General features: G+C 44.1%; 2 protein-coding genes across 3 annotated transcripts; both read right to left on the reverse strand.

The window, feature by feature from the left end:
* Window positions 1–7988: 7988 nt before the first annotated feature.
* On the reverse strand, window positions 7989–18523 carry tfap2b (transcription factor AP-2 beta). 2 transcript variants are annotated; one of them, XM_029496433.1, is made up of 7 exons: window positions 18448–18523; window positions 16040–16501; window positions 14660–14714; window positions 13536–13755; window positions 13250–13368; window positions 12140–12281; window positions 7989–8280 (listed from the first exon to the last, which is right to left on the reverse strand). In XM_029496433.1, exons 1-7 carry the CDS (start codon window positions 18493–18495, stop codon window positions 7989–7991), a joined length of 1338 nt encoding a protein of 445 aa, XP_029352293.1. In that variant the 5' UTR covers window positions 18496–18523. The 2 variants fall into 2 exon arrangements, with proteins under 2 accessions (XP_029352293.1, XP_029352292.1); XM_029496432.1 differs by lacking the exon at window positions 18448–18523 and adding an exon at window positions 16663–16790.
* A 7158-nt stretch (window positions 18524–25681) lies between these two features.
* On the reverse strand, window positions 25682–38174 carry tfap2d (transcription factor AP-2 delta (activating enhancer binding protein 2 delta)). Its single transcript, XM_029496863.1, has 8 exons — window positions 38136–38174; window positions 36837–37355; window positions 34003–34063; window positions 29137–29302; window positions 27894–28012; window positions 27624–27765; window positions 26697–26810; window positions 25682–25898 (listed from the first exon to the last, which is right to left on the reverse strand). Exons 1-8 carry the CDS (start codon window positions 38172–38174, stop codon window positions 25682–25684), a joined length of 1377 nt encoding a protein of 458 aa, XP_029352723.1.
* Between the last annotated feature and the right edge of the window lie 33915 nt (window positions 38175–72089).

The raw sequence follows: 72089 nt of genomic DNA on the forward strand, positions 1-72089 counted from the left end.
GGCTCTACAGTTCAAATTCACTTCGGGGATGATCCTTCACACAAAAGCAAATTAGCAATCTGTCCAGAAATGTCAGCAATGACAAACACCGTCTCTGACCTCCTATTTGCTGGGAGGTGAATGCATTGATTTTATTTTATTTTTAAATGTAATAGTCAAAATAGGTTCAAATGATTTTATTTTCATTTAATTGGAGCCTGAATAATCAAAAAAGCCCAATGAAGTCCTGTTTTCATGAGCCTTATGAGCATTCAGCTTTAAATATGTCCCAACATACTGCGTTACACGTCACGTTATGAGATGATTGCTGCATCTTTCATACAGAGACACACATGTGTAACCCCCCAACACACACACACACACACACACACACACAGAAGTGTTATGAGGGTGGGCTGGATGTTATTGGGGTGGATGGTTGGTTCATGGCCTTGCTCACTCGATCAGACTAGGCATTTTGTTCAGACACTGAACAGAGACCTCAATCGCCCCGAGGCCATATTGCTCTCTTCCTCTCTCTCTGTTGGTCTCAGTCTGTGAGCCAAAGCAGAATTTTGTTTTTATCTGTAACAACCAACAGACGATGTTCTTGTTTCCCTCATCATCATCATCATCATCATCCTCTTCTATTCCACATCAGCCTCACTCGTTCCTTATCTTTCCTCCAGACTGTCGGCTTTTCCAAATCTTTGATCGCACCGGCTCGTGTCTGTAGCGCGTTCACACTGTAGATGGACATTATGATGAAACCGATGGGTGTGTGCTTGGCCATCAGATGTGCTTTCCAGATCTGAAACTCTGCATCGAGTACAAAGCTTAATCCTGGCTACCCCGGTTTGCAGACTTCATTACTGAGCCCGACCTGCCAGCAGGTACACAGGAGTCCAAACATCCAACGTAACATGGAGGATGCACTGATTCATCAGTGACTCAAAACATTCCTGCATGAAAATCAGGTGCTTTATCATTGTTTGTTGGTATCTCTTTATTCCTTCATCAGTAAGTGCAGCGGCTTTGGTATCGACACCGATGCTTTTCTCAGTAAATAATTCCACGTCTCGTCCATGAATATTGAAACGTCTCAGTTAAATAATAAATTAAATTTGGTTATTCTCAAACTACGTAGTCTACTTTTTCCTTTACTGATTCTTTATTTTAGAATTCTTTTAATAAAGAAAATGCTCCATTTATTCTTTTAAGTCTTCAGCCATTCATCTTATTGTTTTAAGTGGCAGGTGGGCGTCAGGTTGTAGACGCAGGTACAATTATCAATCTATGTGGATTAGTTATTTTATTAAAGTTAGACTGACCCAACATGTCGATCCATTTCCCAAACTGGACTTCATCAGACTAAACTCAGGTTTAGCCCAAAACATTTACATGCTGCTGTATAAGTGAAAAGGAAAAACTCATATGTCCTGTGCTCATCCTCTTTTCCAACCAGTAAGTGTTCTTCGTGTCTCTTCTCGCCTCTGGTTAGTTTTCGAAATGTAGGCCTATAAACCAAAGTATCTATCCCTCACACAGTCGAGCTGTCTTTGTCTGCGATGGATGATCTTGTCTCACGTCTGACCTCCTGCTGGTATCTCCCTCCTCCTCGTGTCGGGTCCTGCCTCAGTGTTTGTGTCTGTAAGTGGTCTGACCCCAGCATGCCTCCAACAATAAACTGAGCTAATAACAGCTGGCTGTCAGGGGACTGGGCCTGTGTGTGAGTGTTGAAGGGGGGGTGGTGGGGGTCAGTAAGTGGGGAGTTAATAATGCACACCCTCACAAACCAATAGTAATCCTCTCTCCTCCAGAGTTTGGTTGACTCTATCTGGGACTACTACATTAGCATGTGTCAGATATTTTACGGTGTGGCTTCCGCTGAGCGATTTTCTTTGGACAACCTGCGTGCTGATGTCGTGTTCGAGTCAGACAAGAAAACAGAAACTGATCAACCCTCATGAAGAGCGCTCTCTCCTCAGGATGTCTTCATTCACGCTGCCAAAGCTGTTTGGCCGCATGGCCTGACATCCTCAGAAGGAAATGGCCAAGGTGTCAAAACAAAGTGACAAAGGAGTTTGTGGGTTCTTGTCATGCTCAGTTTGCTAAGAAAGCAGGCAGGACTCCAAAAAGTCCCCAGACCTGGCCGAGGACTGGTCAGTAAAAAAAACATCGGATTAAACAGTTACCTCTTGGAGGTTTTATGCTAAGCTAAGATAACTGCAGATACAAGTCATACTGATCTTCACATCTCACTCTTAGGAAGAATATGGGCTCCCAAAATTGTCCCTAAAAGTTTCTTGAGACGAGCAGATTTTTTCCAAAACAGGCCAGAGGAGAAGAAAAATGTGAGGCTGGCTCTTTTGGTGTTGGCAAACGTCTCTAAAGGGTCCCTGTGATGTGACGGGTGAGTGCAGGAGTGTGACTGAGCGTTGCTTTGTGTTGCCGTGTGTGTATTGTAAGTGAGCGAGAAGCGTTCTCCTCTGTGTAACCTTGACCCGTCTGGAGAGGCAGCTTTGCCTCAGCAGCAGCAGCAGCTGTGTCACTTCAGCTCAGCGTCTTTAGTCCAACCTTAAGGGACATGGACTGCCCGTGTCCCTGCCCACACTACCAACGACGACGAGCCCCCCCGATAGTACAACCAGCTATACACCTCCCGCACTGAGCTGCCAGCTAACACACATTCATGCACGCTGCCCGTCATGCATGCTGATAAACGTGCTCGCTATCAGCGGCAGCAGACAGTGGCCTGGCCTGGCCGAGCTTCTTGACTGCTGACAAAGCCCAGACTCAGCCCGCCCGGCCCTGCCGACACGGCGGCGGCGGCGACGACAAACTCTGGCCCGCAGCAGCTCGAAGTCAGCTCTACATATGTCACATGCTAATGACATCAAGTCCGGGGCCACCCACAGACCGTGGCGTACTTGGGGGCAGCAGCTCGGGAAATAAAGCCGTTTCTCCTCGGAACGACAGCCTTATCCTTTGGCCGTGGCATTCGGCGCCAGGACTAGCAGGCCTTAACCCTTTGTGTTCACCGTAGGCCGCTTTGGCCACCTTTCAACAGCCGCACACCGATGCATTTAGAATAAAATGCATATCTACAACCAAAATGTATCACAATATTTATGGTGCCCGTTTTTCCTCTCTGAAATAATTAATATTTTTTTGCCTCCAGGCTTCCTCTGTTAATTAATTAAACTAGACTGAAAAGGCAAAGCAAAAAGTCATTATGTTAGTGTTCTGTATATGCAGCCGTTTTGTGGGAAACTCACAGGCGTTCCTTCGTTTTTGTGGAGCACTGAACCAAAAATAAGGATGAATGAGCCGAAAACATATTTATGGCTTTAATCCTGACCTCACTGTGGACTGAGTGAAACTGGTAAACAGCTACACTCCTCCATGTGCAGAAAGGAAATGGTGCGCCGTCTTTTGTCAAACATGACTGATTCACTTTTGCCTTTTGTGTGTGTGTGTGTGTGTGTGTGTGTGTGGGAGCTTTGCCTTTTTCATATCGATCACAGTTGTGCCAACTGTTTGTTTTGTCTTTTCATATAATGAACCCTGGGCCCTCGGTGAGGCCCCAGCGGAGCTCTGCTCCACGCTAAAGGGCTTTTTGTGAGACAGTGTCACGCTCCCTCGTTCCGGCGAGGCTTCACGTTTCTTATTATTCATGGCTCTCTCCCTGTTTGTTGAGGAGGCCGGGATCAAACAGGCCGATTTGCCATGCCTGACACCCACTGCTGAGAGTGTGTGTTTTGTGTGTGTCTGTCTGTGTGTGTGTGTGAGTGAACTTGGCTCGGGCTCAGTAATGACAGGATTTGTTAAACAGTAAATTAATGAATAATGAAATATCCAGCACGCGCCTGCCTTGCCTAGAGCACAGTGCCCCGAGCAGGAATTACTCCCGACCGGCAAACGGCTGTCTGTGCTGCAAAACCTGTGTGTGTGTGCGTGTGTGTGTGTGTTGGATAAGCATTTTTACAGCCCATTGCATGACAGAACGCTGAGGGGCTTTGCTGATGGGGGTCTGCTCCTTCCCCTCCCAGTGAAACCACAGACGGACAGACTGACAGACAGGAGCATCACTACCTCTCTCTCTCTCTCTCTCTCTCTCTCTCCCCCCCCCGTTCTGTCTCTCACTTGGCATCTATCAAATGTTCTCATTGCCCTCATGAGCTCAGTCCAGGCCCATAACCGGATTACCATCCACTGGTCCTCTCATTAAAGTAACAACCTGTGACATTTTCATAAAAATAAATTTTGCTCCTCATTAAGACTAATTCATCAAAGACAAGTGATTCGAATGAGATCCGGCTCCCGAGTGCTGTTTTTAAACACTGTGCAGCTGCTGGCCTTTCCCCCGACGCTCAGGAAGTGATGTGGCCTTTAGCGTGGACACGCAGACCAAGACAAACCTGCACAGATGATCTCAGTTATACAGAGTATACTTTTACATGTTAACCCAAAGAGGGGAACTTGTGTAACGCCACTTGTCGTAATCCAGATGTGCAGATCCACCGACCTTTTCAACCTTCTCTACTTGTCCTGCCCGAGGCTGAAGACCTCTCTGTCAGATTCTAACCACACAACACCGTGAAACATCTCTCTTCGGTTCTGACGTTTTGTCGCCGGTCTTAGCTGGAGAAGTTGGAAGTCAGAAAAACTGGAGGGGGAGCCGGATAATTGTATCAGGAACCTCCACTGACTGGAATCGAATGTTTTCACTTAACTGTTCACGTTAGCTTGTCGTCAATTTGAGGGTTTGTGTCGTTTCAGTAGGGGGGGTAGAAAAGGAAAGTGTCGCAGCAGTAACCGGCACATGCATGTAAAGATTTTATCATTTAACTTTTTTAATGAGTTCAGTTTCACTCATGACGCTTTTAAAAAACAAATCTGATACTAGCTGCCTGAAAACATGACATCGGTCACTGACATTTACTTTAACTCTTATTTATACTAAAGAATTTATCACCCAAATATGTTTAAGGTTTACATCCAAACTGCATCTATACAAAATAAGTTAAGGTTGAACATATTATGCTACACTTTCAGTTATATAAGAATATTAAAAAAGAAAACGTAGTCCTTTAAACTCTACATTTTTGGGGAGTATTCGGTTAAAACAGCATTAAAATGTGCACCATATTTGGCCTTTAAGTGAAACCTGCCATTTTTGTTACGGGGGAAATTCCCCAAAACCGGATTTACATGAACTTGGAAGACTCATTTGTGAGCACCAGGTAGTTTCTGCACAGACACAGCCTTGACTGAAGCATTTTGAAGAGGCCCGAGGCTGATACAGGGAATGGAGAGGAGAGAGATGGAGGGGGGGGTGGGGGGGTCCTTTGTTGGTAATAGTAAGAATTCCTTCACCAGCCGCTGATTTTAGTCCTCTGGATTTATGTGAAAACATGGTGATGGCTTGATTTGTCCCACTGATGATTTTCATTTTCCATTTAATGCTAGAATTTGATTTATTATCATTTTATAGTGTTCCAGTTACATGCCGAGGTTTTGTTTGATCTCTCTGGCTGTTTTTGAGCTAAAAAAAAAAAAAGAACTACAACATCCATCTGATTTGGTGCATCAGTAGCTAATAGCTGCTGAAAGTTTCTTACATTCTGGTTTTTGTTTTATTTATTTAATTCAGCCATACTGCAGCTCTTTTGTTCGGGGGGTCATACCAATTTTTGTTTGTTTTTTTTATTTGTAATTCCCCAAAACAAACCGAATTTAATAGCATGTCTATCTACGTTGAATTATTTGAATGCTTTCACTCAGTTTAATTAGCCTACAGTGCAGAAATGCCGGCTAACATTGAAATATCATTAAATTATTTTAGATTGCGGACCTTCAAAATGCTTAAAATGACTTCTGCGCTCAGTCGGGAGACGGAGTTGTTGTTGTTGTTGTTTGTGTTATTTATTCTCCGGCTTGTTTGTGTATTGTTCCAGCCAACCTGTCGTTGTTGGCGCCACCGATGCTTCTTGTCTTTTGTTGTGCGGGAATGGCTCGCGGACATGCGGGTCGCTGAACTCTGCACCTGCGTCACGCGGTGTTCCGCTCGGCGGGTCAACCGAGCCCGCGGGACTCTCTCTCTCTCTCTCTCTCTACCTTTTTCCTCTGTGTCTCGCGCTCTGCCGTCATTAGCGCACCGGCGGTAGATCCCCGCCATACCGGAGCCCGCGAGGCATGATTCTATTCCCCGCGCGCGCGTGCGGAAGAGGAGCCTCTCTGAAAGTGTGTGTGTGTGTGGTGGGGGGGGGGGGGGGCAGCCAATTATCTCTCTGGAATAAGATGGTATCCATCTGTGTGTGTGTGTGTGTGTGTGTGTTCGTTTCAGGAGCTTTCAGTATCTGGACTCCAGACTGCGGACACTTTCTCTAATAGCCTTTCTGAGGTTTGGTGTATAATAGTTACAGTAATCACGGTGATACTAATGATAATCATGATTTGGTCTAATACCCTCTCACGCGGACACACATGTCGACTTTAACCATTTCATCTCGTCTCACTGTGTCACCAATATTCCCATATCGGTCCATTTAAAGGTCCCATCAGACAAACTGCGGTTATAATGAGCTCTGTGACCTCCAACACCAATCCATACAATAAAACGGATCATCGGATCATTTTTAAAAATGAGGACTTGTTCCTTTCTGGCCATACAAACCAACGAATAATAAGGAATGTGATTAAAGACAAACGTGGCCTGCTCTACTCATTTTTTTTTTTTTTTTAAATAGAGGTGACCAGTTTGTATCATCTTCTCGCCAGGTTTCCCTTTTTATTTACATCTGAGTCAGAGATTTTATGTAATGTAATTTTTTTTTTTTGGTTTGTTTCATGTCTTGACAGTAATCAGAAATTTACTGCCTGTCATCGTGAATAACGGGCGTTAAAATAACTTGCAATTGCATATTTTACCTCAGAGTTCTTTGTTTGCTCACGAGGGAGATCATAGCATTTCCTCCCACACGGTGCCAGAACCAGCAAAGCACTTATTTTTGTAATGAACACAACCGTTAAACCAAAATGATTAACACACAACACTGAATATCACAGTGAATAACAATCCATTCAGAAAAGTTGCATTTTCTGCTGAAATAACCCCCCTTAAACTGTCACTTCAAAATAATCTGATGAAATGGAATTGAACATTTCGTTGAGATGAACCTGACCCACCCAGCGCTGACTGGGACTCTAGCGGAGAATTTCCCTGGAGAAAAGGCGCAGGCTGCACACCTCGCATAATAAAACACATGGTTTATTTTCAGTGTGATAGAAATGAAATCACTGGACAATTAGAAGCATGTCTACCCATCATCAGCACCATGACAACAGCTCTATAAGAACAGAAAAACACTGGATGAGTCCTGCCCCCCCGCCGGCTCACAAAGGTCGAATCACAGATAAATAGGCCTACTCCAAAATAGCTGGTGCACCTATTTACACAACCATCCATTTTAATTAATATAAATAAATATTTACACACATAAATTAACACTCCGTTTCCTCGTACTCGTGTTAAATAACCAGACAGACCTGTTTCACAGATAGAATGCTCGTTTCCCCCCGCTTTTCTTACCCACAATGCTTTTTTTTCTGTGTGAAGACAAACACAAGCACACGCACACATTCGTTCAGGCGCACGCGCACACAATGTTGTTTGTTGGCCGCTCACAGCATCTCAGTCTCACAGGATGCAGGCAGGGGGAGCAAAATGGATGTAACACAGTAACCACCATGTCCTCAGGGGAATGAAAAGAACGTAACACAGATGAAAAATCCCTCTGTGCTCTCTGACACTGGCCCACGGGTGTCTTCCTCTGCCTTTTTCTCTCCACCGAGCTTTCCTCTTCCTCCTCCTCCTCCCTCCTCCTCCTCCTACTCCACCCCAGCCCTATGTGTGGCAGGTCAGTCGCAGTGGTGTAAAGCTAGAAGTAAACGGTGTAACGCCTCTGTGTGTGTGTGGCTGCCTCCTGCTCTCCCCCCGCCCCGCTTCATTTCCGCTGCTTCTCCTCTTTGTCGCCGGCCTTGTTGCCGGCGTCCCCGTGCCGGTTGTTGGAAGGGTTGTTGAGAAACATCTTGTCGAGTCCTTTGAGAGCCTCAGTGAGGTAGTTCTGGAGGGCGGTGAGCGCGGCGCAGATGGCGGGCGACCCGAAGCCGTGCGTGATGAAGGAGAAGTGGGAGAGGCAGCTCTGGATGCCGGGCTCCAGGATGGGGGTGGGCCTTGAGTTGCCCAGGGGAGTCCTGTCCTGGGCCAGCAGGTCTGTGAACTCCTTACAGAGCTGTCTGCAGGGGGGGGGGGAGACACAACAAGAGGTCTTTTACAGGACTGACACTGCTGCTAAGAGTCAGTATTTATAGGCATGAAATGTAATCACTACAGGGTCATTCTGTTCACATTAAAATCTCTCAATTAAAAACCAGGAATCTCCAATTATCGTCTTAAAGTGGGCCATTCTGTCAGGGACCTCATAAGGCCCCAAAACATGATTTCTGATTTCAGTTTGATAGTTCAAGTTAGATTTATTTTATTTGTTTAGGAATTTACAGAACATCCAATAAGATCCAGAATTTTACTTACTGCTCTATCAAATCCCTTATCAATAACCCCCCCCCACCTTCACAGGTTAACATGGTAATCCATCCATGGGACCCACTAACACAACATTGTGGTAATTCAATCAAAAATACCTTATTAGACAGATATATATCAAGTTGATAATTTAGTTTTTAAATCACATTAAATCTGAATATAATGAGTGAAAAGCCCCTTAATTCAGCCTTTGTGGGTCAACGGTGTCGCCGCATGATGGCGACCATATCTTGTACTTGTGGTTGCAGATGTTCCAGCAATGCAAACTGAAACTGTATTTTTTTTTGTATTTTATTTTTTTAAGCCTGATAGAGCAGGGAAACGTGTTATAGACTCAGTTCTCTGCTGCTTTAACCACATTAAGTGAGGAAAAAGGAAGCACATTCACTTTAAACTGCGTTTCAATGTCATATATCTCTCTTTTTTTTTTTTTTTTTTCCCCCCCCACCTCAGCAGGGGCAGATACTAGAACAATAGTGGTGTTACGGGGCAATATGTTAGGATAAGAAAATATTTGACATAATCCACCAAATAAAACCCCAATAACGCACAAATTGCACTCGGCCGACTCTGCGTGCTGCTTTCTGAATATATATGAATGATGGTGGCTTTGGGTTAGTGGCTCATCGCTTACGCCACAAAGCAAAGGCAGCAATTCCCCCAGAATAGCAGCGTTAAGGTGGAAGAAAACGGTATTCAGACCATCACTTCAGCTAACGCTGATGAAATTCTTGCAGGTAGTCCAGCAGCTCCAGAAGGCATCAGCGTGACCCCACCCCACTATTCACCGAGACGATTCACCGAGAACTCAGAGCCAAAGACTCTTGCGTCAGTTCTGTGCTAACGAAGACGAGATATTGAGCGTATTCTCTTTAGTTTAAAAACTCCCTCGGTCACATGACACCGTGGCTTTAAAAAGAAAAAAAAAAAATCATATTTGCAGAGTCACTGGAACGGATTCCTCCGTCTCCCTGTTGTATTCACAAGGATTTCAGCATTGACACAAAAATCCCGCTCGTCTGTACAGAAGAGTTGATGTGAAATGTGTAATATGTGGATGCAAAGACGCTCTGATTTCCTCAGATAGGTTTGCATTACGTAATGTATCCCCAAAAGGAAAAATTGTCCCCTGAAACCTTCCTTTTGTGTGACGCACTCAAGGCCTTTTTATGTGATGTAGTGCACTTTTCTTTTACCCACTTTCCTGCCTTCTATCTACGTTTCCCAGAATGCCTTTAGAAAACAGGAGAGGAAAAAAAAAAAAACCCACCAGCCCGATGTGAACAGCTGCTACTTTATAGGTGTACGAGGAAAGAGTGGTAGACGACGTGAGAATTTTTTGATTGTGTGTCGAGAATTTCCTTCCCTGGAAACGTGCCTTGTAGCTGATCTGTATTCTGGCACTCTGAGATAACAGGCTGTGAAGGATTCGTAAAATGTTAGTTTAATTCTACCTTAACCGCTGACATTTATGTTTATCTAAAGAATGGCCTTTGTCTGCATGGCTCTCAGACTCCATCTTAACCTTAAACACCTCCTACATATGCTAGGCGAGCCATAAAAATAGTCATCAAGCAGCGAAGAGAATTACGAGGCTAAAGCCAACAACACCTTTCTCACCACAGCCCAAAACCAAAACAATAAATCTGTCCACATTCAAGCAACTCTTTAATTGCTAATGTATCAATTTGTGGAAAGAGGGCAACAAATGCATCTCAGTTCTTCACTGTGTGGCTCCACAGGAAAATGCATCGGTGAAAGAAAATCACCTCTTCACCTTGTTCTCCTTGTTAGATTTCAGCAAACCATCTTCTGGTTTTAGGCCCACATTTTATATTCAAGAGACCCATCTCTTTCTCTCTCCCTCTCTGATTCATGCTTGCACGCCCCATGTGCACGCACACACACACATACACACACACACACACCAAGCGGCCTAAGGGCAGAGCTCCAGCAAATGAGTGACAGGCTGTGCAGGCCGAGGCCAGCTGGGGTTAGGGGAGTAGAGAGGAGAAGCCGCCACCCCGGGCTACACTCAAGGCTTTCGCTGTTGTTTTCTGGCGACTTGAAACACTTCACTGCTAAATAATGAATTTCTAACAGGCAGCACCGACACCCCGTATTGGAACAGGTTTGAATCTGAGCATCAAACATCCACCACCGAACACACCCTACATACTGAATACCACACGAACACAACATAACACACACACACACACAGCCAGATGGTTTGTGGAGTGCAGGCCAGCAGACAGCACTACTTATGCAAGCTAAAGATACGAGAGGTCGTCTTGTTCCAAAAACTCACATTCACGGGAATAAATGCACATCAATTAGGGCTACTGATTCATTAGGATTATACTTATTCTGTTCAAAAATCTAAAGACACTGATTTAATCCACATCTCTACTGCTGCCCTGCTTTCTGGAAAAAGAAAAACATACCCCAACCTATCCAAGCTCAGTTGCTAAAGGTAATCAAAAAGATCCGATTTCCAATTCCACAGTTTAACGGCCATAAAAATGGATTAATATAAGTAACTTTACGAGGAGATTCAGTAAAATGGATCGCTGTGGAGACCAGAGGAAGAGGGTCAAACATACACTCTCAACCTCAGAGCTTGTATTTTTATAATGTCTGAGCTGCACAGGCCACATAAAAGTATCCAGAATCAAATCAGCTTTATCTCCACTAAAGCTAAAGGTTATCCTGTGGAGGCACGCCTGGATGTTTGGTTTCTTTGCATCCAACATCCCCCAATATATTAAGAGTTTATAGCACAATGAAAAGGTGCAAATTGATGCTTTTGTTCGATCACCATAACACTCTGGGCTTAAATGTGGATTTAAAGCTTCGGCTGGATTTGAACCGGCCTCATTTTTCAGCGTGGCCATTTTTCAATCAGCCGTTTTCATCACAGGTTAGATCTATACTGAGTTCAATGGCCCTCATTATAATTAACAATAGTCCCCCTCTCGTTTCCAAATGTCAGTCAGTCACCATGTTCACGGCGTGCGATGCAGAGTAAAGCACAGTGTGGAGAAGGCTCACACACCCTCAGGGGGGCCTTAAAGAGGGGTCACAGAGGCCCCCAGGAAAATGGGAGCGATTTTAATTTCACCACAATTTCAGTCACCAGAAAAATTCCTGTTGAGACGGAAGGCGAGTGTGCCGTTCAGATCTGCACCCAAAATCCCTCCAAATGCTGAAGCTCTAAGTTTCTGAGCCTCGATATAAAGGATGGAAATATCTTCAGATACACACAACCGTGTTTGTGCTGCTGATGGTTACAAAACAAAATGAAATAAAATCCGCTTTCCTGGTTCCTCCTTTGACTGCACAGGGAAGGCCCCCGACCTTTGCACTCTTTATTTTCCACTATGCTTTCCTCTGAATGTCTCCGGATGTATGAACTATTAATGCAGGCATTAATGCCTTTTACCGGTGGAATCTCCCTCACTGCAGAAATGTGTTATATATATTCCATGAGAGGGAAACACCCATAAAGGCTCTGAGAGGAGCACAATCTAATCAAACGCTCCATCAACTCACTTTGTCGCCAGCAGCATGTTTTTCCGCGTGTGCAGCTCGTTGGGGTCCGCATGCTGCCGGTTGAGGTACTCGCTCACGGCTTTGGTGGGGAACTCCGTCTCACAGATGTAACCGAAATCCCGGGCCAGGTGGACTGCTTCACCTGAGGGAGGGGGGGTTCGGACTGTCAATGTGAATCTGATACAGACAAACAATATTCATATTTCAGCTCCACGTCTTTGAGATTGTGAGCCTCCTTCCTCTCGCTCATTATCAGCTTTTTTTTTTTTAATTAGAATTTTAACGTTAGTGATCAAATATTCCTCAAACTCAAACGGAAATGGTTAAAAATAAAAGCTTGACTGTGGACAAAAATTTATATACAAACCAACTTCTAGCACTACTTTTCCTCAAATTTAGAGAATGCAAAAAATGCAAAAAATTCGAATTATAAAGAAATTTATTCAGAAAAATAGTGAAGGTGTGAGCTAATTGCAAGCAGATAAAAAGTAAAATGAGTTGCTTTTTTTAAAAGGCAGGAGTGAGCCCAAATGTTACACTCTGACATGGATGTATTTTATTAAAAACTATTTTATTTTTGCATTAAAAAAAGAAATTGTGCAGTGCAGTGTAGAATCATGTATTCGAAATAGCCCCTCATATGCTAAATAAATTAGCTGCGGACACAAAGGATTGGGGGGGGCTCTGTCTTTAGCTTTTAATCAATTCATTAATCAAATCTAAGCACATTCTCAGCAGTGGATATCTTTCCCTCGCTCTGCAGTCTCAGAAGCTTTGTGAGGTCATGACCTCTGCAGGCCCGTCTCATTTTTCTGTGTTGGTGCTGAAGCTTATTTTACTGGTGCATTTTGATTCTCAGTGTAGGGGGGGAAAGGTCCAAGTTTCTTTTTGTTTATTTCAGTTTTTTCTATCTTTTTTTTTTATTATGTTGAATTGTTTGAGGCTATTCACATAGAAGGTTGTTTTTTGTTTTTTTGTTACTTTGCAAATATTAAATAAAATAAAAATAAATCAGAATTAATTAGGTTTCTAGTCTGCTGACACACATTACTCCCCCCACGGTCACAGTGTAAGTGCAGTGTTTTGTTTTTTTTGTTTTAGGTCAGTCACCTTCTACTAGAGATGTTAGTAATGTGACGTTGGCAGCTTTGCGCCTCCCAGCAGGTAAATTCAGTCCAATCTTCTCCAGCTTTTCTCTCAGACATTTCCCACCGTTTTTGGACTTTGCTCTGCAGAGACAGGAAGGAAAGCAGGTTTAGGCTTCTGGTGACACACCTGGACTCAGATTTAGGACATTAGACACGGAGCTGTTCAGCCTGTGCTCCGGTTTGGTGCTTAATTGAGCTGTTTTTGTTGAATTAGTCTTTTATTTTTATTTTTTAAAAATCAGTCCTACCTTCTCAACACGCCCCCCAACAGGGAGGCGTTGAGGCACTCGGGCGGGGACAGTCTCCTCTGCACCTCCCCTACGGTCACTTTGTACTTGGAGGTGGAGCTGAGCAGCGACAGGCGGCCCGGTACCGAGCAGAACACCTCGTTAATGTTGACGGTGACCCCCCCGATCAGGCCGTCCTTGCCGAGCATCAGAGAGCCCACGTTTTTGGGCGGCATGGGGACTGAAGGAAGGGAGCAGAGAGGCGCGAGTCAGCGGACAGCAAACACACAAACACACACACACAAACAAAACTGCACAACCCGGAGTCCCCTCGGCCTAATGAGCCGCCCACGCGCCGGGCAGTTGCTGTTATTTAATGTCGCGCGACATTCTCATTACAATATTATCGATTGTTGATTGGCTCGCGCTCCGGAATCGCATTAACCACCTCCCGGCCTTCCCTCCACGGCCGGTTTAACTCCCACCAGCAGCACCGGATGCTCGCGCTAATGGTGTGTGTTTGTTTATTTATTTATTTATCACAAAGCGGCTCGTGCGTGCATGCGCAGGGGCCAGTCCAACTTTATATTTATTTTTTATTTCTTCACCTCCTCCTCCTCCTCCTGATGGCTCCACGGGGGATAATACTGCAGATTAGCTCTAAACGAGCTCACGAGATCTCCGTGAGCGGTGCCATTTATTACATCAGCGGCTTAAATGCCCCGCGGGGAGCTCAGTCACTCAACATCCCGTAACTAAATCACCGCACATCATCAGAGCGGCAGCATGGCAGCCTGTCAGCGACTCACTGCCTGCGAGTCAATATACCGGGATCGTTAACCCGACCTCTGACTCCTCACCCTCCACCTCCAAAAAAAAAAAAAGCTTTCCGGCCTGGTCGGGGTTATAACCACACCTGGATACGTTTTTCATAAATAAATCCTCTTATTTTACAAGATAATAAATTATAGATGCAGATAAATTACGGGTTGTTCCTTTATATACATCCCGGATTTATAAATTCATTTCCCCCAAATTATTGCATTGGTAAGATGAATTAAATGACTTTATTTTAGTCACACATATAAAGCGTGTGAATATCAATGTGTGTGTGTGTGTGTGTGTGTGTGTGTGTGTGTGTGTACCTTTCTTAATTACTGATTGGTCCAGGATGTTCGTTCCGTTGGTGTCTTCAATGGTCTGTCAGAAGATAAAAACAAATTATTATTATTATTATAGACATCACCCGAGCATGTGAAGCTTTGTGTTTAGTGAGACCAATTCTAACAACACAATCCAACAACAACAACGCCAAAAGGAGCAGTGGCCATTTCAGGTTTAAAAAGCAAGGGGAAAAAATTAAGTTGTTTTTGTCCAAACAGCGAACAAATCTATTTTATAATAATTTGCTTTCGTTTTGTCAGCATGATGTAGCCAAGGGGCAAAAAGAGAGCTCTTTTCACACATTTAAAGCCTCATTCATCAATCTCATTCACTTCCTGCCAAATAAATCCCCCCCTTAAAAAATAGACCCAATGTCAAAAATAATAATTAGTTAAAACAGAGTTATGAGGTTAATAAATGCATGACACAAATAAGGGAAGCCAGAAATGAGAAATCTGTGGTGGAGGTTAAATGGCAGACAATCCGTGATGTGCTGTGCCCTGAAGGGGGTGGGGGGGGGAGTGAAATCCTACACAGCCACATATAAAAGTCTGCTTCACAAAGTCTGTGGCAGCTTTGCTTTGTGTTTGGCACCTTTAGCATCAACACACACTCACAAAAAAATAAAATAAAATAAGACTAAAACTAAGATGACAGCTTTCAAATTATATGAAATCGTATAGTAAAAAAAATAATTAAAATAACATCCAATAATAATAATTAAAGCCTTATACTTTGTATAACTTTAGAAAAGGCAACGAGAGCTATTTCTCTGCATGTTGATTGAATGGAATTTCATAAACGAATAAATATTTAGTAATTTCCTTTTTTAAAACGTGCATTTAATCGTCCGTCTCCGAAGACACCGGGCTTCAGCTGTGGGCCCTTCCCGTGTCAGGCTCCAGCCCCGGGGTGGGGTGTGGTGGGGGGGCCGCTGAGTTCACTGACCTCAGCTCCAGAGGAACAGCAAACATGAGCAGACAGTGAAGGAGACAGCTGTCAACAATTGTCCTGTTTATTTTAGACACCGTCTTTATTTCGGTTGTTCTAACTTCAAATCCAAATCCAGAAAAAGGCAACTCGGGCTTTCTCCATTTTTCTTTTTCTTTTTTTTTTTTTGCCTTCCTAAAGTGTAAATATATGGAAGTGTTGGAGCTGAGATGTCATTACTGAGGACGAGGCCAGTGAAATTCATCACAATGTGTGAATGTAAAATTCAGTAGAAGTCAGCAGCTTTGTCCTTTTGTCTTTCCGTGGTGGTCTTGCTTTTTTTTTTTCCCCCTCCAGAACAGAATTATCAGGCTCTCAATGTGTGAAAATAAAAATGAAAATAAAAAAGAAATGCACCATTTTTGGCTCACCTGAACGTCCTCCATACCGTGCAGCCCGTGCAGCAGTCCGTCGCCCATGCCGGGCTCCAGTCCCGGGTGGGCGGAGTGCAGCAGCACGTCGGGCCGCCGTACGCCGCCGTAGTCCCGCCGCGGGTCCAGCCCGGAAAGTTGAGGCAGCGAGGCCCGAGGCTGCGCCAGCAGAGCCGAGCTCTCCATCCGGTCCCCGGCGGCGTCCTGCCGCTGCCGCGCCCCCCATGCGCCCTGCTGGCTCTGGTGCAGCGAGTTCAGGGAGTACGGGTCGCTGACGTGGGAGTACGGATCCTGGCTCTGGTAGTGAGCGAGCGGCTGGTACGGCGGCGGGAAGTACGGAGGCTGGAAGTCCGACGAGGGCGCGTGAGACAGCGGCGGCGCGCTGGAGTAAGGTCCCGCATGCGACACCGAGCCCAGCTGGGACAGACGGGAGCTGTGGCTCGACACACCGTCATGCCGGTCCTTGGAGAGGACAGAACAGAATTAGATCCACATTTTAAGGGGGGGTCACACCACACGAAAGGCCCGAACAGTAAAGCCTGGAGGTTTAAAAAAAAAAAAAAAAAAAAAAAAGTCTCACAATCTGCGGAGACAGAAATGTAGAGAAGGGGAAGGAAACTCACCGCTGTGGAGTAAGAATGGACTAACATCTGTAAAAAGCGCTCGCGGTAAAAACAGCTGGATAACGGAGACCTCGTGGGGCCGGAGGAGCAGCAAAACTCATTCCAGGGAGGAACCGGCGCGCCCCGATCCGCAGCTCCGCTCAGGACCTTCCTCCGCCCGGAGCCTCCGCCGCTCTGAGTGTGAGCACCGAGCCCCCGCCTCTACCCCCGGTACGGGCTGTAATTGTTATTCATGACCGGGACTTACAGGAATATTAATGTGCGCGAGGCAGGGGACTGGCGACACGCGGAGCGTGAAGCCTCTCGCGCAGCCGTGAGTGACGTTTAAACTCCGTGGAGAGCTGAGGCGGCGTGCGAGCGGCGGGAGATAGAAAAAGGCTCAAAACGATCAGGGCGTCCAGACCCGGGAGGAACCCCCCCCCCCCCCCACCACCACCATCCCCACCCACCCCCCACCCCACCGCTGTGGGGGCCCGATGTGGGCGAAGTCTGACGCAGGAACCACTTTGCACCAACTATTTTTGCGCTATAACATCCAACAATCCAACACAAGTCAACGAGCTGCTCCACAATAAACAGCTCGGCAGTGACACCGACGACAACAACAACAACAGCAACAGCAGCAACAACAACACCGGGGTCACGGGTTCGGTTCCCGACAAACTCGGTCTCACTTTAGCGCGCACAATGTCTGCACATGAGAAATAACCCGGACATTTCATACTGAGGAAAAATAAAGAGCAGCTGCCTTCTATTAAGGAAAGGTCCACCAAAGCAGGGGGGGGGGTGTCACGAGTCAAAAGAAGCGATTAAACTTGATATTGTGCCCCTCTTTTGCCCCCTCTTGCCCCTCTTGCCCCTCCTGACTGAGTTGTTTAACAACATCACAGCCTCCGCTCTCCTCGCGCCGTGGGAGAAAAGCCATGTGCGGCACGAGACAAGGGCTTCCCGCCGGGCGGCAGAGGGGCCTCGCTAGCTGCCCCCCCCCCATAAACACACACACACACACACTTCTTTTTCTCCCCTTCTCCTGCTTTTGTGCTCGAGCCGGTCGGGGTGTCATCGCGCCTTTATAATAATAATAAAAAAAAAGAAAAAGGAAAACGGTATTTCCGGGATCGGAGCCAAATGATTAACACTCCTGACACTTCACCCGCCCTGACCCGGCCTTCCTTAGAGATCCTTTCTGCTTTCAAATGTCATTTAAAAAAAATTACCTAGCCATCTATTTGTTTGTTTTTATTTTTGAATTTTAAAAAACACAATTAAGTTTTTGCGGGATCCCTGGTCTATTTTTGAAATTCATCTTTGAAGAGATGTTTTTAGATAAAGTTTAAAGTTAGTCTGCTAATAAACAAATATTTGGTAAATTAATTTAAAAGTGCCGTATTTAAAATATCCCATCAGTCAAATTTAAAGAGATTATTCTTTCTTGTAGAAATAATCTACGTGTAATAATAATCCAAATATTTTTTTTTTCCCCAAATAGTGGGAAGATCTGACCGAAGAAAAACGTCACACGAAATAACACAAAAAGCTCAGATTTGAGCAGAATTTCATCCTGAACCAAAATCATAATGTGATGAAATGTCTTCCCAGCAAAAGAGCATCAGGCCGAACTCCTGCTGCAAAACACCCACCTTCACTCAACGGTGACCCCCCTCCAAAAAAAAAACCAAAAAAAAAAAAAAAACACAACAACAAACAAACCCAACAACAAAAAAAAAAACTTCATTATTTCCTAATGTCTGTGCCAGGACACACACATGTGGACGACGACGTTACCTCATAAATATCTTCATACTTCACATTCTCTACTAGTTTCCACAGCATGGTCGCTTCTCCGGTGTCGGTAAACCGAATGCAGCCAAGTGAGGAGGGGACGTCTCAACTCTCTCTCTCTCTCTCTCTCCTCTCTCTCTCTCTCTCTCTCTCTCTCTCTTCCCCTCTCTCTCTCTCTTTCTCTCCCCCCCCCCCCCCCCCCCCCCCCCCCCCCCCCCCCCCCCCCCCCCCCATCCTCTGTGGAGTCAGGCAGCAGCCTTTGTGAATGGGAAACCCACGTAAAGCCTCCATTAGTGTGAAGATGGGGAGGGTTGACTGCAACATCCATAACCCCCCCCCCCCCCCCCCCCACCCCCCCCAAAAAAAACAAAAAAACAAAAAACCCAACACAGGAAATAGATTTTTTTAAAATTAATCCTAACTCTCTGCACTTCTCAAAATAAAAGCAAATATTAGACTTGATATTACACACAGATGGTCACTGGTGGCCATCAGTCCAGAGTAACTCTCATACCGTGTGAATAAAGCAAATAGTAGCAGTAAATTATAATTAAAGTGAGGCATGAATGAAGGTTTTTTTTATGAATTTAAACTATGATGAACACGGGAGCAGCATGGATTGAGTGTATATACACACAAGTGACAAATTAAAGCAGGAACCAACATAGATTCCAATCTGAAGAGTAAAATTTGGTGCATTTATTTCAGTTTAGCCTCTATTTTTAAATTTCATAACGTCAGACTGAAGGGCTGCAATCCAATATTTCACTGTGAAAGTCTCATTGTGACAATACTATACAGGCTTTTTATAAATATATTCAAATCTTCCACAGCTCCACAGTCGGCCTCCACAAAAGTCACTGGAGGGATGAACATCCTCCCTTCATATTGGTCTGCTCAGTTTTCAGTTGGGTTGAGATCCGGTGATCTAAATGTTACAACTTTTAAACTTAAATTCGTCATTTATCACAATTATAATCTCCATTTCAGGACTCTGGTGTGCATTGACTTCTTATAAAAGGCTCAATATCAGCGTTTGTTGATGGGATTAAAAAGTTGTCACAGTTGGACGTTAGATCATGAGATAATTTATCGATCCATTATCCTGACTGACAGAAGTGCACAGTTGTGTTGTTGTACATCCCAGTTGACTTGTACTTAAATCATTTGTGTTGGAGTTTTATGCACATATGTTTCACAATACACACACGTGCTGCGCGGTGATATCGAATTTGAACTTTGACACCTCAGTGTTAAAGTATCTTATGGTCATGAAGCATCATACTGTATCGGCGGGACATGCAGACAAAATATTGCAATAAATATTCCAGCATTAATGTTATTATATTAATATATATTATATATATTATATTAATATATATATATATATTTTTTTTTTTTACAAAAGGTGCATTAAAAAAAGCAGAAATCTAAAACTAATGGACCCCCTCAACATTTTATTCATTCAGCCACCATGTTTATACCCCGAGCCCTCTCCTCCTCCTCGTATATGAAGGGATGAGAGGAAAAAATGACAGAAGCAGCTACTTATTTATGGTTTCATTTAATAAATGACCCGTCTGACTCTGTTAAAGGGGACATGCATGATTGATAAACTGTCACCTTTCAAAAATTCACTCCCCAATGCTTCTCTGTGAGGATTTGGCCAAGTGTGTGTAAACTGCTCCCCCTAGTGTCAACAGACCAAACATGCATACAGCCCAACTGTAACCTGAGTGAGTCTGTGCCATCATCCAACCTGCTGGAGGTTGTTTTTTTTTTAATTTTTTTATTTTTTTAGCAGATGTGGAGCCAATCAAAGTATGACTTCAGGAGGAAATGTGTGTAGGTTTGAATTTGAGCGTATCATGTTAGAGGTTGGTGTGACCGGCTTCAGTTCTGGTCTGGGCTGGGAGTTAGGAGGCCTTGAATGGAGTGTGAAGTTGCTCTTCAGATTGTCTGCATATCTGTATCTCTGTATGTTCTCTCTGATGTGACCGCCACGCTTTAAGCTCCTTTTGATATTTCATGCAAAAATAGAAGAAGGGGGGGAAAAAAAAAAAAGACTGGCACTGAGGAACCAGACATGAATGTTTAAGAGGCACGGCTGTTCCCGAGTTCTCTGGAATGACCCTCTGCCAAAGATTCACCCTTATCTCCCTCGATCTCGCACTATCTCTCTCTCTCTCTCTCTCACACACACACACACAGTGAGGCATATGACTGTCAGCAATGACAGATGTCCTGACAGTCTGGAAGTCTGGAGGCATGGTTGTGGTTGTGTGTCCTGCAGGGCTTTGACACACGATGTATCAGCATACATTACACACATGCCACACTAATACCGCCCTATCTGCTCCCTGCCTTTTTGTTTGCAGCCGTCTGTACAAATGGAGACAAATGCATCTCATATGTATTTTGCAGCGCAGATAGCACATCTCTAAAGAAACTAAAGGTTTTTTTCGGGGTTATAAAATCGTGCAGTGCCACCTTTTCTTACAAGGATCTTCTCCCATGATCTTGTCCAGCACAGTAAATTGTGGTGTGGAAAAAAATGGCGCAATCCTTTAATCATTTGGTTGTTTTGTAGCTCAATTTCCTGCACTTATTAACTACTACTTCGAATCAGGGGTACAAGGAAGAAGGGGTGTGGGTGTAAAGAGTCATTTATCGTTGGTACCAAAGATAGTGATCAGCTGTGCTCCAAAAGTAAAAGAAATGACTGAATTAGTATTTCTTTTGTAGAAATACTACAAATGCTTTGTCAGTAATCCATGATATTTTTGTTGAAGGCAGAAAACTCTGCATATCTGATTAAAACTGACTCAACCTGATGTTTATTTGTGGGCTATTTGTTTTGCATATGCAGCATTTTATATTGAGTCTGACCCGAGCGCATGCATGAATAATTCATAACTGATTTCTAGATCCAGGAAATGTTCTAACGCCTTTTAAACCCCCATCTCTTTCCATCAGGACTCTGTTTCATGATGTTCTGCAGTTCGGCTGTTGAGCACTAGGTAGCACTACAGCATCACACAAAGTAAACAAGGCCAAGTGAGGAGGAACAACATGGAGACCTGAGTTCAGTTGTGGTTCCAGGACACTGTGTCTTAAGCCTGAAGATGAGTTGTGTGTCCTTGTGCAACTGCACCTGTTGAATTTCTCAAAGAAAATATGTGCAAGACCCAAATTATTATGGGATATTTGAAATTTTATTTATTCACTTATTTCTTTTTGGAGAGAAGACATTTGGAAATGTTAGAAAACATCAATTATTAAATTGATGGTTCAGTAATGCAACAGATTTTTTTTTTTTTTTTTAAAGGAGAATTAAGGATCAATAAAAGCCTGATTTTCCAATCATAGCTCATTCGTGGTGGATATTTAGGTTCTGGGGGATGTTCAAAAAGCACCTTAATGGTGACGAGGCCACATTAACTCCAGAATGATAGAATGAAAAACCAAACTGAACCAAACCAGAGTGTTTTTTGTCATTTTCACCGGCTCCTGTGGTGTGTGTGTGGGTTGACAGACTGATGGGTACAGTTGGGGACAGTGGCTGAGGAGAAAAGGCCTTGAACGTACTTGGGAGGGAATGGGATCAGGACAGAGGAGGAAGAGGTTTAGCAGGGAAGCCTTGGAGGTGGAGGAGGAAGAGGAGGAGAGGGGTTATAGCTTCAGAGGAGAGAGACTGGAGAGACGGGGCTTAGAAGTTGGCAGAGTTTGGTATTCGTGACTGTGGGGCTCAGTCAGCAGGAGTTATAGTCCCACTGAGACCCCAGACTGTTTAATTCACTTCTACATAAATGGCAGTATTCATCACATGCGTGTCTAGTTTTTTAGATGTTCATTTTTAGTGTGTGCTCCGGCTGTTTAAATATATGCCCTTCATTGATGTGATTAATACGTATGATTGGATGAAAATAAACAATATTACCTTTACTGAAGGCTGCAGAGGAGAATAGTGGAGTAGAAAATCTGCCCCGATGCTTAATGTGGAGATAACAGAGCGTTGCATTGTAGTACAATCAATAGCTGGTGTGAATAATGCATCGGCAGCCTCATCACATTATGCGCTGCTGATGTCAAACTTGTGATTCATTCTTGTCCGTTTGTCAATTTTTACAGAAACTCCAGCAGAGGCAAATCTATCGATTTCATTTTCCAGCTCATTTTGATCAAGCTGCCTCTCATTCTAATGCCGGGTCAGCAGGCCGCTTCACATGTTTTTCACACCAGCAATAAACAAAAGTGGGATTAAGTTACTTTCACTGGATGTATGTTTGTGTGTGTGCGATGCTCGTGCTCATTTGTTGCTGCTCATACACCCTCCAGTGAGATGCAGCAACCATCAAAGAGCCAATTTACAGAGCTGCTGTGCTTCATACACATCACTTGGTTGCATCTTCACACACACAGCTGCAGATACATGGGTTTGATTACACATCAGGCTGAATCCTCCATATGAATGAAGTTCCTCGCAGCAGCTGACAGTAAAAAGTGATTAAAACATGACGTTTAAAAAAAAAAAAAAAAAGAAGAAAGAAAATCAAACATTTTCAGATCTGCCTATGTTTATATATCATGTGGCTTAGCAGCTGCCTCAAAATGTGTGAAATAATTTCATTTTGCAGCTCAAGTAAAAATCTACATAACCTCAAGCTGCCTTCAAGTCTTATTGGAATTTAGGTAGCTGAGTAAATGAACCTCCTCCACATCATGAAGTGCTCTCATGCATGCAACAATGAAGTGATCCAGAAATGAAAATCTTCTTGTAGATCATTTTAAAAGGTGCTTTTTGAATCAAAATGCTTCACGGAGTAAAACAATGAAGTTATTTCAAGCTTTTCTATAGTTGTCTATCTGGAAAATGGAATGATTGTGTGTTATTCCTGAAAACTACTATTGTAGAAAACATGGCTGCCACAGAGGTGACATCTTCACATTATTTCACATAAAAAAAGAAAACACCCAAAAAGTTCATTTTGCTATGACATAAAACATGTCTACATATCTGAGGAGCGTATTTAGTAATTCTTCTTTGTTAACTATCAAAATAGTTGATCAGTTTTTCATGAAGTAGCCACTCAGCCAAATGTCTCGGCAGCTGAACTGTTGTGATCGTGGCAGTAAATGCAGCTTCGCTTGTGTTTGTTCATCAGCTGCTCTGTTTGTTTTGGATCTTTTCACTTTCTCATTGTATTTGTTGACACTCCAGCTCCAGTCTAACGGAGGACGTAGGACTCAACAACGGTTGCTGACTGCACCGTGTTGCTGTTGTGTATGACTGTAAAAGCTGGAAGAAGAATACCTGTGGGAAAAGATTTTTTTCTTTAACGTCTTGCCGTGCTTTATCAATAGTTCAGCTTTGTCCTGGCATCATGAAACATTGACTGCATGTGTGTTATATTTGGGGACACCATCTGTCAACAAACCCCCAGACTGAACCATAATGGTGAGGTGGGGAACATACAGGAATTCACGTCCTTCCTTTACATCCCTCTCCTCACCTCTGTTGCTTTCCACCACCTGAGGCTTCTGTTGCATTAATTCAATGCGAGATGCACGAGCGCCAACTGTAAATGCATCCTGTTTGATTGTGTTATGCCGCGGACGTGACCTCCTTTTTAAATGACTGGAATATTCAAGAGTAAACAGAACCTACAGAGCCCGGATGGAGACGCCAGCAGGCAGCTGCTCCTCTCTCTGTTTTATCATCAGATATTTTCTCTTCTTTTTTTTTTTTTTTTTGAAATATAAATAAGCTAGAAAACCTGATAGAAGTCGCTCAAACTGAAAGAAAACGCAGATGTGCTCGTGCACACAAAGGAGGCTTTTGAACTTTTCTGTAGGTTGAGCCTCCTCTCACAACATTAGAGAGGAACTCTGACTCCTTATAATTTTAACTCTGTGAATTCATAAGGATAATTCACAATAGCTGACTTTGATCCATGCTGCCTCTCTTTAGTCTCCCCTTGCTCTGTTGCCTCCTTCTGTGTGTAAATGTGTTGTGTGACTGTGTGTGTGTGTGTGTTGTACATCTTAAAGCCAAAGTAAATAGTAGAACACGTAGCAACTGTCTTTATTGAACACCAGCATTTTAGAAGGTAGGGATTTAACATATATATAGTTAAAGCCTACAAGAAAAGTAATTTAAATATTTATATATATCTTTACAAATGTTCATGAGCGAGTCAGAGAGCTCGTGTTGGCTAAACTTGCGATCTGAGGAGTGTACAAAGATAGACATGCACAAGGAAGAAGGACGATGGCAACCGCAAAGTCACCTTTTACAAAATGGCTGAGTTGGACCCTTCTCTCTCTCTCTCTCACTCACACTCACACACACAAACACACAGTCGCACACAACAAAGTGTATCCTACCCCAGGCAATGGCGTCACACCAGTCTCGCATCCAGAAACAGTCACTTTTTTTCCTTTCGTCCACGTAGTCCACATAGTAAACACACTGGTTGCTATGGCACTGATTGTAGAGCATCAAAATAAAAGAACATAGTTGTTGTGGTTCAAGAGAATGTGTGTGTGTGTGTGTGTGTGTCTGTTGATGCCTTATTTTCCTGTTTAATATGTTAAAATTATCTTGAAAGTGAAATAATTACAATTTCATTTGACTGAAAATTTTATCAAACCATACTGGGTCGATGTCAGTTTTTTTTTTTTTTTTTTTTTGGTTATAATTAAATATAAAACACTTTTTGTTTATCTGCAGAAAATCTACACCTGAATCTGCTTAGTTTAGGTCAAATTGCCCAAAAGACCCTTCATTTGTGTGTTGTGTAATGTTGTGTTAACTACCCCTTTAGCGGAAAACGCTGAGGTCATGGCAAGTCCATGTTTACTTCCTGTTTTTCAAAACAAATAAATAAACAAAAGTATTGGATGAGTCACAACCGTCTCCATGGCGAGGCTCCTCCTTGCCATGACACACACACACACACACACACACACACACACACACACACACACACTCTAACACAGGATGTGCTACCTTCACTCCCATGTCAGGATGTCTCATTTGGGACAGTTCAGGTTGGCGTTACGCTTCAACTTCAAGATAAATAAACAATAAATATGAGGTGTCCCAATGAAGACGCAGTGATGCATGGGAGTTAACATCCTGTCTGAGCGTGCGCGCACACACACACACACAAACTTACAAACACACACTCCTAAAATGCAGCGCTCCAAGGCACAGGGACCGGATTGGTGGGGGCTACTCAGTCTTTTCTGTTTTCCCGTCTTTGCTCTGGGGCTCGGCTGTTTTCCGGAGCTGCGTCTTTTCCGAGCTGTTGTTGATCTGTTGGTCGTTGGGCCCACTCGTTTTCACGCTCGAGTTTTTGTCCAGGTAGTTGAGCATCTCGCTCAGGACCGTCTGGAAGGTGCTGAGAGCCGCACAGACGGCCGGCGTGCCAAACCCGTGAGTGATCAGACTGTTGGAGGGGAGGAAACGCAGTCGTCAGTGATGCCGAGAAGCTGAAAAACCTTTGTGCCACACGGAGCAAAGAGTCAGTGGTGCAGTCAGGGTGCTGCAGGTTAAGGTAGCTCTAGTCCTCCTAAAAGACTTTCTGTAGCCTGACTAATCCCAAACAGATGATGATTTAAAGGCCGTTTTCATAATAATTTTTGGAGAAACACTCAAGCTTTAGCAAATTCTAGCCCTGGAAATGGTCGTACTTCAACTTATAACCTTCAGAGATCACTCAGTGAGCTGATTATTTCAGCATCAGAAAATAAATACGGTAATTCCTGTGGCCTCTGAGGACCGGCTACTTTTCTTTGCCTAATATGATGGTAAAGTGATCCTGAGTAAGGTTCTCGTCCGGTCACCTCTCATGCCAGACTGTCAAGCAGCCAGAGGGACGCTGTTGTTCATCTGTCACATCTCCGCTACGCCGAGTTTTTTCCTCGGCTCGGCTCTCGACATACAGAACGTTTCCCTTTGGAGATTTGAGGGAAAAAAAAAAACCCAACTCTGTATATTCTGCAAAAGGATGACGCCATAGATGTGACATTTCTGCTAACAAGCTGCTGTTCCCTCCTCTGTCGCTGGTGCCAAACAACAAACTGCACAGCTGCATCTTTTGAAAATGGCAAAGAGGTCAAAGCCAAAACTCAGAGCGGCGGCAGCAGCAGCAGCAGAAGAAAACTGTCTCCGCTCAGCGGCGTCAATTATCCTGATCAGAATGATTGTCGGCAATTTGTTGATAGCGTAGGATTTAGGGTGTTACCTGAAGTGTGTGAGGTGTCTCTGGATGTCCAAGTCCAGGATGGGGGTCGGTCTGGAGGAGCCCAGAGGAGAGCGATCTTGGCTCAGTAAGTCCTGGAACTCCTTACAGATTTGCCTGACAGACAGAAGGAGGGAGGGACTGAGGGTTTACCATCTGTCTCCAACAAAACAGTTGCAATTTGTCTGCTCCCCCCCCCCCCCACCCCCACCCGTCCTCATCATTTTTGATCAGCCCACACATAAATTCAAGTTATTTCCTGTTAGCACACAAAAAACATTTTCACAACATACCAGATATTCTGCAGATGTAAAGTCAAGCTGTCTATTTGAATGTTTTTCACTCTTGAAAATCATCGTTGGGTTGAAAATAAATAAATGAAAGAGTGGGAGCAGTTTCCCCTCAGCACAGTCGGTGCTCAGGGTGCAGCAGTGCTTGTGGTATGTTGATGAATAAATTCAGCCCCTGTAATGTGGACTATATCATGAACAGCGCGTAAACATGCCCTTACTCTTTATAATTCTGTAACCCGGTCGCTATCTGACCTCAATTACACTTTCTATTTTGTGTGGCTCAGTATTGTTGCTGTAAAACACGTTGTGCTTGCACAGTTAGAGGTTGTCATTCATTTGTGGCTATAAATTGTCAGTTAAGGGCGAATCAACGGGAGCTGAGCCTCACTTTTACCTCAACGTTACAGATTTGTATCTGAGCACTTTTAGATACGTAAATACTTTTTTAATCCCACTGGGAAATTCAAATAGCTGAAGTAGAAGGTGTGGCCTGAAGGCTCTGTCATTGCCTAGAAAGGGAAACAAGGACATTGTGGCAATTTCAGAAAAATGGGGGGAACGTCTTCAGTACACCACTCATGCAGTTTTATTCATGTGTGTAGTGTGTCTGTGCCTGCACGTCTGTTTGTGCTCTTACTTTGTAGCCAGGACCATTTTCTTGCGTGCGCTGGTTTCTTTTGGCTCACTGTGCTGCCTCGCCAAATGCTCCCCCACCGCCTTGCTGGGAAACTCTGTCTCACAGGTGTAGCCGAAGTCCCTCGCCAGGTGGAGTGCCTCACCTGAACACAGAGGTGGAGATGAAACAGGCTCCAGAAGGGGTTCAGAATAAAACCCAGAGTATGAAACTATGAGATTCTGAAAGATTTTTTTTTTTTTTTTGGAAAGTTTTTGGTTTAAGTCCTCACACCTTCCACCAGAGAGGTGAGGAGCGTGACGTTAGCAGCTTTCCTCCGTCCTGCCGGCAGGTTGAGGCCCAGACGGTCTAATTTCTCCCGAAGACACCGCCCTCCATTCTTAGACTTCGCTCTGTCAGGACAAAAAAACCCATATCATTATTAACATTTAATCATATAAAACATAAAAAGGAACAATTTCCGGATCACTCAATCAGCAGACAGTTTTTCATAAAAGTTGCCAAAGCACGAATGTCATTTGGCCTAATTTTTCTACAAAAACCTGTTAAAGTTTTGCAAGTTAGGATGAGAAGAATGCAGATTTACTTTGTTTTGACGAAGCTATAAAATTAATCACAAAATCAAAGAGTATAAAATTAAAACGTGTCATCTCATTACGTGTTAAATATGTTCCCTGGTCACTAGTTCCCGCGAGTCACCTCTTCTGTTCTTTGAGTATTTCTTTCAGTGTGAGAGGTTCTATTTCGGAAAGCAGAGCAACAACAGTCCCTGTCATTTCTGATTGTCTTTAAATGTATGCAAAAACTTCCCATCACAGAAAACTTTCAAGATCCTTTTGGGGATATTGTGGTTGAAATTACTGATTGTGTTGTGTCCAAAAAAAACAAAAAAAAACAAAAAACAAAAACCCAGAAAGTTTGAAGGAAAAAGAAAAGCTTCAAATGACACAAATCTCAGTAAAACCTCAGCTCAGGTCTTTGGCTCTTTCCGATGTTTCTTCGACAAGGATGTGATTCATTTTACTCCAGATGAGGATCCTCACCTCTATTTCAGCTTTGTGGATGTCTCATCTTGTAGGCGCTCTGCGCTCTCCCTCCCTCCCTCCCTCCCTCCCTCCCTTCCTCTCTTCCTCTCCAGCCCCCATTCCCTTTCTCTCCACCTCATCAATAATACAGTGCTGGCAACTCTTGCTTTCCTCTGGTTCCTCTGATCCTGCCGTGCTTTGGCCAGGTCTCGCCTCCCTCTGGCTCCCTGGGCATGGCGGCGCGTGCAGCCCCGGCCCACTTGTTCGCCAACAATGGTCTTTGTGGGCGCTCGTAGATATATCCTCTGTTTCATCTGAGGGCCGCAACGACTCGATGCTCACCAGCCAGATTTACACTCAAACCTGTTTCACTTTTAAAATCCCCCCTCTGTCACACAGGCCTCGTTTCTTCAGTCTGCTTATACGGAATATGAAATTTAAAAAGCCATTTTCTCCTGAGTGTGTGTGTGTGTGTGTGTGTTTGTGCTGACCTGCGCAATATGCCGCCCAGTAAGGAGGCGTTGAGGCACTCTGGCGGGGACAGTCTTCTTTTCACCTCGGCGATGGTCACTTTGTACTTGGAGGTGGAGCTGAGCAGCGACAGGCGGCCCGGTACCGAGCAGAACAGATCTGTGGGATTCACCACGCACGTACCCCCTGCGCACAAACAGCAACACCCGCTAGAGTAAATCTCAGCATCCGAAAACGGCAGCATTGCTTTAAGTGTAGAAGTTGCAGGGATAGTTGACGCTGTTGTGAGTTAACAATGGCTCCCTGTCAGCCTGCTGTACGACGATGGCAGCAGCCAGACACGGGCTCTTTGAACACATGGCCGCGGCTGCATTGTCAGAGTGTCAGCGAGACACAAGAACAGGAAATAACTTCTTCAGCCGGCTTAGAGGAAGCTCTGCTCGGTAACTGTGTGTGTGTGTGTGTGCACAAACTCCACCAGCGCCTCAGTTTGGCGCCGAGCCCAGAATGAACACAACTTGCTCTTCTCTGCGAGATAAAGCAACAAAAATGACGAAGCACAATAGCGGAATACAAAAACCCTTCACTGTTGGCCCGTGTTAAACAAAGATCCGTGGAGCAGTCCAGCAGATTTCCATCCCTTTTCATTAATGTTTTGGTGCCACATGTTGCAGCAGGTGTGTGTCTGTGTGGTGCTGCGTGTCTTTCATAGACCTGCTGAATGTGAAAAGAGTTCGTTTTAACAGTGCAGACCTTTTGAAAAACTGTTGTATTGTTTCAGAGGGACACTCTTTAGTGTGCAGGTGGATTTATCCATTGAAAATGTTCTGCTATGCCACGAACACGCCTCTGCTCATTTATTAATGTGCATTTAAAATGACATTAATACAAAAAGAAAAAAAACAAAACAATGTACCGACAGGATCCTGAATGTTCAGCTCCACTTTGAACATACACACAACTGTCATTGTACACAAACTGTCTGTAACACACAGCCACAAATACCAGTGGTTACACATTTGATTAGAAACTCATGAGTACAAACAAAAGAAGGATTTTCTCAAGTCCTCTACTTGCTGTCAGCAGAAATATTTCAACATACTGTTAAGTAATAATAATCATAATATGAATAATACAATTTACTTTATTAATGAGCCAGATTAGAAATGGATGCGTTTTTTTTTTTTAACTTGTAGATCAGGCACTTTTGAGGCCTTAAGTGAATGTTTCCAATAAAAATCCATTTAGACCTTGAAAAGCCTTGAGTCGCAGAAAATGCATTAAAGTATAACTGCGTCCTCGGCCTTAGCTCTGTGTCTGCTGCTGCTGTGGACCTGTGGCTCAGCATTGTTCATTCTGGAACATGTATTTTTGTGGAAAACATGCTTATTTGTTCTTACATGGAGAAGTTACTCAGGATGAGCCTTCAGTGAATGCAGCCTCAGGGGCGGGCGTACAGACACTGAGGCTGCTGTGCACCTTTGTGCCCTCAGCATGAGGTCTCCTTGCTTCTTATTAACAAACAATAGCACAAATCAGGGTAGGAGACCAGGAATAAAAAAAAATAAAATAAATAAAATAAAAATCTTCCAGGGCCCATGGCGCTGCGAGCATGAGCAAACAGAAAATTTCTTCAAAATCTTTACCAAAGCTTTTTACATGCATGATAAATTAATTAATCCGAATTGGTAATTTTCAATATTACAGTTGAATCTATATTTGTGTTTACGCTCTCTGAATTTCCTTCCAAAGCTCACAGCTATTAAATATCAAATCAAATATAAACCGTGTAACTCAAAAAAAGTCACCTTGATGGGAGCTAATTAAAAAAAAAAAAAGCTCTCTATTCAACCTGGTGGCAGAATGTTCTCCACATTAAACTTATGAATTAAATGATTTATTCAGAAATAATGGCTCGAGATTTTTCTTAGTTAATTAAATAAAAACCAAAAATGAACAAAATGGAGATGGTTGGTTTCAGGAGCAGCTAATAGGCTTTATACATTCTCCTCTGTATGAATGTAAACAAAATATATGTTTAAGTATTTGGATCCTAAATCAAATCACAGTGGATTGTGATAGTACAGACGGCCCATGAAAATACATATGATTCATTAGTCCTCACTGGCATGATCAATGTTTTTTTTTTATATCACACTCTTCCATATTATATATTCCATTCACTTAAAAATAAAGAAAACCATGTGCATATATTTATATTTCAGTCTCAGCTCAATATTTGTCTGTACAAACTGTTCGCTGGAATCCCAAGAGGGCAAAACAAAAAAACCTCCCTTTAATCACCTTCCACAGAGTTGATTTTATTGTGTACTTGAGGTTCCTGGGAGTGTGAATAAATGATTGTGGTTGTGATGGTGAAGGCTCTCTCACATTATTAATTGCATCTGAATCAGCCTCGCTGGATCCTCCTGGAGTATATCGACTGCTCTGAGTAGGCCTGTTATTATTAAACTTTCACTTGAACTAACGTCTCAAGCAGCTGATACGCAAGGTTTTCTGTCTGATGTACTGTAGGCTATATTCTATTATTCATCTGCCTCATTATCAAATCTAACAGCAGGGTGTGTCGCTTTGTTATTAGGCCTCGCTGGATATGATGGAATGAGGAAGGGGGTTGCCTTTCAGGCCGGATACAGCCACGCTGCGGGCGTTTGTCTTTTCGGGGCATTTTGGCCACCAGCTACGCTCCATATGTGTCCGAGGGCAAACTGTATTATTCCCCCTTTTAGAATCTGCTGTGGAAAAAATAAAATAAAAGGAAAGGGAGGACAGGAGGAGGGAAATGTGCTGTTCGGGCCGATTTTCAGTCAGACCTGTGGCTTCACCAGCACCACGGACAGCGGCTCGCGCCCACACCTGTGACGACATGACCGGAAACGTGACGTAGTCCGGCGGACGTCACCTTTCGTCCAAAGCAGCGCGGGACTTGTATTTCACCGGTGTTGTCCAAAATGGGGTCTCGATTAGTGAGGTTAAAGTGTGTGTGTGTGTGTGTGTGTGTGCGCGCGCGCGTAAAAGTCCGGCTCGGTTTGTGTCTGGCAGCACCAGTCCGTCATACTCACGCGCTCTGACAGGGGCGCGCGTCTCTGAAAGCCGCGGGTTCACGTCATGTTAATTCCCCTAAAAATGTTTTGATTCAAAGTAGTTTGTATTTTATGTTGCCAAGGGCAATCGAAAAGAGCCATTGCCGGTAGTGCAGTCAGTGGAGCGCGCGGGCCCAGAGGCTATAACGGTATTTAAGCAACGGAGAGTTGCCTCGGGCTGCGGCGCGAGCGGCGGGCGGGATCACACGCGGAATCAAGCGCCTTTTACGAGTTTGCCGCGAAAATTAAAGAAAAAGAGACACGGGCCAAATGTCATTCTCCTCATATTTTAACAACAATGCTTATAGCTAAAAAAAAAAAAAAAAAAAAGTCCAATGTCTTGACAGAAGAGAGAGCACACAGAGAGAGAGAGAGGCGCGTGCACGGGCTGTAGTAGCGGGGGCGCGCTGCCGGAGCTGAACTGGAAAAGGGATAGCAGGGTGATTAAAAACAGACGACTCCTCCTAAGTAGGATCCGCGTTTTCTTGAGTGATTTTTCTTTTGAAAAAGGTTATGTGAATATTCATGCCGCCAAAGCCGCAGTCAGAAAGAACAACATTAATATGATCTCGGCTGAATCCGGGGCCCCGCTCGGCATTAGCATATCAAAGCGTCCGCCCGAGGCGAGAGAAGCTATCGATACGGGAGCGGGAGGTAAAGCAAAGATTATTGGTTGTGATGGCTGCAGCGGCTGAGCTCAGGGCCAAATATGGCGCACCATTAACCGAAAGTGATAGCGAAGGGATTCCCGTGTCAATCCGAGAGAAAAGCCCCAACACCTAGGCAGAGCTGATGAAAAATTAAACCCGAGACACAGCCTTTCCTCTCTGTGAGGGAAAACTACACACACACACACACACACACACACACAACAGCAACAACAAAAAACAAAACCAAACCAGAATCACGCTTTGATGGAGTAAAAGCAGATGCACGACCTGATTGAACCCACCGGTGAGGCTCCTCATCCTCATACATGCAACAGTAATGCATACTTTACATCCATTGTTGCAAACTAATAAATAAAATAAGAAAGAAAGGGATTAAAATGAGAGCCGTGTTCTTAATCTCTAATATATTAAGTTATTTATTTGTCTTCGACCATAATGATCTTACTTCGTAGTCCTACTGAATTAAATTTATCTTGACTATAAGCCAACAGTTTAACAACAAGGTCATCTTTGGCATTATAAATAATTTTACAGCTGCTGAAAATATAACTGACCTGCTGCTTTAACCGTGCAGGCCTACATTTATATTTTCCTATTTAAATTTCCTCTCAGAAGAGAAAGGATCAGCTGGCTATTAGACCCGTTTTTAAGATTTCAAATAAACATTAATATTGCATTAAAGTTTGTTTTGTGTGAGGCGTCAGTCTGCACTGTTAAAATGTCGCCTACAGGTTCGAGTTCAAAAAGGGAAGCGTGTGTTGTAAAGTGTGTCGGTAAATTCACCGCTGTGTGTGTGTCATGTGAAGGCTGCACTATAAGCGCCGCTGTATTAAATCAATGCCATTAATTTCTGCAGCTGCCGACACTTCATTTCTTTCTGCCCCAGCCTGACTGGGGGCTGTTTTGAGTGACGGCCGAGCGGCGGATCGGCTTGTTTCAACAGCGTCGCTGTTTAAACGGAGCCGCTGCGGCTGACAGCAGACAAGAGAAAGAGCAGCTCCGCCTGTTTTGTCTGTCTGCTCGGCTGTCTGTCGCTGCACACACATACACACACATCCATCTACAACACAACACAGCCACAACATCTGGGAGGGGGGGCGGGGGGGCTTACCTCTCCGGATGACGCCCCCTTGGCCGTTCAGCACGAGCCCACACTGCGCCTCCACGGAGCCCTGCGGAGACACGCACTCGTTAATATTACCGGACGAGCAGGGAGGTGAATTCACTTCACCCACATTTTCAGGCAGCTGTCAGGCTGCAGGTATCTACGGCCCACCGGAACCACTGGGCTGCACAGCAGACACACAAAGCCTCACAGCGAAACAACACACACCCTGACAAGGGTCGAGCAGAATACGGAAACTCACGTTTAGTCATAATAATATTAATATTAATAGTGTAGCTGATATAAACCGCCTCGTAGCTTATGTTCTTTAAGATTACAGCTATATGTTTAAGGAAATGTGAGAGTAGGGAGAAATGTGTGGTGTGGGGAATTTTACATTATAATTATCACATCCATCATCTCATGACCCCTAAATGTGGAGAGCTCATCTACCGTGTGAACCTTTGGTTCAAACCACATCCTTTTGGTTTGTGGAAGTGTTTTTGTAATTATAAAAAATGCACAAAAGAGTAATATATATTTATATAATGTAAAAAAAAAACCATATATAAATGTAGACATAAAAATCTGGCCTTGTTGCTCGCCCTTTGAGCTGTTTTCTAGAGGAGGTGGAAGCCTTTTTGTTAGAAAGTGTACATCACTTAGCAGGCTCTGAGTAAAACTGAGGGCACAGCAGAATAAAGGATGCAGCTCACGGCTTCACCCAGAAACGAGCTTAATTTGAAAGGCTTCGGGCTATAAAACGAGGACAGCACAACTCACACAGACTCAGAAATGAGCTCAAGTGTCCAGACTGTAACCAACCTGTTGGCCGGGGGGGTGGGGGGGGGTCTGCACACTGCAACACGTAGGCCTACAGATAACGATAAATGATATATACATATATAATGTATGGATACCTGTTACCGCCGCCATTTTGATCCAGATCAGACTCGCGTGCTATCAACAATGTCATCAAGAAAAGGGAACACGCGCTTTTTATTCAGATAACACTTAATCCCTCGTGCGAGCCTCGAGGCCTGGTCCGTGCAGAAGCCCCCCCCCCCACCCCTTCCTGATTAAAATAAACTGAAAAAAGGAGCTTGTTGCAGCTCTTTCTTAACCAGCTCCTGCTCTGTTTCTTTTCTTCTGTTCCGAAGCTAAAGTGATTATAAAATCAATATACAAAACGCAGAGGTCTTGCATGAATTAGCTTAGTGGCGGGAGAAAGGTGTGGCAGCTGCTTTTGTTCACCATGAAAATCTCTTTAGCGCGCTCAAAGATGCGACCGGGCTGCACGAGACCATGGGCGCATCTGTTCCCGTTCATGCGTCCGCCGCGTGCAAGCTCAGGTTCACGAGACGTCCCTTTCTTCTGCTCAATGGAGGGTCAGACCTGCTACGTTTCAATGTCCCGACAGCTTAAAATTCACCTCATATCCACGACAGCACCCGTCAGAAATAAACATATGTTACTGAGGGGGGAGAAAAATAGATGGAATAAACTGAAATATTATTTTGTCTGTAGATTTTATTTTTTTTTTAGCTAAACAGCTAGAATAAATTCAATGATGTTTGTATGTATGTATTAAGGAGTTCAAATAATCAAGTTAACCAATTAAAAAATGGATATTAGTAAAATAAAACAATGTAAAAGATAGAAATACGTTTGCAAGGTCGGAACAAATCAAATAAATTCTTCAAATCGACGCTATATTTTTAAATAATTGCCTTTTTTTATTTTCATTTTAAACCAAATTCAAATTAACCACAAATAAATCAAATTAAATATATTAGTATAAATTTAAAGCGCCTGATTTATCACCATTAAATAATAATAAAAAAAAAAATCTTCGTCCTACATTTGCCGGTAAACATAGCTATTTGTGTAATGCCGTTTAAAAAAAAAAAAAAGTCAATAAAAGCAAAGTGGAGTTGGTAAATAGTTAACGTGACTGAAACGATGTGTCACTGTGTTAAATTGTGTTTAACTATTGACGTGTTTTTAACCAGATCAGATGTCGCTGCATAAGTAACAAAGTTGATTGACGTTAAGTCGGTAATTGGATAAACTACGGTGCTTTATGGGGCTGGAGCCGGGCATTGTGCCCTGAACCCCGATCCGTTAATCCGCCCTTTACCGGAGAATAGAGCAACCAGCGGCTTTTCTTTGCTTCAACACACACACACACACACACACACACACACACACACCGTGCGAATCCGTTTTCATCTCGACCATTTCTTTACACGGAAAAGAATTATGTAAAATGAGTCACGTGTGCTCTTGGAAGAAAAAAAAAAAAAATAAAGAGCGGCTTTCACAATGGGATTGTATAGACTGCCAGTCAATTAACCTTTAGAAACAGGCCCTGCCTCTCTCAGCTCGGACTGTGACATTTACTCAGCCTGTTGTACGGTCACGTTTGGGTTGGCAGCCAAAAATAATCTAAATAATAATCTAAATAAAAATAATAATAATAATCTGGACGGGGTGATATCCGGTATGATTTAGTCCCAGCAGGACGCGGTTGGTGGCTGAGCAGGAGATGAGTTATGTAGCTGCAGACAGACAGACAGACATCTGGTGCTGTCTCTCTGTTCAATATTTTGGGAATAGCTGTGTTGGCTGGTTGGGGGGGGGGGGGGCGTCAGTGGTAGGCCAGTAGGGCAGGGGTCCTGTCATATCTTTTGTCTAATGCTGAAGCTGGTAAACCGGAGATGAGCAGCGGCAGGACATGGGAAGGTGTGTGTTTGTGTTTGTTTGTTTGTGTGTGTGTGTGTGTGTTGTTGTTGTTAGTGGTGGGGGGGGGGGGGAAGAGCCACTGAGGCCGCCGGTACCTGCAGGTCGTCGGCCGCGGGCGGAGGGAGGCCCAGGCCGGCGGCGGGCAGCAGCCTCTGGTCCGGGTGGTGCATGCCGACGCCGTAGGCCTGGGAGCCGTGTGACGTCATCAGCGACAGGTCATGGCGCCGGTAGGCGTCGAGGCAGCCGAGCTCGCGCCGCTGCTGCTCGTCCAGGCACGAGGACTTGAGGGCCGAGCGCGCGTTGTGCAGGTTGATGAAGTCGGCGGGCTCCCCGTGGTGGATCTGCTGGTAGTACTGGCCCGAGTGCAGCGAGTTGAGCCCGTAGGCCTCCGGGGCCACGGCCGGGTGGGAGTGCTGGAACTCGTAGTGGAAGGACTGGTGGTGGAGGGGCGTGTACTGGTGGTTGGCCGAGAAGTAGGGCGAGGCGAACTCCGTCCCCGCCGGCGCCGGGTAGGTGAGCGGGGAGGAGGAGGAGTAGGCGACCGAGGAGTTGGCCACGGACTCCAGGCAGCCGAGCTGCATGAGCCGGTAGCTGTTTGATCCGTCGTGACGTATCTGAAGATAATAAAGACACGGTGAAATACATGAGCCGAGTCATTTAGCAGCAGCCGGTGTCTCCTCTGTCTGCCTCCCAAACACACTCCAAAACACAAACTCACACTCAAAGCGTGTGTTTTTTTTTTTTTTTTTCCCACTTTAAACCACCTGAAGGAGATGTCACTTCCACACGCCCGGGAGGGGAACCAACTCTGCAACAGGAGCCATCGGTATTTTTTTATTATTTTATTTTTGCTTCTCCCCTCCCTTCGGCATGTCTGTCATTCTGCTTGCAGCGCTTTAAAAGGCGTGCTGTTATATATTATTATTATTACCGAGCTGCTGGCAAATTTACTGTCCCAGCTCTGTCGCTCACAGCGGATGGGGAGGTGAGCGGAGGCAGACACAGCGGAGTGTTCCGCCCTAAAATGTGTTTAATCACACAGTTACCGGCTCACACACACCGGCCTCATTCGCCTCCACACGCAAAAAAAAAAAAAAAAAAAAAATCCGTTTTTACCGGCAGCTCCAGTGAGATGCTCGACTCATTTCTCCCTCCTTTGCACAAATACAAATATATATATATATATATTTATATATATATATATATTTATTTTTAAGAAAAGGAAAGATCCAGTGCGATGCGGTGTGTGTTTGCAGTTGGAGACTTCTTGAGAGCAGATCTCGAAATTCTCCGCCCGGTTAAACTCAGTTCAAAGCAAAAAAAAGAGCATTTAATCGTCCACACACCGCCTAATTTCTCAAATTAAAGGCTGTTAGGTGAATAAATTCGCCTACCTCTGCGTCGTGGACAAGTCCGGGGAAGGTCGCTGACATTGTGCTTTCTCCAAAGTAACCCGTGTTTTTTTTTTTTTTCTCCCCCTCTTCCTTCCTTCCTTCCTTCCTTCCTTCCTTCCTTCCTCTCCCCCTCTCCTCTCTGGCCCGATCGAATAATAATAATAATAATAATAATAATAAAAATGCGTTAAAATCCCCAAAAAGCCGGAGAAATGGAAAAGTCCCCCCTTCACGCAGAAGCGGTAACGGCAGAAAGCTGGCGGAACGCGAGCGTCTCCCCTCTGCAAGGACGGGGCTGGCTCACGGATTTTGTACTTGCAGGGTATTTCTCGGCTGATGTCGTAGGTCCCTTGGTAATATAGAAGTTTTGAAAATTAAGCATCAGCACTGAGGAATGGGAGGACAATAGACGGAGCGGAGCATCCCAGGAGACAAGGAATAAATATTGTATCTTCGCCTTAATAAGGAACCGAGCGCTTCTTTCAACATTTTCTACGCTTTTTCTGGACATTTTCCCTTTTTTTTTGAGCCGTTTGCTATTATTTTTCTTCTCTTATCACCGGCTCTTTCTGCTAAGTTATTGTTATTATTATTTTTTGCTTTATTCACATCGGCTAAAGTCTTTTTACACATATGTGCGGATTTTCGACGGAAATGTAAGTTTTGCTTTGAAATATTATCCGGCTAATTTCGATTATTATCAGCGGGTCTATATTTGAAAGTGGTTTTTTCTTTTGTTTCCATTTCAAAGATCATTGTTCAGTTCAGTCAGCTTCGATGAGGCTTTTTATTTGGAATCGAGCTGATTTGGATGCCGTCTGCATGCGCTTTTATTATTCTTTTAGTCGCCTTTAATGTGCTTTATAGTAAACACAGCGATTTCACAATGACACAATCACATGTGGACAATTTTTTTCCATTCATTCGATGCACTTTACACAGAGACCGATGAGATATTATCCCTATAAATTCAAATTCTTTCATTAAAAAACATATTTTTTTTCAGTAATGTTAATTATCAATATTTTCTACGTTAGTTTTTTAAATACAATTATTAGATATTAAATTAAATCGACAACACTTCCATTATATGCTTTTTCTCTATTGTTTTATTTATGCACGGAAAACATAGTTTGAGGCTTCATTTATTTTTATTTATTTTTTTTAGATGGGATGCTGTCTGCTGCATTTGTGAAAGCTACATAAGAACGAGACATTTATTTATTTCAGATTATTATTGTATGTGTGCATGCTTGCATGGAACGGAACTGACTGTGTGATTATCATTATTAATGTCATTATTACTATTATTGGCATATCAGAATTGGGAGTTTTTTCGGTCAGTCGGTCAGCATTGTGACTCTCTCTCTCTCTCTCACTCTCTCTCTCTTCCTGTCTTCCTCTCTCTCCCCCCCTGTCTATCTTTCTCCTCTGGCTGTAACTCACCTGAGCACGCGCCCTCGGGGTGGTCCTGCCCAGCTACTGGAGCCGTTGTGGCGTTGTTGAGGAAGATGGTTGGAGGGAGTTGTTGGTTTTTTGTTTATTTGTTGTTTTTTTTTTTTGTTTACATTTATTCTAGCCTTTATTCGCCTATATATGCTGCATGTAATATGGATCAATAAAAGCAGAGGAGACTCTCTCTCTCTACCACAAGCACGTCCCATCTTTTGTTGGCATTTAATTGGCTGATGGTGAAGTGTCGAAACAGTAACAGGTGTAGTGGAGACCCAAACAAAAACATCTATCCTATGTAATAAGAGTAAATATATAGAACCACCCAGACTGGCGCTGCTGCCTTGCCCTAAGGCCATCCGGGAGACAACAGAGGGGGGGAAAAGCCGTAAAAGCAGAAGCCAAAGCTCGTGGTCACAGCCCGAAGAGGAGCAAGGGGAAATAAAGGAGAGAGGAGGAGAGGAGAGTTTATTCTCCTGTCTCTCAGATTTCCTGCCATTCAAAACAAACCAGCCAACAGAGAGACAGAGGGAGCAGGAGGAGGAGGAGGGGGGGTATAACTCTAACCCAGAGCAGATAAGCTCTAATCAGCCTTGTTTTGGCTGATTTTTTTTTTTCCCCTGCTCAGCTGTAACTGTAACCAAAGCGACTCCATGATATTATTAAAGTGCAGCCTGTGACCGAGCTGACGCCGAGACGCCGGGACTGACTCTGCACTTTAATTAAGCAACTATTTCCCCTCCCATCTGTTACTGCATGCCTGCCTTTCTCCGTCCTCACCCGTTATAATAATAATAATAATAATCTTTATAACGCCTTTGATTGCTCTTTTATATACCATTTCTTATTGATCTTTTTTTCCCCCTCATGGTGCCAATTTTGTCCAACTGGAATCACTCAAAGATGGCCTCCAAACAAGCTTCAATAGTCTTCTCTTTATTCTTGATCAAGACAATTTAGCCTATGTCTCGCAGTCATATTTGGGAAGGGGTGTGTGTGTGTGTGTGTGTGGGGGGGGTGCTCATAAGAAACACAATCGGTCCTGACTGAAACACTGGCGGTGTGAGGGCTGCATTTAAAAACTTCTCAAGGCCTTTTATATTTTAATTAACCGTTACCGATTGTTTTGCCTCGAGGCTCGACGTGAAACCTCTGCACGACGAGACCGGTGAAGGCCGGCTGTGGCTCACCAGGTATAAAAAAAATAAATAAATAAATAAAAAATGGAGAGGCAGAGAGAGGAGGAGGGAGGAAAGGGGGAGGGATGAATGGGAAGGCCACAAGGCAAAGAGATGGAGATGGAGGGAGCTTTGGTGTCGGTGAGGGAAGCCTTCCTTAATTGTTTCTTAATGGCATCATAAGATTATAATTTTCTGATTGTTTGTTTTGTTTTGCACGGAAAATATCCACAAATACAAAAAAGGCTGATGTAGATCTGATTTAAACAAATTTTTTCTATATTTTTTTTAAGCTGTGGGGGGCACATTTGGTCAATCTCTGGGCGGGATACTGGGGCCGATATTTTCTCTGAAACTCACCTGAGAAGATGCTTGTAGCTCTGGAGGTTTGAGAGAAGCTCTCATCTGGAAGTCAGCAGTGTAATGAAACCTCCCAGTGTCCTGACACATCTGTGAGCTCATGAGTCAGGTTTGGTGTATTCATGTCAGGAGCTTTTTGGTGCGGTTGGTGCATGCAGGGAGCGCAGCCGCCGCCGCCAAAACGGGGCACCAGTTGCACGGTAGACGGTCCTAATGGGGCTTACTGCCGATGAGCAGCCCCGCTTTACCGGGGGCTGGGGGCGCCGCACCAGATGCGCGCTGATCTCCGGACAGGAGCCAGTCCATCTGCCGCCTGACGAGGCAAGGAGAGGCCCGAAAAGCCCGAGCAGTCCAGCCCAGAGGCGAGAATTTAGATCAGCCCGAAGGTCTGTGGATGGAGAGCAAAAAAAAAAAAAAAAAAAAAAGGCCTGCTGTCATGTTTCTACAGCAGGAAGATCCGGATTTCACAGTCGACCTCACTGACTCGGGGACTAATAATCAGACTTTTATTGTTGTAATCGAGGACACTTTCGAGTGTTCTTTTCAAAATAAACGTCTAAATAATCATGTCAGGGGAGCACCGAGGACAAATATTATCGAGCAAACAGTGTCCAACCCACCAAAAAGGCCAATTCCACCCCCCACTGATCAGATCAGATCAGGCTCTTGGCATTAGAGTGATTCTCCTGCAGCTCAGGGTTTTATTTAAAGTTTATATATTGAATGAATGAGAGAAGAAGCAGGCCGGGATGTCACCTCTCTGTTTCCTATCAACCCTGATTGGTTTAGAGTCTATATCAGATCATTGTATAGCCTGCAGTCATTTAGCCTACCAGTCTTGAATGTAATCCTCCTTACAGGTTTTGGAGACACAAAACGGTGTCAGGCTGAGACGCCTAACAGGTGATGATGCGTTCAGGGGGCGTGGGGATCGGCGTTGTAGTTTTAATAATCAAGCCGAGGGGAGTTTTGTTTACCGCCAAACGAGAGTTAGATCATTTCTTCAGTTGGAGGAAAACCACAACAGAAAGCTCACAGCGCTGTGTGTGCACATGTGTTGGCCTTGTTTATGGGAGTCTGCGTTGGTTTTAATCAGCTCCGGTCAGACACCGACCTCATATGGCCGAGAGCGTCCGTTAACTCGGCCCTCCAGCCTCAGCTTTGTCTGTCTGTCTGTCTGTCATTAGGCCTGCACCTTTCCAGCCCAAATAACGACTGGCATAATGAAGACAAGCATAACAAACGGCCCGGAACATGTTTGCCCTCCATCAGCAGCAAAAGCAATTAAGAGCATGTTGTCTGACCTACATAGAGGATGCGCCTCGGAAGGAAGCACAGGTTAATATGCTAATATGGATCTGCTAATTGTGAGGATTTACTTGTCGGTTGGGTGAGGGGGGGGGGGGGGCGTCAAGCCTTCAAGATCTGCAGCAAATTAATTTTTCCTGATGCAGTGCGTGAGGTGAGGAGAGAGGAGAGGGCAGGAAACAGGTGGTCTCTGTAAAACGAAGTCAGCCTGACCGGAGAGACAAAACAAACACTCATTTTATTCTCTTAATATTCTGATGTCTACTTTTTCTTCTCAGGGGTCAAAAGGAATTCATATAAATAACATTTAAATACATCCCATCAAGTGCATCATCCATCCTTCATATTAATTATTCCCACCCACACAGCCACTGAGCCGCAGGACATTTAGGCTACTTCAAGGACCCTCCATCTCCTCAGATTAAGGAATAAGAATAATAATAAAGACAGTCCCTAAAATTCAGAAATGAGACGGCCTACCTGTCAGATCAGGCAGCCACCGGGTATCACTGCCGGTTTGTGCGTTTAGTTGTTGCTCTTTGTTGCTGTAATTACTCCTGAAGTTCAGTTCAGGGCAGACACGTGTCAGCTGCTGCGAAAACACTAAAGAAAAGGCCAATCTGCTGCCAACGGACAGCCAGCCACCGACATACTGGACATGCATGTATCTTAATCCTCAGGTCTGAACATGGAAAGGATGATTTTATATATATTAAAAAAAAAAAACCCTCAGGGCTTTGGAACTCAGTTTCTAAAACAGTTAGATCAGCAAAAACTTTATCGATAAATATCGTTTTCTTTCCACAGATTTCAGTAACAAATGAAACTTATGAGCCTGAACGCAGTTGTGGATTAAAGCGTCATCTGTTGTGGGGTTTTCTTCTGTGATGGCACCAATTAATGCTCTTTAATTAACTTTATCTTTAAGAGACGACTGGAGCCAAAACCGAAGCTATAAAATTGATCCTTAAAACTTAACTTCAGCAGCTGTTGGATCAGCCTAGTGTGTGTGTGTGTGTGTGTGTGTGTGTGTGTGTGTGTGTGTGTGTGTCTCGATCGATGTTCATTAACTTCTCTTTACAGGAGTTACTGAAATGCTCATGAAGATCACACGAAAGCTAAAAGTCTTTTGACTGTTTCGCATCGTGTGTGTGTAAAATGCACAGATGGAAGGAAAAAGCTAAATGTACTTTCCGATTTTCATCATCCCTTCTTCTTCTTCCTCCTCCTCCTCCTTCTTCGTGCTCTTATTTCTTTTCAGATCTGCAGCTTTCTCCGTCCCGACATGCAACAGGCAGTGAAGATCAGGCTCTTCTGATTCCTAAATTAATCAATTATCTCACTGGGTTTTTGTGTTTGGTCGTTTGCTTGGATGGATGATTCATCTCAGTTGTGTCAATGGGATTTCAAATTTATTGAAACAATTGCCAGGGTTAAAACAACAACAACAACAGAACAATTCTAAATTGACTGTGTGATTGTTGTAGATATGGCTCCAGGCTCTAACGGAGGCTTTTTGTTGCATGCTGATATCAATGCCAAGAGTCAAGTTGACCCTTTGACTTTATTCTCGCTGCAGCCAGTTTCAGCTGATGTCAAACTTTGGCTGGAAGACAGTCTAATTGTGATATTGGCAGATATCTAAACTGTAAACAATACCTGAACACGCCAGGGAAACGTGACTGAACTCCCACAGCAGCGGAGGCAGTCCCTGAACGAACAGCACGGAGGACCCTGAGCTCCTGACCTCCATCCAGATGGGGAAGACTTGATGTGGATTTTGTTGCTCACCCTCAATTCAATTCAGTTTATTGGTCATATAAGTTAAAAGTACAGTTCAGATTTTTTTTCCAGACACTTCATCAACTCTCTGATTAAAAAAAAAAAAAAAAAAATTATGAAGTAAATAGAGAATAATCGCTTGCAGATTTCATTCGTTACTTTCTCCTGCTTCTTCACCACCTGAGGAATCTACTGTGTTGCCAGTTTATTAGGAACGTCAAACTGAAAGTAATACATGTTCAGGAAATATCATCCAGCTCAGCTATTTTCTTACTATAACTGCTCCTCCTACAGCTCATAAATATGAATGCCAGATTAAATATTGCCATTTGAAATAATGTTGTGTTTTTTTTTCTCAGACGATCTGGTTATTTATTTACCTTAAACCACCTCAGCGCTCACAACGCCTTCCTTTTTCCTCTTCACCAACATCCATCTGTGATGGTTTCCACCTCTTTCTCTCACACTCTGCTTCGTAGTGATAGTGTTTCTCAGCTCAACATGTGCTAACGGCTGACATGTGCAGACTGTCAGACCAGTCAACGTGTTCATCTTGACCACATACTGAGCCCAAACCAACATCAGCTCAGGTGTGTTTCTGCGGCCGGACAAGAAAAGATCACCCTCTCAGACTGAACACGTTTTTTAACAACATGTGGAAATCCTGCTTGTGGGATTAAATTGTATTTAAGGGTGCTTTGTTGTTGTTTTTATGCATGAAAAGTGCCCCCCCCCCCCCCCCCCCCCCCCACACACACACACACACACACACACACACACACACTCCCATACACACACCTTTGCTGTTCATGTCCCAGCCAGCAGAGTGCGCCGCTTTGGCACAGCAGCCGGAGGGAAGATTAACCTGCAGGCCTCAGAATAAAGAGAGGGCGTGTGCATAAACACACACACACACACACACACACACACATGGACTCACAACATCTCTCACTTTCAAAGCTGGAAAGTATACACATGTAAAAAAAGGCAGCGGGGGGGGGGCAGGCGGGTTATCCAGGTTCAATGACTTTGATCGTGTAATTCCTGTGTAATCTCTGTAATCTTTTAAAGTAGAGCTGTTTGAATGTATGTTGTATGTGCCAGTGTGTCAGCGAGCGGCAATGTGTGTAATGCACATCGGATTAACAAGATGAAGTGCAGGCCGAGACGACAGCTAAAAGCAAATCTTTAGGAATCAAACGACCTTTTGTTTTGTTGTCAATCCAGTACAGTTTAGAGCAGCAGAGACCTAAGATGTAATTTTGTACCATGTAGATGACAGAGCTGATATTTTTCTTTCCTCTCTGTTCATTTGGCTGTCCGGTGGCTGGTTGTGGGTGTCACCGGGCAGTTGGATGGGTCTCCTGCAAACTTCACACTCGGCTATAAGACAGTGGAAGTGTTGCTCTATTTTTTTTTATTACAGCTCTCCGTCCTGTGTGAAATGTACAGAGCACGGGTATCTGTACAAATAAGCATTGTGGGATAGGAGTTTGTAGCTCTGAAGCTGGTGCTGCATCAAAGTTTACTTCCTCCTGACATGTTTGCCCTCCTTACCTTAACCTGACCCTGAACACCAAGAAAACACAACCGAGGAGACAGACTGACGCTGGTATGTTACCTAAAATCACACCTCGGGACAGCACAACACTTTTTCTTTAGTTCACAATAACAATGTGGGACAAGCAGTCTCTGAACTGCAACAAAGCGGAGATCTCTTATATCGTCTTTCCTGCAGCTCACGTTGACCTTTTGACCTTTCCTTTAGTCTCATCTTTAATGAAAAGGTTTCCTAGGATGGAAGTCACCAATGTTCCTTCTGTTGCTGCGTAAAGACAAATACATCCAGAGTTTTATCTTGTCCGTATGAAGCCAGAATAAATCCTGATACTGAGAACTCTGGGCTTTGTGTGCGTTCTTTCTTTCTATTTATGGGGGAATTATAAATTGTACATACCAAGCCATGCAGTGGGCTTTCATCCCGTTCTTCACATGATGTAGCAGCGATCTTTGCTCCTGTATAACGGCAGATTGTAGTTGTTGCTCTCATACTAATGTATTATTGCTCTGTGGTTGGAAAGGACTAAACCCTGTTAAACAATGGCATTTTGAAAAGAATGCCTAATAATGACCCCTTCAGACCAGAAACTTGAGAAAACAGCCAACATTTGCGACCTTTTGATGCAGCGGCCACTCTGCGTGACTTCAACTTGTGATCAGTCACTGAACAAAGTTTCTGCTGTCCTTATTGGACACATTTATTCAAAATGAGAAGAGAGAGCAACTGGGACATGAAATAGTTATTTAATCCAGTCCCTTGTTATACCTAAAAAAAAATAATAAAAAAAAAATCTCGTGTCAGCATCCGAGCAGCATGATTCTCTTTTCAGCCCTTCATTTGTCAGTTCAGTATCATCTGAACACACACATTTATGACAGCTTAATACTCTCCCATTAATCACAACAAGCTGCCTGGAGTAAAGCAGTAAAGTCAGTAAAACACAACAGCAGCGATGGCCGACAGTTACAGCAAACGTGGGCTTTAGACAGCAGAGGTGGAGCGCAGCAGTTCTGACCAAAGAAGGAGCGCCGATGTGAACAGCTTGGAGTTCAGCTCCATTGTGGCCGAATTTGACCGAGACAATACGAAGCACCAGGAATTTGAGAAGTTTCTATTTTGATCCACATTCAAATCCTGAGAACTGACGCTGGTGTGAAGGACAAACCTTCAAAAGTTTTAGTAAACCTTTTTCATTTTATTTTTTTAAATAGCTGCAGGAGGTGAATGTTTGATATTTGCAGCCATAGTCCCACAAAAACGCAGCATATACGGTGGAATGGGGCGAGACAGGAAACGGGCAGCAAAGGTGAGAAATAAATGTGATAAGTATCACAACACAATAAAAACAGCCTCAAAAATCTACGTGTTAATGGAGCGCTTTGACAATGAGACACACAAGAGTTAGCTCAGATGACCAATAACACTGTTGTGAAGCCACAGTCAGTTGCCAAGTGCACAAATCTGAGAAACACAACACTTAGTCACGAATGAAGAGGCTCTCTGGTTTGTTCAATCCACACAAAAACTTTAGCATAAAAGCCTGAATGCTGAATGTCCTCATCAGCTGATGGTGGACGAGTCCAGGTCAACACTATTTCTGCATGTAGTGATCTGAAAAGCTGCAAAACTGTAAATCGCTAGACTTTGACGTTTGAGTCTAAGAGCTGCTGTTAAACTCAGATTACCAGGCTAACAGTTTCCCCCCTTTTCCAGTCTTTGTGCTAAGCTAAGCTAACAGGCTAACTACTGTATATGCGTAAGAGCGGTTTTCAAGTCCTGACGCGTGAAAACCGCATGTGGGGGGGAAAAAAAAAAAAGTTCCTTCAAACTGTGGGAAAGGATTAATATCCTGTGAGATTACGGCTGGACTGTGTCCTTGACGGAGGTCACAGTGGGATCCCACTAAAAGACAAAATGATAAAACTTTATTATCCTTTAGATTGCAATTGAAACTTGACTTTAGCAGCCCGGAAACACGTTGAAACTATAAATGCACAATGTGTGACTGTGTGATATGATATGCCAAGAAATGAATATATTAAGGCCTATTGAAATATCTTCATCTTAAAAACATAATTACGCGTTTGTTTGTCCCTCACAGGCCACCATCAGCCATATTGATTTCCCCCTCACCGTCAAACTTAACTGCCTCACACTGTTGTCTTTTTTAGCCTCTAATGCTTTTGTTTATCCTCCAACGCAACAGAGGCGGATCTGAAACACAGAAATTTGTAGATGAAACGACACCCAAACAGAGCGGCGAGGGCCGAGAGAGACACTGCGAGAAAAAGTTGAAAGCGGAGTTGGTCAATTATAACAGACTCCTCTGGCTCTGAGCCTTTGGTCGTCCGTAAGCTCGTATGCTGTTTTCTTAAGTCGTCCGCTGCCAGAGAAATCCTGTTTACTGTGTAACAACCAGCGTGGATGTCAACCGCAGTGAACACTCGTGCACCTGAGATCACAGACCTGCTGCTTTATGGCAAGACAAACATCCACATTACACACCCGCACGCCACAATACACAGGAAACACACCACAACAACACTGATACCAGCATGTAAGCACCGTGTGTGTGTGTGTGTGTGTGTGTGTGTGTGTGTGGTTACTTGACTGCTCCTGTATAATTACCAGGGAAGTCTCCTGATGTGGAACCTTTGCTGTTCTCACAATGAACCCATTTACTGCTGCAAACCATCAAACACCTGCCAAACGCACACACACTTAGAGGCTGGTGGTTTACATATACCAGCACGCACGTGCACGCACAATTTTTGAGAAACGTATAAACACACACACACACAAACCATTTCAAACGAATGCAGAGAAATAAACAGAGACGAGAGCGCACAACCCCTTCCCCCCTCTGGGAATTTTACTATTCTGCACTTCTCTGCTTCTCATCCCTTCCTCTGTCTCTCCCTCCCTCTCTCTCTCTCTCGCTCTCTCTCTCACACACACTCTCTTTTTCTCTCTCTTCGTCTCTTCCTCTGCTCCTTTGTCTCCCTGATTATGCAGTCGATCCCAGGGTGCGCTCCTCACTGAGATCATCCACCTGTCAATCTGAAGCACGCACACACATACACTTTTTTTTTTTTTTTTTTTTTTTTGCACACTCTACTCCACCAGTGATATTGATACAGAGGAAATATTAATGACTTCACTCACCTGCAATACACTCTTGTATCTTGCACTTCCAACAGTGGGCCATGCAATTCATCAAGAAACAGATCTGGAAACTTCCACTTAAAAAAAAAAAAAAGAGAGAGAGAGAGAGAGAGCTGTGGTAAAATAACTGTATGCTTTGTCCCTGAACACACAGACACACACACACAGACACACACACACACACACACACACACACAGACATGTCGAGAAAGCGTCACATCAAGTGATAAAAATGTAAGATGGCGTGTAATTTTAGCACATCTTTAACCCATGCCATGCGTTATTTTTTCAGCGCTTTCGGAATATGTATACATCTATTACAATTTTGGATGGTGCAATCACAAATCATATGTGGTTACGTGTTTGTTTTCAGGACTTCATACGCAAAGAGGTACTGAGGCTGCCAGGATATGGATGAAAGTAGGGTATAAATATATCATGGTAGTATCTTAGTCATAGCTCCTGAATGCTTGTGGGATTATCACATGCATATTTAAATGTGTTGTTTATTGTGGCGTGCTTGGGCTGAAGAGTCACAGCTGCAACCTGCCACACATCTGAACTGAACCTCATACTAACGATTCAGTACGTTTACCTAATAAGGACGGCCGCCTCAGCATCACTGAGCGCTTCTTCTTAATTCATTCATTTATTCTGTGTATCCAGTCATTTATTCCTGCAATGTTCTCACTGAAAGTTTCAAAGGAGACAAGACCGAAGCAAACAACACTTGATGATTTCCTCCTCTCTCTGTCTGTGCGTCTGTTTAAAGGGCCTATATGTAAGTTTTGCTGTTGCTACATGGCTAACAGCAGCACCAACACTTAGCGGTTTGTACTGAATGAAGCAGCTTCGGCGTCAAACGTCACGCCATCAGCTGCGGGAAATAAAACCAGCCTTATAACTGCATCACATTTTCTACTGAAGTTAGCATGCTAACCAGCTAGCCCTGGCCCGTCTCATCACTTTCTGCTCTTTGTACGGCCTCCAATCTGCTGCGAGAATTTAGAACGTAGTAAAACCCTTTTGCTTTCTAAAGACCAAGTGACCCAAACAGCTGGACCCTCTTAACTCGAGCAGGCCTGAACTGTGACTTCAGTGGTTGCTGTTTTCAGCTGTTGATTAAAAATATGTGGGATGACCTCAAAACTAGACGACAACGTTCAGGAAGGCTGTGGAGCTCTATGGCACAGCCATGTTTTGGCTGCACAGGCTATAATACAAGGATCAGATCAGATCTTTGTTGGTTTTGGCCATTTTACAGTGACTGAACGAAAGGCGTCCTGACTGATGATGCTGTCAGCTTATCACTCACAGCGGGAAGCGTGCGAGACATTTTCCTCCTACGCCACCTCGCTGGGGCGTTTTCTTTAGCAGAGGTCAAGAAGAGTGTGGGATTGACGGAGACAGCAGGCACGTCCTTCACCTTTCCCCGTCTTTGTTTCAGAGCAACACACCAGCAGATTTTACTGGTAGTATGGACAGAAAGGCAGATGGAGCATCCTTGTCTCATTTCCTTTCGCTGCCTGACTCCATCACTCTCTGAGATCCTGGGCCTCAGCCTCATGTGCTCTGATGGTAGAGGTTACCATGGCAACGGAGCGGTCTTGCGGCCCTGGGATGTACACGCGCGCGCACACATACACGAATCTCGCCCGTCCTCTCTCCCTCCATCTCTTCATGCATTCATATTCGGAGCTACAGGTGCCCCCAAAAGTATCATCCTTCCTGATTTTGATTGACACACTCGAGGGGCGACGGATCACAATTAGTGATGCGGCAAATTTCCCACAATGCCCTGCAGCCACTGGGCACCCACTGCGCCTGCAGCCAGCTCATCAATATTCATGAACCATCTGATGAATATGTAAATGCCGAGGGTGAAAAAGCGCCGGTGTCCAGGTGAAGAGCCGCGGCTCGCCAATCAGAAGCCGCCGTGAGCACTTGACGTCCATGGGTGGCAGGAAATGGCATGAAAGGGTACTCATTAGGATTTCGATTTTAATTCATGCTTTCCATCTTGATCATAAACACTTAGACTAACTTTAACATCACAAATTAAACCAACTGCTGGGTTTCACTCAAAGTTTACCTTAATCCACCCTCCGTCTTTATTTTAATTCCTTATTCAAATAATAGCTAACTCATCTGTGATGAGCCTTAAACATTAGCAACCTAATTTTAACACACAACAATATGGTGCAGTGTGATAATCATGTATAAATTTAGATAAATTTACCTTTCAACTCCCTGATTTTTCTTTTTACTCCTCATTTAACAGGTTATGAATTTTGTTGCACCTTAATATAAATGCCATACACAAAGCTAACATAAAGGTGGAGTTTGTCATGAACCAAATGAGAAATAAAACATGTCTTGGGGTTAATTTCCTTTCAATGCACAAAATATTATGTATTGATCAACTGGATCTGACATACAAACCACTGTTGCCAATATTAGCTAATAACGGCAGAAATGGTATTTGCTATTATGATAAAGAGATGAATAATGAAAAATACGTATTGGCTGCTAGAAGGTTTGTACATGTAATATATTTGACACTCGTACCGTACTCTCAAATATCCAGTATCAATCTCTTGATATTGATCCAGTCTGAAGATTTGAAGCCAAAGTGACCTTTGCCTGTGTGACCTCATTATAGCACTTGTAATTTTGACCTTTGTGCAGGAAGTTGCATTGGAATCTGTAAGAGGGAGCTCTCAATTAAATTTGCTGCACAGATCCGAGTCGCAGTGGATGGAGTTTTGGGGATCACCTTGATGTTGAATTTCAACCATTACTCAAATTTCTTCTTGCCAAACAGAAACTATGAAACAAACAGAAGCCGAGTGTTGATTTGAAGTCCTGAGGGGTTGTTTACCGGGTAAAGAAATCAGTTTATTCTAATGAACTGAGGTGACAGAATGACATCTGTGGGCGTTATATATTTTCTACTTTACGTGATGTTGATTTCAGGCTCTGGCTGGTTGAAACAAGTGTCTTTAATTGTTGAAGGGTGAGTTTAGAGATATTTATGGGTAAATGTGGACCACTTACCCTCCAACAGCAGCTGTCTTGCTGTTAGACTGTTGTATGAAAGTGTTTCTGGTGTTTGGAGTGGTTCAAATATATAATCACACAGATACACACACACAAACACACTCATGAAGCCACACCGGGAGCCACTCTGCTGCAGATCTGGGAGGAAAACCAAAGCAGACAGATCAGAGCGGAGATATAATCAACTCTGAGTTCTGAGGAAAAAGCATTTCGCTCCTTCCTTCCTTCCTTCCAGTCCTCCTTTACCATTTCTCATCTCCATACCGCCCCCTCCTTCGTGCTCCTGTCCGTGGAGCGCAGGGCTGAAGCTGGCGATTCTGCCACAGACCCAGTTCAGCATCTGAACAGATGAACCAGCAGCCGGCGTTTGCTCAGGACCCACAACGCAAACTCCAAGATGGGGTTCACGCTGAGGCAGAGTTCAGCTGAACCAGAAGGTTTATTGCTAGTTGTGTGCATGTCTCTGCGTGTGTGTGCGTGTGTGTGCGTGTGTGTGTGTGTAGGTGTTATGGAGAGGCATGGCTTTCCCCAGAGACATCCTCCATTAATTGTGAAGTGAAGGAGCCTGAGGGCGACACCAGGGACCTCCATTAAACACAGACAGGCAACTGACAACCTCTCTCTCTCTCCCTCTCTCTCCACTTTCTTTTTCTCTCACCCCTCATCCCCCTCCCTCATTTATCCTCTAAAATTCAAATTCACATTCAAATTTAAACAAGGTTCATTGCCATGAAAGCAGCAACCTAATGTTGGCAAAGCAATAACAACACACAAAAGAAAATAGCTTTGTTGATTCTGGGAGGCTGAAAACAAGGAATGCATCACCTGAATGTAGCGTGCATGCATAAGATATCTGATTTTTGCAAATTTCAAGCAGCAATTACCCTTGTTAAAAAGCTTTTGTTGTGCAGGAATCTTCTGCTGTTTTTGTCCAATTCCATCAGTGGAGTTTGACTCGGTTTTATAATTTGCTCAGCACCACGCACACAACTGCAGAGGCCCCAATTATACTTTTAAAACATCTCACTATTGCTTAACTGACTTCATATTGCTTGTTTTTGGTTTGTCCCGGTGGCAGGTCAGCAGTCAGTGGAGATGAACTTTGTCTCATCAAGAGCAAGTTGAAACTTCTGTCCTCTGAGCCTGCCCCTGCTTTGGGTGCTCTCTGCAGCTGGGCTTTAAGTCCCTTATGAACTTATTTCCTGAGCAAGGTAATTATTGCAGGTACAACGCCTCAGGATGAGAACCTGATTCCCAACAGGTTCGGTCTGGACTCCTGATAAGCCCAGACTGAGTTCTTCTCCACACTCAGTCAGCGGAGAGAACTCCTTCACTGTGCCGCCCCCCCCCTCCTGTGATATCTGCAACTCCGAAAAGTACAATCACTAATCAAGTTATGAAAATACTTGGAAATCAGTCAGCAATTATCCATCACCGCTCTCATTTTCATGCCTTTATGAGTGTGTGTGTGTGTGTGTGTGTGTGTGTGTGTGTGTGTGTGTGTGTGTGTGTGTGTGTGTGTGTGTGTGTGTGTGTGTGTTTTGTGAGTGTGTGTGAGCAGTAAGGGTCACCCACCACTAGAGGGAGCACCAGTAGTGTAGAAAAAGCTCACCTATGTCAGTCCTCGCTTAACCCCACCATGACTTTGACCATCTCTCTCTCTCTCCCTCTCACACACACACACACACACTCACACACACACACACACACAGAGTACAGTATATGTACATACTGCTGTAGGCAAATACCATTGAACCTAATGGAGTCCACCTTAACTCTGATTATCAATGAATTTGCTGGGTGAAGCACTGGTGTGTGTTTTATGCACATTCACAAGCACACAAACGCACATATACACACACACATACACACACATACACACATACGCTATAGCAGATGTTAAGGATTAGTGTGTGTGCATGAGTGTGTGTGTGCGTAGCCTCAGGCACTGTTCAACAATGCATTATTCCTGAGTGCACCAGTTAAGAGGGGCACTCCGTCTCCATGGCAACCACCCCGGCTCTGATGTAAACATGGGGGTAGTTGAACGTCAGCCCCAATAAAGTGGAAGAACCCCCCCCCCCCCCCCCCCCCCCCACCTCCCCACCCCAGATTACAGACAATAAAAGACAACAACAAGCCAAAGTGTGAAAATGTGACAGTGTTGTTTAAGTAAGTGCGCGGTTTGTGTGTACTTGTTGTTTCGTTGGTCGGTTTGGGGTGTTTTTATTTTTTGTTTTGTTTTTTTATTTATTGCTGTATTGATTACATCATGAATAAATATTTCTCCTCCTTTTCACCCAAAATCCAAGATCTAGCTGCGAGCAGTTTGGGTGAAACAGGGGTCAAATAAATACATTCCCTCTTCCTTTTAATCGTCCTGAAAATCTTAATCTCAAATCTTCGATGTTTAAAAAAACAAAACAAAACAAAAAAAAAGCTCAACAAAGCCATTCACTTCCTGGTTAACATCTGAGGCAACCCAGCTTTGTTGTACAATATAGACGGCTGCCAACTTTCGGCAGCCTGAGGAGAGAATGGTGGATTTCTGGAGAGATTAGTATAATCACTGAAGTCCCAGCGGGGATAAATATAGGTCGAGCAGAAGAAGCACACAGTCTAAGCTAAGAGAGGAGTAGGCTCTGGTGGCCATGGGCAACGTTTTGAGGCAACGTTGCAGGGCAACTGTGACCGGCAGTGTGTTTTTCATTATACTTCTGTTCCTTGGAGCCCAACGTTCGCACTGAAACCGTCCCATTTTCACCAAGCTGGGGGGGAGAACATTTATTTCAATGAATTATTATCGTGGTCTTGTTGTTTTTAACTAAACAACAGGCCGACTGACAGCTTTCGTTAATATTTAGTTTCGAGCAGCCCACGGGCCTAAAGCGGCTCTTAAATCACTGTAAACTACATTTTGTATCCGATCCGCCGGGATGAGATGGACGAAAAGCGTCTTCTGTATCAGCTCCATGAAACATCAACTGGTGAACGACTCCGTTTGTCGTTGGAGCTTCGTCTTGCCAATCAGACTTTCTTATAATTATTATTATTACACATGAAACTTAATGTTCCGTTTTCACGTGAAGGAAAACGGACATGACCTAGTTTCTGCCGGCAAATTTCAATAAATACCTCACAGTGTAGTTTTCTGACGCACCAGAGCATGATTTGTATCCAGCAGTTCCACTTTGTGTCATTTTGTCATACTTGCATCATTTTGTCGCACTTTTAAGTATCTTCCATTGCCGAACCATACTGTGTCACTTCCCCTCTTTGCCACGTGTTGTATCATACAGTAACACATGACATGAAACACCATCCTCCTCAAACTTTACGTTCTGTTGTCTCGGTGTTTTCCAGACGGAAGAGTAATCAGCCGGTGCTGAGCTGTGATGTGTTACAGTCATGTGATTTCTGTTTTCAGGAGCTCCGAACTGGAGATTATAAATTCCCCATCGGAGCCGGAGTGATGGGTGTGATTGTCTTTCTATTTGTGCTGGGCCTGAGATGCCATCTTCCCACAGAGTACTTAACCTGAATCATCCACTCGTTTTTTTTGATACGAGGAAATGTGTGACGCAGTCCTCTAATCAGGGTAACAAACTTTTATTTACCTGACTTGCTCAGTATGTGCTGATTTGTTTTTCCAGTCCAATCGTTTGCGGTGAGGAAAGAAAGAGTGTCTGCATCATGGAGGATTTAAGGCCCCCTTACCTCCCTGACCGCGAGCGCCTGAATGCAGGGAATCTTCTTCGTTATCAAACTCTCACAGCAGTGTCCAACCTTTGTGTGCTGGTCTCATCTGTCTTTGAGCGAGAAGCAGTTCAGCCATGGCTTTGGGATGTTACGTGCAGCTTTTGGACATCTAAAGAAAGACTAATGAAGCTTGATGAAGACGTCTGTGTTGTTTATATTTATGCACATGTGTATCACAGACCGGTCGTTTGTTTCCAGCAGTCCTTTCACACTCTCATCAACACTTCAGGACGGCAGTTTGTGTGTTTCCTGAGGAGTGTAGACTCAAACCCAGCGTGTCATGTCCACCACCTCATGTCGACAGAGCCATTATTGTCTGGAAGCCACACAAGCAGAAAAGTCGGGGTGACGGGGTTATAATGCTCATGAGTGTGTTTATAAGTGTGTGTGTGTGTGTGTGTGTGTGTGTGTGTGTGTGTGTGGATCCTAAACTCTCTCCATTGGAATGGGTTCCTGTGTGTGTGTGTGTGTATCTGACAGCTCAGATGAGGACTGGCTGCAGGCAGCTGCTTTGCTCGAGGCCACATTCAGTTCCGTCGCGCTGCATTAGTCCCCAACCAACCTGTCACCCCTAGCAAGAGAGTGATAGTACGCAAGCACAGACACACACACACGCACACTACTAGACACATTTACACACATTCATCACTGGTTTCCCATGTGTTCATGAGCTCAAAGTGGCACATAGCACATTGACACATGAAAAGCGAATGCCACTCGAAGATTATTTGTGTTATTTTGTGTCGACGGATGCTGTGGCGGCGGCGATGGCAGCTTTGTGTCCACGCTGATAACAAGCTACTTACCAGTTTGTGGGAAAGTGTTAATCAGAGTCACTATAGCTAAAGTGCACCGTGTGTGTGTGAGCATGTGTGTATTTGTGTGTGTGCAGTCCGTCAGTGCTGATATGCTAGTGAGGGGGACTAACCGGAGTTGAGTGGAGTCTTTTGTAGCGCAGGCGAGGCCCTCAGGCACAGCCCCAGACCTATACCCCCCCCCAGACTACCACCACCACCCACACACACACACACACACACACACACACACACACAGGCAAGCGCACACCCCACATGCATATGCCTTCGGCCGTCGTGCTGTAGATCTGATGTGACAACTACAGTGGGGCAGACTTTCCCACCATCACTCTGAGTTTTGACGGGATGTGACCGCGGACGGCAGCGCGAGAGCGAGTGTGTGTTTGTGTGCGCACACACTGAGCCGTGGGGGGGCGGTTAGCCGAGCAGTGATATAATGAGGCTCGGTTTGGTGGGACAGATGTTGGGATTCGGAGGCCATTGGCAGAGACAAGGAAGTGATGGTTCATTAGTATGAATATCTCTCTCTCTCTCCCTCTCTCTCTGGTGTGATTTCCTGTGCCCGGAGCCACTGACAGGGGCAATTCTTCCCCTCTCTGCTGCAATGGTGCATCTCTGATTAACTTTTAATGACTTCACTACAACAGCCAGACACACACACACACACACACACACACACACACACACGCAGAGGCCAATGCTGGCTGGAGACAAGACGAATCAACCAAGAAGTTCACACTTCTCAGGCCTGCTAATAGTCAGCAATGGAAGAGATGCACTGGAGTAATCAGACAGGATGGAGCATCGGGCAACAGCGCTGAAGGAGTTGCCTCAGAAAAACTGCTGATCAGGGATAAGGATCTAATCTCTAATAGATTTTTAACCCTCGTTTTATTGCCCATTACTCGTATCGCTGGCCTGAATTCATGTTGCCTTTTAGGGCAGCTGGAGCCTTTACACCAATTTAACAGAGATAAGGAGGTCTTCTGTTTATCAATCAATAAATTACTGACCTGGACATCAGTACCAACATTTGGAAGCTACACATTACAGATTAAAAAAAGCTCTTTAAGCTTGACTTAAAACTTCCTCTCAAAGACTTGAAACTTGACTCGGATTTGACCCACGAAAAGCTACAAAGACAAGCAATCAAAACACAATTTCCTCGTAGCTGTGAAAGAGACGTTCAAAAAATGTGAGGGAAAGAAAGGAAAGCCGACGTGAAGGGTGAAAGGAAACTCTGAGCAGGAGTAGAGTGAGACAGAGAAGGGAAAATCAGTGAGTGGGAACAGGAGGCACTGCTACATTCCTACAAAACCTGCCAAGCGCTTCAGCATGATAACAAAATGGATGTTGACGACTCGCCACCTGTGAGAGCCGGAGTGACCCACTTCCTACCGGAGAGTTTAGGAAGACTTCCCTCACACTCTGCGATTGCAAATTTAAAGTGATACTTGTGGATTGCAGAGGCAGATAGGGGCTTAAATTGTCAAGGCATTTGGATCAATAGAAAAATGCCACAGTGATCCCATTCACGATCTGGATTCAAACCGGGGACGCTGCATTAAGACATCTTATGTCCTCCGCCAGGTGAAACAGCCAGGAAGTGTTGGTGAAATGCCACCAAATTTGGACTTGAGTCTCTCTGCAAAATCACAGTTCCTCATGAACTAGTTCATTCAAAGTGCCACAAGTATCTATAAATTGTTACCATTGTCTTTTAAGATCAGATATATTTTGCATTTTACTGTTACATTCAGCACAAACAGCAATGATTAAAGGTGTTACCTCATTGCATTTATATATATTTCTATATACTCTGTTCGTCTGTGTTGTTATGGCCGGTGTTGATGAGGAGGGGAAATGAGCCATGCAGCGTGGATGCCCTCGGGTGGGAAGCAGCATAAACCCTATTAACTCCACAACCTCTTACCTATTTAGAGCTGATTGCAAATGGATGACTTTCTGAAGCAGATGCTTTAAAATATTTCACCACATCGGGAAACGGGGCCGAAAAAAAAACATAAGGAATTATGAGATATTAAAGGCACATTTGGTGCATGTTGCTAATTCATGTCCAGGATTCAAAATGGAAACAGAGCACGACAAAATGGATCTTTACTGAGTGACCGTGTGCAGTATCATGATTCTCCGCTGTTAACTTATCATTCTTGTTTAATGAAGGGACAATGAGTAAAAGGAAACTTTGTTCAGAATATAAACAGAGGAAGAAAAGCTTGCTTTTCCATTATCAGCATCATCACGTGGGTCTACTTTGTATCTGCACTATTTTTATTTTTCTTCTGACACATACAGGGAATCAGCGAGAAGCGTTTTCGTTCTCCCCGAGGCAGAACATAAAAATAATGTAATCATAAAACCAACATAAAAGACCAAGACAATACAAATAATACCAATACAACAAAATTGTGGGGACTGCCGTTATAATGAACTGCCGTCAAGTGTCCAGAAGTTTCTGTCTCCTTCGCGGCGTGTACCTGCTGAATAGGCAGCCGAGTGTTGTCGACGTATTGATGAGTTCAGCCATTTTGTTATTTCTTCGGGCGAAACTCTAGCTTTCATGTTTCTGATCAGAAAAGCGGAAAACAGTTATGAATTAAACATGCAGCTGTAATACCTCTGCTGAATCCATACCTTACTGCATGATGTGTGTGTGCTGATAGTTTTCAACAATGCTTTTTGAAGTTTTCTTGTTTATGATTTTCTCCTCTGCCTCATCTGTGTATTCTTCAGGCTGCTCTAATATCTTCAGTCTTCACCAACAAGCCAACACTAACAGGTTGTGTAGATATATGAAGCTCATTTCATGTAACAGGTTGTTTTCAATTTCAGAGATATTGTTTACATCTATCCTTCTTTTACACTAATATCTATTCTATATATATTATTAATGCGTAGTAATAGATTCATTCATGATATAATAAACCTAAATGATTGAATGCTTCATCATAAATTCATATCGGAGGCTTTTAAATAAAATAACCCAGAAATCACATTGTTCTCTTAGTTAAGGCGTCACTTCTCTGACAAAGCTGTTGTGTGGCAACAATCTAAATTTAAACCTTCACCAAATGGCCAAAATATGGTGAGCTTCTGGCTCAGTGTGTTTTATCAGAAACAGGTTTCTGGAAATGAATTAGTTTGAGTTTGAGGTCAGAACGATGTAAAGACCAACCTGAAAAAGTTCTCCATTGCCACCACAAACTGGAAAATACTTAGTCTTGAAAGGAGCTGAGAGTCTCCTCAAAATGTTTTCATTTCTACAGTTTGTAGATGTGGATTGAGTTCAGGACTCTTTCATACCAGAACTGAACCCCCCCAGAGTTCGTCAGGTCCAGCACCTGGATGAATCGTGCAACGGAGGGGGAAATCAAATCAGGATTTAATTGAACTGGACTTAGAAACAACCTGCCAACGCCTGTTAATGGGACACCCCGGGCCAATCAATCACACTGCAGACGATCACATATACAGTGAAGCATCTTCCTTTCTGAACGTCAGCTCTGGATGTGAATCATCCAGTATGAATGTAAATCCAACAGCTCATATCTCGTCCCGGGATTTTCAGACGCTCGCTATGGATCCACATCGTTTTTTAAAACAGCGTTGTGTTCAATAGGTCTCCAGTGTGGCGTGTCATATTGCACACACTTCCTTTTCCTCTGCTTGTCAGATAAGTCAATCCCTCCTCTTTCTTTTCCCCCCTCCATCACCTCTCCTCTAATGAGCGTGATCACCTGTCACTCCTGCTCCTGCTTCCCCACAAGGCCACTGAGCATGTGTGTTTTTTGTGTGTGCTGTGAGGTGAAACTGATACTGCAGGTTATCGAACCTCCTGCAGGGAAAAAAGCTGCTAACCTGTCACGTTTTATTAGTCTGGCTTTATGACGGAGATGCCGACTGTCACCGTTTGATAGCCGGGGAGAGGGAGAGGACGACCTGCAGCAAAGGCTCAGGCCGCTGCACTTCGACCAAAAGGTCTTTCTCATTCTTCTTCATGGCTCAACATCGAAAGATACTAAAACACGGATTTACTTTTTGTTCTTTTTAAAGTGCAGCATGAGTTGGTTTGCAAAATATAATCACATGATAATCTCTGAAATCTCCAAAAAACAAAAAAAACAAAACAAACTCTTAATGATGGTGAAAGTTGCCATCAGCCTCTCAGAGCTCACAGACAACTATCCACACTCCTGTGTTGTCTCCATGTGTATGTGTGTGTGTGTGTGTGTGCAGCTGAGTGCTATGCTGTGTTGCATCTCCCCATGGTGGAGATGGAAGGCGACATGGCGGGCTGCTCTCTGTCAGAGGAAGGCGAGTGTTAATATTTAACTCAGGGAGGCTGTATTTAGAGCCTGCTGCCTCTCCTTCTCCCTGGTGGACGGCACAATGCCGATGCCGCTCGGCGCCGTTATGGAGGAAAGCTGTAGGAGGCAGCCGGACGTCACTAAGTCTCCCTGACAGAATCAGTTTGCAGATGAGCTTTAAAACGCGTTGTGCTGTTTTTCATGCCTGCATGTTTGTGTGTCTGTGTCCTGACAATCTCTAATTTAAGAGTTGCTCCCAGCATGCTTTGCACCTGAACTCGCAGGGGCCCATTGCAGGGCATTCAGGTACAGCTGTGTTCCCTCAGAAAGAGCCACAGCCAGCGCATCAGAATGTTTCTTTCACCCACACAGTTGTTGTTCTGTTCCAGAAACAGCTTATGCTGCTCCTTTCTGGATCACAGCTCGGTCATGAGTCTCCGCTGATGAAATTCAAGCCCTTTGGACATTCGCTCTGATTGTCTGAACAAAATGAACCAGCTCCTGTGAGCGTAAGGACAGAAATTAAATTAAATTTTATTCATGTACATCTGCAGAAGATATGAGGAGCAGCAAGTCACGTCTAAGAGAGACACTCCTTCTCTCTCACTTAAATGTAAAAGATGAATATAAATCGGTTCATTCTGCTGCTGAACTTTGTTTTGGCTTTGGCTTTTTCTGTCTTTATAAAACTTGGTGCTTGTTTCTCGTATGTAAACAACTATTGATGCCAACATTGGCAACACAGCGATATCAAAAGAGCCCCTTACATTCAGCCTGTTCCTCCGTCCTGATCCCGGATGCCAGGACCTGCTTTTGATTTGCATTTTCAAAAATAAATAAATAAACAAAAAGTTCCAAGTTCCCTTGTCCGCTCCTGCTCATGGCTGAGCGCTGACTTCCTGCCGAAGAACGTGACGTTTCCCCTCGTTTCCGTCTTCCTGTAGCCTGTCAGGACCACGGCTGACTCCTCGTTTTTAATTTAAGTCAATTTAAGGACTTTTACTGCATAAATTTTCTTTCCCATGCACAAAGAATATTATTATATTTTCATGAGTAGCAGATGCCAGAATAATTTTCCTCATTTGGAATTGATCCCCCCTATTTGATTTCTTTTCTGTGCTGGCTAATCTCAAACAAATCCCACCAGTGAATTAATGAACTGTACCTTTTTAACTCCCCTTAACTAAGCAAAACGAACCCAGATCGCAGTCCCAGAATTCACTTGTGCACTTCGCTGCTGTGGCAAATCTGACTCCAGCTTACATTGAACTGACTCCCCAAATCAACAAATATAGTGCCGTCTTTGCTGTCGGACTTCAACCCCTTTTCACCGAAAAGTAGCTCCCAGGAAATGTCGACCGGTCTGAAGTTTAACGAACAACAATCATCAGTGTTGGACTGCAGGAAGTTTCCTTCTGACAAAGACCAACTTGTTTCGTAGTTAAAACTCTTTTTGGTTTTGTTGTTCTTCTATGATTACAGGCAACTTTCCCTTTGGGGGTAAATTAAGGTTTGCTCCGCTCTCCTCCACATTATTCATCTTCATTTCAACTCGGCTCCGGTTGTTGAGACAGTCTAAGTAAACACAACTTTTAAGGGAATTTATTTTTCCATGTCATTTTTGATTCAGCGGAAAATCAAACCTGCATTATGGAGTCTGCTCATTACGCACTCAGCTACAATACCGAGCAGATATTCATGGAGATGCATCAATAACATTCAGCGGTAATGGGGTCAAGATTGAGGTTCCCATTAATATATGCTGTGATAAAACCAGTCTTACTAATGGGGCTCTTCTGATTCTGTCACTAATTATAGAAAATTTTGACGTGTGAAACGATAGAGGCGGTGAATTTCCAGGGAGTCCTTCTGCAGGAATGTCTGCAAACCGTGGAATCCTGGGAAGGTTACTGTGCATCGGAAGTGGCCTCTCTTAACCTCTAACCTCAGAGTGAGCCGTTTTGTCAAGTGCTCAACAAAGGGCCCCTTTTCACAAGTGCCTGTCGAGGGACAACCGACTCCTCCCTCCGCTGCCTCCCCACCTTTGTGTTCGGCGTGTGCGTGCATGTGGATATAAGGTGTGAGCGTGTGTGCATGGTTTTTATCTTCAAGTGTCCTTGAACAAATCTCCTCAGACTCATTACCAGGTTCTCGCTGTCTGAAGTCAAGTTCTCTTCTAACAAAGAGAAGAAAAAGAGAAAAAAAAAAAAAACTGAGTTGTGATGCTCTGGCTAACTTCAGTTTTCTTCACAATTTCCTGAAACTTTTCTCTTATTTGGAAACAATTATTAAGAAAACAGACAAGAGCAGTCTGAAAAGTATTTTCTGATTTATGCAGCAACTAATTTGAGCACACCGTTTCGTTCAAAACATTTACTCATCCTTTATTTGTTGTTGGGAAATGAAAGTTTGAAGATGTTGACCACGTGATCGCTCACATCCTGTGAGCTGAGAGTCCAGCCATCTTAAAAAATACAGTACATACAGTGTGTGGCTGCAACTAAAGGATCCAGCTGCTATTTCTATTTCATGGTATATAGATCAGAAAACATGAGGAGTTTTGCATCTGAATCAGCTGACATCAGCCTCACGTGTATGGTTTTGTAGTCATGTAGAGAAAAATCTACTAACATCCATGTTATTGCCGAGTTTCCCCCCCCCCGAGTGAGTGTGGCTTATACATTATATCTGTTATGGCTCATCATGCGGTAATCTCCGTCCGCATTGATTTGAGGCGCTAAAGTCTGGTGGTTACGGAGAGAGAGGAGATCCGAATATATAAACAAATTAGGAATAAACCCTGCTGAACTTCTGTAATATTCAAGGCTATCTCTGGCAAATTTAATTAGCAGATACAAATAAAGCATTTCAAATGTGTGTGTGCACGAGAGCGTGCGTGTGCATGATCTGATGGGATCAATAGTGGTTTGGGAGGCCCAGTTGGCAGCTGCTGAGAGCAGGAAACAGGTGCAGACATGGCTGCTTGATGTACAAGGCGACTGAAATGAGATGAAACCACTTGACCCCCAGAAGAACCAATTAATTACACAAAATCTCCCACAACAGTGGAAGCTCCTAACAGCTCCACTTTGGCAGATCGGGACCACGATCTGGTCCCCCCCCGCCCTCCCTTTCCCACAAAACGTTTCCATATATCTGTTTGAGTTGAAGAGGAAGACGATAAAGTTCATGGAATTTAAAAAAAAAAAAAAAAAAGGTAATAATATAAGTTGAAATGTTTGCTGCCTGGCAGTTGGGTGCATTTTCCAATCATGCACAAACACAAACACACAGAGAGAGAGAGAGAGGAGGGAGAGTGTGTGTGAGAGGGGAGAGAGCTGGAGATTGACAGTTACTGGGAGGATTTTCAACAGGCCTCTTCCTGAGAGTATTGTAGAGCAGCAGCTGAGATGTTAGGCATGCTAATGCTACGGCTAATTATGCAACCGCGTGAAACTGGACAGCAACACACACACACACACACAGCAGCAGCACCTCAGAGACAAAACACACAGACCAAAGCAAATGCAACACAATATTCCCCTTTCTACATGTAAAGCTAATCGTTGTTGTGCACGAAGACGGATCTGCAGCCATGTTGTGGTGCGGCAGGTATGATGTGGTCTCCTCTCTCAGGCCTCGTTTGCTGCCTTCTTAAACAGAAGGATATTTAACTCGGTACTTGTTTCTGGATTTTATGAAGTTCTGGGAAAGATGTCCGAGGCAGATCCAGATCACTGCCACAGCGCTGTGCGTTAACGTCTGAACGCTGAGGCTGAGGGTGAAATTCCCGAAGCATGTATGTCATATTCAGACGAGCTTCTTCGGCCCACTCCCCACGTTCATGTGGTTGAGCCCCAAAAACAGAGAAGTGAGTAGGAACAGAAGCCAAACTGCTTTCAGTGAAGTTCAGCCTCCTGATGCGAGAAGAGCTCGAGGAGCTGTGTCCTCGGAGGTCGCTGCTGTCTCTGCATCTTCACACGAACGCCACATCGGCAGGTTATCGTATTGACAGCTACCACGATGGCGACGTTTGCTATCCTCTTTTCCCGACCGTGTTTAAATTCAAGGAGAGGGAGAATATTTTGTGGTGATTTCAAACAGACTAACGACGTTGCGTAACATTAACTCTGAGCTTTCACCCCCTCAAAAGCCGCCCCGACCCCTGAGTGTGTCAATCAGCAGGATGTCTGAGCTGTATAGGTATCAGGTGGCCTTCTCCTCTGAAGCACCAGGCTAAAATTTTGAACACTGCCCTAATTGAGTGCCCCTCCTTTGGCTGGCGTGGTCCTGGTGTCCCCCCTCCCGGGGCGCGGGGGGGCCGGTGTGGCCGTCTGGGGGGGCCTGACCCCAAAACCCTGCCTGAGGCACTGACTGCCACCAGCCTGAACCCTCCCTAACCCCCCCAACTATATCACTCCCCTCTCTCTGGCTTTCTGTCTCTGATGCTCTGCCCCTCTCTGTCCAATTGGCTCTGAGCTACAGACTTCTTTTGTCTGTCCTCATTAGAATACCGATCCTGCACGCACAGACACGCACACACACACACACACACACACACACACACACACACGACCATCCATTTTTCAAATGATTGCAGAATCACTAACCAGGCAGATGGTAAACAAAGGAATCTCGACATCAAACTAAGAAAATAAGGATAATTTCACACAAATGCTTTGAAAGATAAAAGTTGTGTAATTTAGTGTTTAGGTTTTATCCATATTTGTGTGTTTATTTTACAGAAGATTAAAAGATTAAAAGAGTTTTTGCAAACTTGACAAACTTGAGCCGATCATATTTAATTTATGGACCAGAAATGACAAATTAGATCAAAAGCTTTGTGATTAGTGCCTGAAATCTTTCTTCACGTCGTCGTACAACTAACACACACTTATTGTGCGTTTACAGACAGTTACAGTTTTTCTGAATGTTACAGTTCCCTTTTTGTTTTAAATAGTAACCTGATTTATTAACCTTAGATGACAAAAAAAAAAAACATTCCAGACAATAAATAAATAAATAGATTATATAAAAAAGCTTTCAATATCATTGCAGCATCAGCCTCTCATGGAAAAGACAAAATATTAATTAACACAGCTGCATTTCTGCTGCGATGATGAACACGGCACAACAGACATAATCAGTTTTGTTGCACTTTTTGGCAGCATCCATCACTGTGGGGTTTGTTCGGGGTTTTTACACAGAAGGAGACACACTTGATGAATCCGTCTTGTTTCAGACGAATAAAGGAATTATTCAGTCGGTTCAGCCACCGCTGAAGAAGAAAACATTGATCATCCAAGGCATGCCAAATTAAAGCAGAATAAATTTGGACGCTCCTTCTCACTACACCCCTTTGTCTGTTTTTTTTTTTTTTTTTTTTTACAGTGTGCTGTGATCAAATCTTTTGTATCTCAGTGGTATTTTTATTCTGTCTCCCTGCTGTGGGAAATCCAGGCGGTTGTGAAACTGATCCATCTCAAACGAGAGGAATGCGTGAATTCTTTGACTACAGTCTGCTTCCTCTGCGTGTTCCTCCTGAGTACTGTAATATCCGTCTGCCTCTTCCTGGTCGGGACTCTGAGTCCAACCTTCGCCTCATGTGTCTCCCAAATGCTCTTGCATTTATTCAACACAGAGAAATGAACGTGTGGGTCCAGCACGCCGCCCATCACAGGGCATGACTGTGCTGTATGACACTGTAAAAAAAAAAAAACAAAAACAAAACAAAGAAATTATCGGGATATTTCTCTCTACAAAAGTAAACATCAGTTAGAACTACCTAATCCTGCAAAAACATGTAAAACAGCAACTTAAATTTTCGAATCATTTCAATAAATTTCATGAAAATGTGTCCAAAGTTTTATTTAGATGTTTGTAAACCAGCCACAATCGAAAATTAAGCTGATCAGACGTGTTAAAAAAAAAAAAAAGGTGTACATTTCAGAATAAACTAAATCAATACTTGGTATAAAGCTGACCAGCATCAGATCTTTAGTTTTTTATTTCAGACACACTCCTGTAGATGTAAGATGTAGCAGCACAGGGAATACATGATCCATAATGATGTAATCAGAGCTCTTCCTGACCCCACCTGTTAAATATATGATTGCAGACTTTAGACTCAAACGGGGAGAGAAATCACAGATAACGCTGTGAAATCGCGCCGGTCCCTTCGAACCTCTCTCCGCCATCCTCCACCGGCTGTCCGTCAATTTGACTGGCAGCTCAGAGGAGGGCTCTGACGGGCAGATGAGAGCAAGAAGCCGATCTCTGCCTCAGAGGCAACAGCAGCAGTCCTGTGTTCTCCTGCCCACCTCACACCATCTCCTCCTGCTCTCCTGCCGCCTCCCACCACCTCCTGCAGGCCCCTCATCCTTCCTCCGCCTGCAGCCAATAAAAAGTGGACGTGGAGGAAATGCATCGAAAGTGGCGCTTCCCTCTGTCTTCCCTGTCTGGTTATTGTTAAAACATCAAGGACGCGTAACAAAGTTGTCACAGCTGCATTTAAGGAATGTCGGTCTCTCTTCACCAAAACACACACTGAGTGTCTTCACGCCAACTTTATTTCTCATGTCTGTCTTGTCTTTTTTTTTTTTTTTTAAACTCTTGTTTTTCACCTGCATCATGCTCTCCAGGCTGACCTCCATCCCTGGGACCACCTTCATCCTGCTTTCATGGTCCCTCACCTTTGGCCTCTTTTTCGTGGGTTTGTATCACACCGCTCCGTCTCCATGCTTGCCATGTTCTCCAGGCTGGTCTTGTTCTCCGGGCTCCCCATGTTCTCCAGGCTGGTCTTGTTCTCCGGGCTCCCCATGTTCTCCAGGCTCCCCATGTTCTCCAGGCTGGTCTTGTTCTCCGGGCTCCCCATGTTCTCCGGGCCTATCTCATTCTCCAGGCTGGCCTTGTTCTCCAGGCCTACCTCGTTCTCCAGGCTCCCCATGTTCTCCAGGCTGGCCTTGCTCTCCAGGCCTACCTCGTTCTCCGGGCTCCCCATGTTCTCCAGGCCCCCCATGTTCTCCAGGCTGGTCTTGTTCTCCGGGCTCCCCATGTTCTCCAGGCCTACCTCGTTCTCCGGGCCCCACATGTTCTCCAGGCTGGCCTTGCTCTCCAGGTTACTCGTTCTCTGGGCTCCCCATGTTTTCCAGGCTGGCCTTGCTCTCCAGGTTACTCGTTCTCTGGGCTCCCCATGTTCTCCAGGCTGGCCTTGCTCTCCAGGTTACTCGTTCTCTGGGCTCCACATGTTCTCCAGGCTGGTCTTGTTCTCCAGGCTCCCCATGTTCTCCGGGCCTATCTCATTCTCCAGGCTGGCCTTGCTCTCCAGGCCTACCTCGTTCTCCGGGCTCCCCATGTTCTCCAGGCTGGCCTTGCTCTCCAGGCTCCCCATGTTCTCCAGGCTGGCCTTGCTCTCCAGGCCTACCTCGTTCTCCGGGCTCCCCATGTTCTCCAGGCTGGCCTTGCTCTCCAGGCCTACCTCGTTCTCCGGGCTCCCCATGTTCTCCAGGCTCCCTGCGGCCCCCAGGCTGTCCAGCCTCTTCTGCCCACTCGTCCCTCCTCAGGTTTTCGCTGTCTCCAGGATTTTCCTGCTCACAGCTACAGTTCCTTTGATGTTGCCCTTCTGGCAGACAACACAGGGTTTGGTGGTGGATGGGTTGCCGTGTGTGTTTGTGTGTCTGGAGCATACACACTTGTGAACACACAGACACAGAAAAGAGAAAAAAAAATTACGCATGCACAGCAGCAGTAAGACGAAGGAGCCCCATTGCTGTGTGTGTGTGTGTCTGTGTGTGTGTGTGTGTGTACCATCCTGGAATACACTCTTTTCTTGTTCACACACTCGCACAAACAGAAAAAAGGCAGACATGAAACAGACTGGCTGATGAGCAGCTGACAGCAGCTCCAATGGCTCTGCCCAGTCCAACCAGAGTGGGCGGGGCCTCGCACAATGATTGACATGTGTCGACACCAATAAGACTCCGGCTCCTCAGCTGTCACACCAGGACGTCAAACACAAATTATTATCAAAAAAAAAAAAAAAGAAAAAGGTTTTTAAAGAGCATTTAGAAACAGAAGGGAGTGAGCAGAAAATAAATTAGCTGAAAACTGAAACAAACAAACAAACAAAAAAAAAATCTGTTACAGTAAATTCTCACATTTCACATAAGGGAGTTTTGAATTAGACTAAGATGTATTTTTAATTAACCCAAATGTGCAGTTTGTAGTCAGGAGGTGTCGATAAAAAAAAACAAAAAAAAAAAAAAAACCCGCAAACACAGTAAAAACATCACAGTAAAAATACAAAAAATGAAGTGTTTGATTTTATATAAGCTTAACAACACTCCTCAAAATCGGCCTCCTAATGAAACACTAAACCACACAGCGTGTCACACACTTAAACAGATTATCCTGTCATAAAAAATAAAATTCAGTTATTAAATTGTTCGACTTCAGGGATTTATGTTTAAAGTCAAAAGCCTTGGTCTGCGTTTGTTTCCCTCGGCTGATGGGAGGATTTGCTGAAGGTAGAAAGTTGTACCGATCACACTCCGAGTTTCACTCACTTCACTAAACTTCTTCAGCCTTCATCAGGTTGGTGCCTGAGGCGCTTTGCAGCTTCCTTACGTACCTTCCATTGATCAGTCATGTGACATATTGATCATCATTGATACAGAGGGCACAAAACAATGGTTGCTGATAAATTATGAAAAATCCAGATGAATGGAATTCAGCTGAAATGGACACACGACACATTTTGAATAGCAGCAACGAATGACTTGCTTAGAGATCAACAGCAACACAAGAAAAATGAAAAATAAGAATACAAGGGAAGCAAGAAAACGTCTCACTGCAGATTTGAATGAAATGTGAATTGAAAGCGGATGAAATTTTGAACCTGCTTTATATTTCCACAGCTGTTGATTCAGAAAAAGAGCTCAGTTTGGCCATATGATTTGAGTACATTCATGGTTTTGGAGAATCTCATTAACTTAATTATGCCAAGAACACAGACTGAGGTCAGAAGGTGAAGCCATCGGCCGACGCTCTCTAACTTTGTCCTCCAGGTGGGAGGATGATGGGATTTCTGTCTTCTGTTCTTCTGTGAAATTATTAGCATTGCAAATGATCTCCGATGAGCTGACTGCATTGGGGCGGGGCGGGGGTGGGCTGTGATGGCGGCGGGGTCGCTGGCCTCATTTCAGCACTCAAGGGCGATCTCAGGTCTCAGCTCGACACCCGCTGACGCTCAGCAGCCTGCCGCGCTCTCTGTGTGTGAATTAAAGCCCAAGTCAGAACAATTATGTGTCAGTATTCCTCCAGTTTTCTTGTGGGAGACGCATCATCTCTTAAAAGGAACATTTTGCTCCAGTTACGCTCTTCAAGGGGATTTAGGCTTTTTATAGAACTATAGGAATTCACTTACTTCTCCCTCAAGGGGTACTACTTAAATGTCATTTTTGTCAGGCAGTTTGTGACAAACTTTAGACTTGTTATTAAATATCGCGTGTCACGGCGCATCAACCTTGATGTGGAGAGCAACATTAGACGCTCTGTAGTGATCAAATGTGGTTTTGATTCGAAATGAGACAACAATGAGGCGCCGTCAGAGGAGGATTCACATGCCTTTGCTTGCGGTTGTAGCTGGATGTACGGCCTATGGCTGGCAGGCTGCTGCTAGCTTTCTGCCAGGCAGATGAGAGCCGGGTTAATGTTGGGATTTGTTCCCTAAAGCTCCAACACAGAGGAAATACTGATCAGCTCTGCCGTCAGCCTCAAGACCTGCTAATCGCTAATCAGCACTTACATGGCCTCAGTCTGAGTCTCACACACACACACACACACACACACTGAGTAGTGACACACTTCACATCATGGCACAGTGCCCATAAGTAAATATATCTAACTTCATACATTTTACACTTTCTCTTGCTCTTTACTTTTAGATCTTGAATTTTCTAAACATGAGATGAGAAGTAAACAAATTTCCCAGAATCAGCTCCACGCTTCATCAGAGATAAGAATCAGGAACAAGCGACTTTTATGAAAGTTTTTCTCTTTTTGAGTATTACTGTCCGTGCACACTGTGGCATTTGTGAAGCAACTGCATCAGATACACATTTAACAACAAACCCTGTTTAACCACAGACAAATATGATAGATCATATAGATAATGCAATAAGAAACATTTGAATTTGAGTCACATTTACTTTACCAGTAGTCTATAAATGAATGCATTAAAAACAGCGAGTCAGTGAAGCCTAACTTTGATTTATAACATACTGCTTGTTCTAAAAAAGCTGCATTATAAAAATATCACAAAAGTCACAAATCTCCATCAACTAAATCTGATTCTTATCACCTAATTTCCTATTTTGAATTAATTTTTATTTCACATATTTTTCTGGTTTGGATGGATTTTTTTTTTGCAGGTATTCTTACTGTTGTGCTGGTACATTTTTAACGACGTTCTTAGTTTCCTGTAAGAGCGAAGCTGTTGAAGCACGTGTGATCAAATTTGTCCTCTGTGGTTCACTTTCATCACACCTCCTAAAAAAAAAAAACCCTTCATTTGATTTTTAATAAACTTTTTGAAGACCAGACTGCACCAGCTGGGGTGGATGATCATAAATATCAGACCAAGGACTTTTTAACTTTCAGGTGACGACACATATTTCATATCTCTGAATTGAACTGAATTCCTGAAGTCCCAAACTTGTCACAAACAGAACATTTCCACAGAAACAGAGGTGTGATGTGAGTAATGTGGAATTACTGAGCTCTTTCCACTGACGACAGCAGGACGTATCATCTTTACAGTGAAATAACTGCGCCGTATCCCGAACAGCAGAGGTGAACTGCAGTTGATTGGTAATGAAGCAGGACATCCAGCCTCAGGATCCGTCTGTCCGAGCTGGCACTTCTCTGTGATTAATTCAACATCTCAATCCCATCCAATATCCACCACCGGTGTCACTGCGGCTGCACTCCTCTCAAAACCATCATGATCAAATCAAACCCCCGCCTCAGTCGTCTCATCCTCCTCCACCTCCACTTGTAGGTACTTCCTCGTCCAGCACCTCCACCCCTCTCAGATTGGACCAGTCATACAGAGGAGGGGGGGGGGGGGGGGGGTAATGTGGGTATTGTTCTGGGCTGGGCCGGCCTCTCCACAGGAACATTGGATT

The sequence above is a fragment of the Echeneis naucrates genome, chromosome 24, assembly GCF_900963305.1.
Source record: "Echeneis naucrates chromosome 24, fEcheNa1.1, whole genome shotgun sequence".
Lineage (NCBI taxonomy): Eukaryota > Metazoa > Chordata > Actinopteri > Carangiformes > Echeneidae > Echeneis > Echeneis naucrates.

What these genes read in the sequence shown, in the direction of transcription:
- tfap2b (XM_029496433.1), bottom strand. Translation starts at nt 18,495, where the DNA reads ATGCTGTGGAAACTAGTAGAGAATGTGAAGTATGAAGATATTTATGAG. An exon ending in AGTATGAAGATATTTATGAG is followed by an intron (nt 16,502 to 18,447) that starts GTAACGTCGTCG and finishes GTCCTCTCCAAG; the next exon opens with GACCGGCATGACGGTGTGTC. An exon ending in ACTAACATCTCTAGTAGAAG is followed by an intron (nt 12,282 to 13,249) that starts GTGACTGACCTA and finishes CCCCTCCCTCAG; the next exon opens with GTGAAGCAGTCCACCTGGCC.
- tfap2d (XM_029496863.1), bottom strand. Translation starts at nt 38,174, where the DNA reads ATGTCAGCGACCTTCCCCGGACTTGTCCACGACGCAGAG. An exon ending in GACTTGTCCACGACGCAGAG is followed by an intron (nt 37,356 to 38,135) that starts GTAGGCGAATTT and finishes TATTATCTTCAG; the next exon opens with ATACGTCACGACGGATCAAA. An exon ending in AGGGGGCGTCATCCGGAGAG is followed by an intron (nt 29,303 to 34,002) that starts GTAAGCCCCCCC and finishes GTTTGTGCGCAG; the next exon opens with GGGGTACGTGCGTGGTGAAT.